This window comes from Brienomyrus brachyistius, chromosome 3, assembly GCF_023856365.1.
Source record: "Brienomyrus brachyistius isolate T26 chromosome 3, BBRACH_0.4, whole genome shotgun sequence".
NCBI lineage: Eukaryota > Metazoa > Chordata > Actinopteri > Osteoglossiformes > Mormyridae > Brienomyrus > Brienomyrus brachyistius.
The window spans coordinates 28,834,119-28,906,207 of NC_064535.1; the positions used below are offsets into that span (position 1 = coordinate 28,834,119).

The 72,089-nt window shown below is 43.9% G+C and overlaps 3 gene segments (V, D, J or C); all 3 read left to right on the forward strand.

Moving 5' to 3' along the window:
* Window positions 1-11,985: 11,985 nt before the first annotated feature.
* Window positions 11,986-38,479, forward strand: LOC125738139 (Ig kappa chain V-V region MOPC 21-like). The segment is given in 4 exon segments: window positions 11,986-12,089; window positions 12,224-12,545; window positions 37,319-37,356; window positions 37,942-38,479. Coding segments are annotated over 4 exon segments (723 nt in total).
* Window positions 17,284-22,045, forward strand: LOC125738150 (Ig kappa chain V region Mem5-like). The segment is given in 4 exon segments: window positions 17,284-17,358; window positions 17,509-17,824; window positions 19,640-19,677; window positions 21,514-22,045. Coding segments are annotated over 4 exon segments (717 nt in total).
* A 4,999-nt stretch (window positions 38,480-43,478) lies between the features above and the next one.
* Window positions 43,479-59,384, forward strand: LOC125738147 (Ig kappa chain V-III region MOPC 63-like). The segment is given in 4 exon segments: window positions 43,479-43,539; window positions 43,674-43,995; window positions 57,488-57,525; window positions 58,844-59,384. Coding segments are annotated over 4 exon segments (723 nt in total).
* Window positions 59,385-72,089: the final 12,705 nt, after the last annotated feature.

A 72,089-nucleotide genomic window follows, 5' to 3' on the forward strand; every position in this document is an offset into this window, starting at 1 on the left:
CCATTTCTGATCAGGGGACAGGAAGCGGAAATGTTAAATTATTCTACCGGAAGAAATATTTCAAATGTGCAATATAGTTTTTTTGAGACCGAATCACATTCTTCTTTCCTGTACCATGTTTGCTCAATCAGATCCAGAATCCAGTTCACCAGTTACCTGCATGCTCCCCCCATGGGCGCGTCGACCTCCAGAAGAAGCTATTTTTAATCATCCACACCTGAAATCAATGTATTTCAGCTCTTTCTGATCAGTGCTACCCTGCTCAGTTTTGAGGTTCGGTTCATCTTATGCTCTCTATGCTTTCTAGGTTTTATACCTGTTCATGGTTAGTCGGTTCACTCCTCCTGTGATCTGGATTTGTTTGATGAGCTCTGTTTCAGTTATTCTATAGGAGTGGCACAGTGATTAGCACTGTTGCTCCACACATTTGAGACCATGGCTCCGTGTGTATGGAGTTTGCATGTTCTCCCCATGTCGTCGTCGGGTTCCCTCTCAGAACACTGGTTTCCCCCACAGTCCAAAAACATGCTGAGGTTGATTGGACTTACCTAATTGCCCTTAGGTGTGCATGTGTGAGTGACTGGGATACGAGTGTGCCCTGTGTTGGCTTGGCCGTCCATCCTGAGTTGTAAACCACTTGTTTATAAAGAAAATAACTCCACTGTCTTACATCTACAAAGCTAAAACTTTAGCCAACTAATGCTCGTTTCAGCAAGTACATTGTCAAACCAAAATAACACTGAAAATTAGGTATTAACAGACTGTGTAACAATTCACCGTCATATATCCATCCATCCATTTTTCAAACCGCTTATCCTACTGGGTCGCGGGCCGTCATACATTATTCAAATAAATCACTTTTATTTGAACATTTTTTAATAAATATTTATATACTTATTGCAGCACTAGTTTTGATTTTTGGTCCATTGTCTGCTTTCAAATTAAAAATAAATATTTTTTTAACACTATAAATATATGTAGTGTTAGAAATACTGTAAGTCTTTACATTTTATACAAAATTTTCACATTGAAATATTTAAATTCTGCCCCTCTACTATAACTAAAGCCTCAAAAGTATCTCTTTCCACCCATAATTTGGTTACTAAGTATGCAATCAATTAATCCATCTATCCATTGCCCAAACTGCTTATCCTTCTAGGTCCTATCCCGGAAGCTATGGGCACGAGGTAGGGAACAACCCAGGATGGGGGGCCAGCCCATCGCAGACAATCAATTAATAAGCCTATGAATTGGACAGGGTTTATCTGAAGTTGTGCAGTGGCTCCCTCTGCTGTCCATGTGTAGATTATTTTATCCAAATAAAGCATCATTGACGGTCACCTTCCAATCGTATGGAGCCCGTCAGGGGACATGGGAGAAAAGAAAAAAATTTGCGAGATCCCGAGAAACCTTTCAGCAATACATTAATAACTGAGCTGTGTCCATTTGAAATACAAAAGATGGAATTTTGGCCTATTTATTGACTAATAAGTATAAACCTAAGTGATAGACATGTCCTGTTAAGTGACCCGCTTCAGTGAGCATGCAAATACTTTTGTAAATGAGACAAAAACGCCTGTGTGGATGGTGGATTTAGTTTAAGCTAAAACATAGCAGTGTAGAGGTAGCTTGAGTCAATTTGAAATGAGTCATTTATCCCACTGCACTGCTACACTGGATCTTAGGGTTCCCCTGCCTGCCAAATCCCATGTTAATCCCTGATGAGATTAATAAACAATCTTGAATCTTGAACAAGACTGAATAGTTTAAACAGGTTAAACAGGCATATTGCCATTACCTAAAAAGGCATTTGGAACATGAAAGGCCAAGTTGCCTCTGCAGTTATGATGTCAATCAGAAGATACTTTGCATTTTCAGCTCATGCCTCAGTGCTCTGGGAGGGTTTATATTCCAGGAGGTTTAACACTTCATGACTGACAGCTGCCCTTCATCACAACAGACTCCAAACAAACATGACTTTGATCAGCCTCAGCATCTTGCTCTTCATCCTCAGTCACGGTAAAACGGAACAAACTTGTCTTTTTGATGACATACTGCTTAAAAAGTTCTGAATTTTGCTAAGCATTTAGACGATTGGAGCTTCTTAGTGTGACTTTTTCTTTGTTAATTAAGATTTAAATATGCTCTTATTTTTAATTTATTTTCAGAATCCAGAGGACAAGTGACTGTGACTCAGACACCAGAGCTGATATCAGCTTCCTCAGGACAGACAGTCACTATAAATTGTAAAGCCAGCAGCCCAGTGCATGTTCATAATAATAAGCCCTTCATGGCCTGGTACCAGCAGAAACCTGGAGAAGCTCCTAAACTCCTAATATATGTAGCAAGTTCCCGTTTCTCTGGGATTCCGTCTCGATTCACTGGCAGTGGATCTACTACTGACTTCACTCTGACCATCAGTGGAGTCCAGGCTGAAGATGCAGGAGATTATTACTGTCAGAGTTTACATAGTGGTGGTCCATTCACACAGTGATTCAGAGCCGTACAAAAACCTCCCTCAGTCAGACTGCACAGTGACTGCACTGCTGCAGCTGGGACTCACTGCAGGTGCTGAGGGGGAAGTTAAACCAAAGCTTTCCAGTGACAGGGTTTGAATACAGCTATTAAATATTCTGATTTCCAGCTAAATTAACTCTCATTTATATGTACACCTTTCATCATGTTTAAATACATACAGTGACATTGATTGATCCCACCTTGCAGCTGCATCGTCTGCTCTTCTAAGCTCATGCCCCTTCAGTTGTCCAGGAGGGATAATTGAGCCGTTTGCCAGTGACATTGTCACAAGAAACTGAAGAAAATGTTTTTTTTTATTTTGTTATTTCACAGCTTTCATGAACAGCACATCCTTCAGTGATGAATCAAGTCATTTATTTATATAGGACATTTAAAAACAACAGGAGTCGACCCAAAGCGCTTTCCGGTCGAGGAAAAACAAAATTAACAAGTTTTACATACATTTCAAAATATTAAAGTAAAATGAAATCTGAAACGAATAACATAAGATGCAAGAATTGGGGAGGTCAATAGGTGGTGGGGAATGAGAATGTGGTTATAACTTTATGGGGTTTGGTGCATAAAGGCAGAGGGTGATAGTGGCTTCAAGTTCACAAGTTGAACAGCCCTTGGAACAAAAGTGGCTCTTCTCCTTTGTCCCCAGCAAGCAGCGGATTCGGCGCCCGAAAGGAAGCCACTCAAAGGCTGGGAACATGTGAAGGGTCCTGTAGGATTCTGCAAGCTATTCTCAGTGTTTGCAGCTCACAGAAGGAGGGCAGAGTTCTGACTGGGGATCCAATTGTTTTATAGCACATCTTCACTGTCCTCTGCAGGAGGGCTCTGCTGTGCAAAGTGGTGGCATGGAACATTGAGAATGTTATGACTCTCTCTATGAAGGAGTAGTGGAATGTCTTCAAGATGTTCTTGTTGACTCCAAAGCTGCTGAGTTTCCTCAGATATTGCCGCTGCTGGCATCTCGTTAGAATCTCCTCAGTGTTGAAGGCAAACCTGAGCATACTATCAAAGATAGTGCCCAGATATCTATACTCCTCCACAAACTCCACAGTCTTCCCAATGGATTGTGCTGGTGTCTTCTGCTGCCAGTTTTCTCTACTTGTTGGAAAAGGTCACCAACATCTCTTTTGTCTTCTCCACTTTCAGCTCTAGTGAGGCGTGGTCACACCACTCCACAAACTTGTGGAGCATTGCGTTGTGGTGGTGAGACAGAAGCAGAGAGCAGAGACAGAAGAACGGTGTCATCCGCATGCTTGATCAGATATCAGCCAGGGTAGGAAGACCTGCAGTCATCTGTGTCGAGGATGAAGAGCCGAGATGAGAGGACACAGCCTTGAGGAGAGCCAGTGGAGGAGAAGGAGAGGTCGGAGAAGATGTTGTTAACCAGCATTCTCTGTGTTCTGTTGGTTAAAAAATCTAGGATCCACAGAACTAGCTGGTCATCCAGGTGGAAGCTGGTGGATAGTTTCTCTGCAAGGACATGTGGCTGCATAGTATTGAATGCTGATGAAAAGTCAGCAAACAGAAATCTGGCTGAGGTGTTGAGATGGTCAAGGTGCCTGTGTATGGTGTCCATGATGAATAAGTTTGTGTCATCAACCCCTCTACCTGCCTCGTATGCAAACTGCAGAGGGTCCATCAGAGCATTAGTCACCTTGACGATGTGCTTCTTTATGACTCTCTTAACCTCCTCAGGTGAAGGTGAGATCTGTTCCAGTAGGCAGTAGGGAGGAGGTGACCACACTGAGGCAGGAGGTGTTGTCTGTCTCAAACCTGAAGAAGAAGGAGTTGAGGTTTTTGGGGATGCTGGGTGCTGCCTGCCACCTGGATGGTCCTGTGGGTGGATGGTCCTTGCCAGGCTGAGTGGAGGCATCCTTGACCAAATTTTTCCTCCATCTTGTTCTTATACGTCAGCTTGGCATTTTTTATAGCCCTTCTGACCTCTTTGTTAACCTCCTTCTTCTCAAGATTTGTGCTGGTGAAGAATATTCTCTTCTTTTTATTGAGAATTTAAGTTCTTTAGCTATCCAAGGTTTATTGTTGGGATAGATTATTACCTCCTTAGTGGGAATGATGCTGTCTACACAGAAGGTGGTGTAAGAAGACAACGTGTCCACTTGTTCATTGATATTACAGGAGGAGAAGAGGACTTTGTCCCAGTCTGTGGATTCAAAACTACCTTGCAAGGTTGCAGTGCTGTCGAGGGTCCACTGCTCGATGTTTTTTTGCAACCTTCTCTGCTCTCCTTGTGACAGGGGTGTAGGCTGGAGCTAGCAGGATAGTGTGGTGATCAGCAGTGCCAAGTGGGGGAAGAGCAAAGGCTTCATATGCATCAGGTACAGATCCATAGCATTTGTCCAAAGTCTTCCCCTGATGGGTGGGGCACGTGATGTACTGCTGAACACCTTTTAGAGACTTTCCAGGTGAGCAGTGATTAAAGTCTCCAAGGATTCATTTGGGGGAAGTCAGGGGATATGATTTCCAGCCTGTTGATTGTTTTCTTGATGATTTCTGTGGCTGTGGTTGCATTTGCCTTAGGTTGAATATAAACCAGAATGAAAAAGAGATGAGGGAATTCTCTGGGAAGATAAAAGGGGCCGAGTGATACAGCAAGAAGCTCTATGTCGTTGTTGCGCAGCTCCTCTCAAACGACGACTGTGGAGCACCAGCGTTTGTTTAATTAGAGACACACACCGCCGCCATGTTGTTTGCCAGTGCGCTCAGTATCAAGGTCGAGTCTAAGGGGGCTGCCGAATCCGTCTATTTGCAGCGTATCATCACTGATGTTCTTATTTAGCCATGTTTCCACAAAGGCAAGAATGGAGGCAGTCCTATATTCATGTATGTGGTTAACATTAGCTTGGGGCGAACGACCGAAGAAGAGAAATAATTGAAATAATTGAGAAATAATCGGGGAGAAATAATTGAAAGCACCAATAATCCACTACAAACCACCCACATACTCCAGGCACTCGTTAGCTACACGAAATCTTTAAAATACACAAGCATGCAATGATTCGGTCCTACCATCGAATTCCGCCCGTTAGACTCACCCACACCACCCCAATCGATAACACAAATTAAGGGGAAAAAACCAATCCAATCCAAAAACAACCAATACGTAAACAAAAATCCAATCGGAGCAAAACAGCAACGCTGACGAAAATCAGCCTCTTAGCCACGAGGCTACTCATCATTTATGCGCCTGCTCCGGGTTCCAGTGATGACAATCTCAAGGTGCCTCACTCAATTAACTGATTGAACCTATACACCCCTCTGGGATAATGGAAGGCGAAGTTATAACTCCATGCTACAAACCACAAAACCAACGTAAATAAATGCACACAAACAAACAAACATTACAATAAAACAAGCCACGTACCTGCGCACGAAAGCAGCGAGGAAAGCCACAAAACGGAAGGCTGCGACTAGAAAACTACACCAAACAAAAGAAAAATAAACCTTTGCTTATGCCTAGATCCAGCCCTGATCATCCATTGAACCTTAAAATGTCTGAGAAGGTCATTTATATTAATTACATAATATTAAACACAGGGACTGTCAGCTGGCGGACCTTCCTTCTTAATGCATTTGTTCTGCTTCTTTGTCTCTAAGCCCAGTTTCACCTACAGTTTTATTGCACGTAAAGTCACTTTTCCATATCACACAATAAAACTGTGTTTCTATGGTACAGCAAAAAGCCAGAACAATAAACAATTGGGAAACAATAAACACCAAACAATAAGTAGCAAAGGAGGTGTCACGATCAGTCGCGGGGAGAGCGGTGATCGTGCGGGCAGGCGAGATGGGGGCAAACTACGGGTTTTATTCTGGGAGTCAAGACTAGGAAACATGAACCACACCGAAACCACAACTAACTACAATGACGGACAGGGGAGACAAGCAAGACCAGGACATAAACAGGACTGGACTAATCAAAATAGGCAGACACAGATGGAGACGATCAGGGAAGTACACGTGGGTAATCAGGGGGCGTGGCACACACGAGGAGCGGACGAGCCGGGCATGACAGAACCCCCCCCCAAAGGAGCGCTTCACCGGGCGCGCCTCGGAAGGGGCGATGGACGAGACGAGGGAAACAGGATCTGAAAAACGGCAAAACCATTAACGCGAGACAGGAAACAAGACCGAGGTACAAAACAGAGCAAGGGACAAGACGCAACACAAGAGCTGACAAAGGATAGGGAAGGCAGAAAGACAAACCATGAAAGGGGACATAGAGGGAACAGGTGGAACAAAAGGACCAGGGGTGAACGGAGGGAATACAGGAGGATGAGGAACCGAGACGGAAGGAACGAAGGGATGAGGACCAAAGAGAGGAGGGACAGAGACAGGAGGGACAAAGCGAGGGGGAGCAGAGACAGGAGGGGTAAAGACGGGAGGCCAGGGAGAGAAGGAGGGGGAAAAAAGGGGAGCCCGAGGGAGCCCCAGCGGGCGACAGGAGGCAGCCGGAGGGGCCGCAGGCGGCCGGGAGGCTGGAGCAGGAGGGGACCTCGGAGGGGCAGAGGAGGCAAGGCGAGGGACCGATGGAGGGGACGAGGAGGGAGTCAGAGGGGGAACCAGGGAAGGGGACAAGGGAGCTGGAGGGGACTCTGGCGAGGGCAAGGAGAGGGGGGGAGCCGCAGCAGGCGGCGACGTCCTCCGACGCGCCAGAGCGGGAGGACCAGCAGGCGACTGAGGAGCCGCCGGAGGAGGGAGCGAGGCAGGGCGATGAGGCTGCGGAGGGGGACCCGCAGGCAACAGCCGACCCGGAGGGCCAGGACCCGCAGGCGCCGACCAAGCCCTAGCGCAGGTGAGGGAGGGCGAGCCAGGGGGCAAGGCGGGTGGGACCCTAGCCCTGCGTCTGTGTCCCTGCCCCTTACGGGACACAGACATTATGACCCTTGGTTGGGGTCGAGTTCGCCGGGGTGAGGGCGTAGGAGTCACAGGGGGAGAAGGGACTGGAGTGGGGCCAGGGACTGGAGCTGCAAGCAGGGGGAGCGCCTCGGGCGTGGGCGCTGCAGCTGCAGGCAGGGGGAACGCCTCGGGCGTGGGCGCGGGAGCTGCAGGCAGGAGGAGCGCCTCGGGCGTGGGCGCTGGAGCTGCAGGCAGGAGGAGCGCCTCGGGCGTGGGCGCTGGAGCTGCAGGCAGGGGGAACGCCTCGGGCTTGGGCGCTGGAGCTGCAGGCAGGGGGAACGCCTCCGGCGTGGGTGCGGGAGCTGCAGGCAGGAGGAGCGCCTCGGGCGTGGGCGCTGGAGCTGCAGGCAGGGGGAACGCCTCGGGCGTGGGCGCAGGAGCTGCAGGCAGGGGGAACGCCTCAGGCGTGGGCGCAGGAGCTGCAGGCAGGGGGAACGCCTAGGGCGTGGGCGCTGCAGCTGCAGGCAGGGGGAATGCCTCGGGCGTGGGCGCGGGAGCTGCAGGCAGGGGGAATGCCTCGGGCGTGGGCGCGGGAGCTGCAGCAGGCAAAGGGACCACCACCTGCTGTGCTGGAACACCGAGCAGCAGAGGTGGCAGCTCGGGCTCTGGAACCGCAGGCAGGGGCAGCTGCACTGGAGCTGGAGCTGTAGGCAGAGGCGGCGGCTGCGCGGCGGCTTGACGGGATGCGCAGGCAGTGGCTGCGCTGGCGGCAGCGGCTGCTGAGCAGGCGGATGCTCGGGAGCGGGTCCTGCGGGTAGCAATGGCTGCTCTGGAGCGGGGTTCGCCGGCAGGGCTGGTCGCTCCGGCGTGGGGTCCTCGGGGTGACCGGGGAGCTCGCCAGATCCTCTTCCGGGAGGGACTCCGGGATGAGGGCACACGCCCCCAGGGCGATCGTCGGACCCCTCTTTTTCCTCTTCCGGCTCTTGGCAGTGGCGGGAGGCTCGGGTGATGCCTGCTCTAGGGGAGAGGGCTTCAGGTCCGGAAACGAGAAGGGCTCGTCTTCCACGTTATCGCTGGGAGCCCCTACCCTAGCCAGTGTGCAGGCTCCCAGAAGGAGCGATTCAGGGTAACCGTCCTGAATCAACTCCTCCTCCTCTTCCTCAGCGAGAAGCCACGGGCGGACGAGCGAGCGGGAACCCAGACTGATAGGCTCCTCCGGGAGCTTCTTCCTCCTCTGCTTCCTCTTCTTTTTCGGGTCTGTCATTCTGTCACAATCACGGTCGGACGGAATGGAGATCGTGCGGGTAAGGAGCAGGCAAGGTAGGCAAAAGTCGGGCAAACGGGGGTTTATTAGGAAGACTAGGGAAGGACGGAATGCAGGCATCGACGAACATCAGGTAACATCAATGACAGACAAGGGAAACAGGTAAGACCAGGATTTAAAATAGGACAGGACTAATCAAAGTAAGTGGACAAAGCTGGAGACGATCAGGGAAGCACAGGGGGCATGGCACACACGAGGAGCGGATGAGCCGGGCATCACAGGAGGGCATAAATAAAGAATAAAAGGAATAAAAATTAAATAATAAAAAAAAGAATTAAAAACAAACTCCACGCAACAATACACAACAACAGCCACAACGACAAAGTGCAAATAATGGAAGTAAACAGTGAATGTAAACGGAAAGTGTAAATAACAAACAGCGTGGTGCAAATGAGCATCTATCAGCATTTATGGGGAAGGTGGGAGTGCAGAAGTCTGACAGTCTGGGGGAAGAATCTGCTGCAGAGCCAGGTGGAGGTGGACGGAATGCTCCGGAACCTTTATCCAGATGGCAGGGGGGTGAACAGGCTGTCTGACAGGTGACAGGGGACACGTGTGATGGAGTGGCTCTGCTGCTACAGCCTTTGTTATATATGTCCATGTGGGGGTAGAAAGGCTCCTGTAACCCTGCTGATTTGGTCTTTGCGGTGCCTATAGCAGTCAGTGATGCCGCTGGTTAGGATGCTCTCTACAGCTCCTCTGTAGGAACCTGTGACAACTGGGGGGACACGAGCTCTTCTCAGTGGCTGGGGGGACGTGTAGTTTATATCTATGACTGATTGTATAAAGCAAGGCTGAACAGCTTAAATAGGCATATAGACATGTCAATATATACAAAGGTATGCAGACTATTAAAGGGTTTGCATCATTTTGAACAACACAAGTTTCATGTTCCTTCTGCAGTTTTGATATCAGTCAGAAGATACTTTGCATTTTCAGCTCATGCCTCAGTGCTCTGGGAGGGTTTATATTCCAGGAGGTTTAACACTTCATGACTGACAGCTGCCCTTCATCACAGCAGACAAACAAACATGACTTTGATCAGCCTCAGCATCTTGCTCTTCATCCTCACTCACGGTAAAACGGAACAAACTTGTCTTTTTGGTGACATACTGCTTAAAAAGTTCTGAATTTTGCCAGGTATTTAGACGATTGGAGCTTCTTAGTGTGACTTTTTGTTTGTTAATTAAGATTTAAATGTGTTCTTATTTTTTATTTATTTTCAGAATCCAGAGGACAAGTGACTGTGACTCAGACTCCAGAGCTGACATTAGCTTCCTCAGGACAGACAGTCACTATAAACTGTAAAACCAGCATCCCAGTGTATGATGCTGGGACCTCTTATCCTCGCATGGCCTGGTACCAGCAGAAACCTGGAGAAGCTCCTAAACTCTTGATCTATAACGCAAATAGCCGTTACTCTGGGATTCCGTCTCGATTCACTGGCAGTGGATCTAGTACTGACTTCACTCTGACCATCAGTGGAGTCCAGGCTGAAGATGCAGGAGATTATTACTGTCAGAGTTTCCACTACCCCAATAGTAAACATGTGTTCACACAGTGATACAGAGCCGTACCTCCCTCAGTCAGACTGCACAGTGACTGCACTGCTGCAGCTGGGACTCACTGCAGGTGCTGAGGGGAATGTTACACTAATGTCCCACAGAGGAGCTTTAAGCAATGCAGGGCTTTGGAGTCTCATGCATTGACTGTGAGATACACGTTTCGCCCCTAACAGATGCAATTTAACACCAAACTTTTGAACCCTTCAATGTAAAACACTGAATACACAGGGGAATTAGCCATTTCACTGTAAAGTACAATATAGTAATATGTACTTTATCTTATTGTATGTGATGTACATTAGGTTTGCTTATACCAGCATCCCAACAAGCACGTGAGTAATGAGTTGTGTTATGATGTTACCATGGCTACGACGTCTCTAGGCAATACGGATTTTTCAGCTGCTTTACAATATAACCTTGCAGCATCACTTTTGTATATGTGGTCTGTCACTGACTGACACTTCATTCTCCAGCACATGACTTTATATGCATCGTTAGTTCTGTAGGAGTTCAGTGGGATCAAACCAACTGGACTTACATTTCAAAGTTATTGTCCTACTTTGGTGCCTATTGCATTTCTACAAAATCATTTTGACGTGTTGTTAGATTTTCTGGTATCATTTGAATGGAACATTGCATTGAAAATCTCAATTCTGTGCTACTAATCAGCAGAATATAACTTCAGCTGATGCCATCTGCAGCAATAATTCTTCATAGGCAGCATCCATCAGGAAACCCCCTGAGAACTGGACCACTGCTCCTGCTCTCTCTCTCTCTCTCTCTCTCTCTCTCTCTCTCTCTCTCTCTCTCTCTCTCTCTCTTCATAATCTTAACAGTTGATCGCTGGTGTGCAGATGGGCTTGTTCCTTGACCTCATCCCTCCCCTGAACTATCCACACTCTCCCTATATCTGACATACACACTCACAGCTTTACGTTATATCACACTCATCCTGCCCCCCAGGTTATTATGATTAATATTACCTTTATGAACCACCAGATAAATTATGATCCCTCAGTGTGTTTATGCTGATGTGTCTCACCTCCATCTCTTTAGACCATTCTTGACCTTTTTGTGCTCTGGAGCCCTTTGGCATTAGACTGACATGATGTAACATCACCTTATTCCCTACTGATACACATAATTCATGCTCTTACTGACCCCCGGACCCAGACAGACTGTCAATAACTGACCACAGAGAGTCTCTGCAAAGCACCCAGTGTGTGACCTTGTGTGACCTTGTACTAAACAGCTGATCCCAGAATGTAGGGGCCGCAGGGGTGTCAGCTCCTCACCAGCAGCCCCCAGCAGCACACGGCACTGCCCCATGTCAGCCCAGAGGGCCCCCAGCTAGTCTGTCCCCCCGGCCAGACCCCGCTGGGTCACCTGGGCCACATGCCAAGACCCAGCGCTGTCCGTGTGCCTCATGCCTTTAGTTAGATCATTTAGTTTAACAAAACACCATAGATTAGAGCACCTTTATAATATAATTATGATTATTGACCTAGAGGGCGGCATGGTGGTGCAGTGGTTAGCACTGTCGCCTCACACCTCTGGGACCCGGGTTTGAGTCTCCGCCTGGGTCACATGTGTGCGGAGTTTGCATGTTCTCCCCATGTTCTTCCTTCTGCAGTTTTGATATCAGTCAGAAGATACTTTGCATTTTCAGCTCATGCCTCATTGCTCTGGGGGGGGTTTATATTCCAGGAGGTTTAACACTTCATGACTGACAGCTGCCCTTCATCACAACAGACTCCAAACAAACATGACTTTGATCAGCCTCAGCATCTTGCTCCTCATCCTCACTCATGGTAAAAGAGAACAAGCCTGACGATTTAGCAACACATTGTTTAATCACTTGTGAGTTTTGGAAGGGATATCTGGTGTGACTTACAATTATCTTAATGTTGTATTAATTCTGTTTTAAATTTGTATTTAATTTCAGAATCCAGAGGACAAGTGACTGTGACTCAGACACCAGAGCTGATATCAGCTTCCTCAGGACAGACAGTCACTATAAACTGTAAAACCAGCAGCTCTGTGTATACTGACAGCCATGGCCCCCGCATGGCCTGGTACCAGCAGAAACCTGGAGAAGCTATTAAACTCTTGATCTATTATGCAAGTACCCGTTACTCTGGGATTCCATCTCGATTCAGTGGCAGCGGATCTAGTACTGACTTCACTCTGACCATCAGTGGAGTCCAGGCTGAAGATGCAGGAGATTATTACTGTCAGAGTCTCCACTACATCAGTAGCAGCTGGCTGTTCACACAGTGATACAGAGCCGTACAAAAACCTTCCTCAGTCAGACTGCACAGTGACTGCACTGCTGCAGCTGGGACTCACTGCAGGTACTGAGGGGTAAGATAAACCAGAGCTCTATAAAGTTCACTTTTCAGTTGCTGTGTACAGGGTTAAAATATGCTCAAAAAGTTTTTCACCAAGGGATTAGGGGTATCACTTATGCAGAACCACAGACAAGGAACAGCAGGGATTAAAAATCACATGCAGCGTGCGACCAACCTCACACTGGCAGGCGAATGCAGACAATGGAAAAGATTATCACAAAAGAGTAATTAAAATGATATTATGAACTGTAACCTCACTGCACCAAGAAGCACTGGGGTTTGCCTTCACATCCAGAGAAACAGAGAAACATGGCTGGCATTAGGAGACTGAAGGTGAACATGCACAGACATGTGTGGCCCTCTCCACCCTCAGGGATCACCGCCCCCTTTATGACTTCCAACTACGCCACCCACTCTTGATTGAGCAGGAAATTAGTGCCCCTTAACTGGCCCCTACAACAAAAAAGGGACCAACCTGCACTGGTAATGAACCACGGGAGGCTGAGGTGCAAAGGCAATGAATACAATACTTTATTTAAAGGATCGTCACAAAAACAATTAAAAAGCTGGATCCATATCCTTGCACACACTAAGATCGTCACATTAGGAATAATCTCCGGCCCATAAAAATACACGTAGCGGCAGGGAGATCCGCCTTACGACATCCAGCGTGGTATCCCATTCCTCAGCGTGGCCACGTACTCCCCTACAAATTCAAACCTGGGTTATTCCACACCAAAATTACCCCATTATAATCAACACAGCAATCACACTCGTGCGATATCGCACGGAAAAGCACTCTCGATACTGAAATGTAACTGTAGTGCAAATAGTTACACACAAAGTACGCGTGGCCACCATACAGGCTGAAGATAGGATCCCTTTAAGAGCCAGGTGAAATAAAAGAGAGAAAAAAGATCATTTTAAATAAAATCCTGCCGACTGCACCAAATTGTGGTGCCACTTAACGTACACTGACTACGCCCCCCCCCCCCTTGCAATACACTAACTACTAAGAGTGCCAGAGCAAAGGGAGCAATGCTCCAATAAGATGTACAAACACAGGTTTTAGAAAAATATTAAATTACAATCTTTATTAATACATATTCTTTTATGTAACTTGGTTGGTCACTAATTAAATAAGTCACTACCTTAATGTTGGGGAAGGGACAGTAAACAAACAAAAAAAAGGGAGATGAAAGAAAAAGAAACAAATCACCAAGGCATTGGGACGGAGGCCTATTTCACCAAGGGAGGGTAGGCACACTGGAAAAAAGCTCGGGTTCCTATAGCACACGTGAGGGTGCAAACACACTTACCCCGATATACACTTCAATTCAATACCCTACAACCCTCACAAGACTCAGGTACCTTTAGTGAAGATGACAAAAGAGCTTCACGCTATGTACAGTAGCACTGCAAGACTTTCAATCGTTCACAAAAAATCTAGGCTGGGGAACCCAGCTTCCCAGTGTAATTCCCCCTCAAACACATTGGGCTGCACTGCACAAGCAGCACCCAGGATGATTAACAATAAAAGAGGGGGACTAAAGGACTAGACAATAAAAATAATGATAAAAAAGAAAAGATAGAAGATACAAAAGAAAATTTAAAAAAAGTAAAATAAACCCACATTTCTATATAGAAAGATATGCAGATTATTAAAAGGTTTGCCTTTCTGTAGGGCATAATGAAGTGTTCTTATCATTTTGAACAATACAAATTTCATGTTTCCTCTGCGGTTATGATGTCAGTCAGAAGATACTTTGCATTCTCATCTCATGCCTCAGTGCTCTGGGAGGGTTTATATTCCAGGAGGTTTAACACTTCATGACTGACAGCTGCCCTTCATCACAACAGACTCCAAACAAACATGACTTTGATCAGCCTCAGCATCTTGCTCTTCATCCTCACTCACGGTAACACAGAAAAAGTTCGTCTTTTTTGCAACATACTGCTTAAAAAGTTGTGAATTTTGCAAAGCGTTTAGACAATTAGAGCTTAGTGTGACTTGTTGTTTATTAAATAAGATTTAAATATGTTTTATTTTTAATTTATTTTCAGAATCCAGAGGAGAAGTGACTGTGTCTCAGACTCCAGAGCTGACATCAGCTTCCTCAGGACAGACAGTCACTATAAACTGTAAAACCAGCAGCCCAGTGCTTGGTGCTGGGACCTCTGTTCCTCGCATGGCCTGGTACCAGCAGAAACCTGGAGAAGCTCCTAAACTCTTAATGTATCATGCAATTACCCGTAACTCTGGGATTCCGTCTCGATTGAGTGCCAGTGGATCTAGTACTGACTTCACTCTGACCATCATTGGAGTCCAGGCTGAAGATGCAGGAGATTATTACTGTCAGAGTGAACACTACCCCAATAATAAATATGTGTTCACACAGTGATACAGAGCCGTACAAAAACCTCCCTCAGTCAGACTGCACAGTGACTGCACTGCTGCAGCTGGGACTCACTGCAGGTGCTGAGGGGAAGTTATACCAAAGCTCTATAATGTTCACTTTTTAATAACTGTAACAGGGTTCAAATACATATATAAAATATCATGATTTTCAACAAAATTAACTCTCATTATTTATATATACAGCTTTCATCTTGTTTAAATACATAAAGTGACATTAACAGATCATGCATTCTAAGTTTATCTCCTTTCAGTTCTCCAGTAGTGACCTTATTTCCTCTGGTGAGAAAATCAAGCAGATTGCCAGTTATATTGTTACAGGAAACCAAGGAAGATATTTTATTTTGTTTTCAGAATCAAACTCGAGAGAGACAATCAGGACCTGTGTCTACTCCTCCAGTCTGTCTCTTTAAACTTACCTTTTGGAACAGAACACAAAATCCATTACATAAGACTTCATCAGCCTATGAACATGAAGAATTAAAAATGATATAAGAGTAATTAAATCAGTGTTAAAAACTGTGACTTCACAACATGAATGAGGACCAAGGTCTATCGCTAATGAAACTGATGCATCACATGTATTTGCATGAATGACACACTTTGCATTGCAGCACGTCCCTCAGTGACCTGTGTCAGCTTATAAACCTGTGAGATTAACACTCTGTTACTCACAGTCGTCCATCACAGCAACACTGGGAGTCCAGGCTGAAGATGCAGGAGATTATTACAGTCAGATTTGACACTCCATGAGTGGCAGCTTTGTGCTCACAGAGTGATACAGAGCCGTATAAACACCTCCCTCAGTCACACTGTACAGTGACTGCACTACTGCAGCTGGGAATCACTGCAGGTGCTGAGGGGAAGAATGACTTCAGCCTTTTGTTAAGTAGAGTAGATAATACATTTTACAAAACCATTAAATAAATTTTCACACCCTGATAGTGCTGCTGATGGCTACGATACTTTCAACTGTTTTTTAGTACAATTAAATACAGTACAGACGCTCCTCTACTTATGAACTTTCAACTTACGAACTTTCAGAGATATGAATGAAGAGGACTGTGTTTGTTGGGCTCCTGTTTCCTGTCCTCAGCATCAATTTTTTTTTCTGCGCTCCAATTCTGCCCAGTACGACATCTGGCTGCTACTCCCACCGTACAGCAGCGTAGCCTGCGTACTCCCAGCATCCTAGTTCATTGTACTTGCGTATACCTTTAAAATTCATTACGACCATTTACTTACGAACTTACGAACATTTCAAGGTACAAACGGCCTTATACCCGTAGGTTCCAGGATAGGCAGGCAACCCCCCCGGTGCCCCCTCTTTCAGAGCCTCAGCCTGAGCTTAAAGGGAGGCAATCATTGTACTTGTGTATACCCTTAAAATTCATTTTAAAATGACTTACGAACATTTTAAGCTACGAACGACCTTACACCCGTAGGTTCCAGCATAGGCAGCAGATCCCAGCAATGCTGAACAGGACAAGTCGGTACCCTTGGCTGCTTTGGGCCTGGGTCCCTGATCCCCATGCTTTCTACATTACAAATGGAGTCCAAACAGATGATGCAGAAGATCATTATTGTGAGGAGTAATTTGTTCACACATTGTTACTGAGCTGGACGGGGAATATCAGATTTCAGCATTAAGACGGCAGATAAATGCTGTGATACATTAATTCCTGAAGTGTTACATTTGGCAGACAGAGGTGATCCAGGCTGGTGGGTAATAAACCCCCCGGTGCCCCCCCCCTTTCAGAGCCTCAGCCTGAGCTTAAAGGGAGGCAATGAGGAGAGGTGGGGGGAGGAGAGAAGGAAGGAGCTGATACTGTAGCTGTGTGTCTCTTTGTAACACAGACCCCCCCGAAGAGGCTACCGGTGAAAAGACCCCCGTCACTAATGCCCCCCCCACATCAAACCAACTGGGACACCAGGGCTCCGTGCCAAGACCAGCACTGTCCTCAAGCAGCCTGCCTTCAGTTAGAGCACCACACTCATCTTTATTGTTAATAAAGCCCCTCATTCCCCAGCTTCAATACATGTCACTCTAAAAGAAGCCATTTATACATTACAAAAGATTAGCCTTTCTGTTCAGGATTTTTATATTGAAAAAGAAAAGTCATGTTTCCCCTGCAGTTATGATGTCAGTCAGAAGATACTTTGCATTCTCATCTCATGCCTCAGTGCTCTGGGAGGGTTTATATTCCAGGAGGTTTAACACTTCATGACTGACAGCTGCCCTTCATCACAACAGACTCCAAACAAACATGACTTTGATCAGCCTCAGCATCTTGCTCTTCATCCTCACTCAAGGTAAAACAGAACAAGGATGACTATTTAGCAACATATTGCTTGATGAGTTGTAAATATTTATAAACATGTAGCCGTTTGGAACTTCTTATTGTGACAATTTTGTATATTTACTCAGATTTAAATAAGTTTTTATTTTGTATTTTTTTGCAGAATCCAGAGGACAAGTGACTGTGACTCAGACTCCAGAGCTGATGTCAGCTTCCTCAGGACAGACAGTCACTATAATCTGTAAAACCAGCAGCCCAGTGCATGAGGCTGGGACCTCTATTCCTCGCATGGCCTGGTACCAGCAGAAACCTGGAGAAGCTCCTAAACTCTTAATCTATCATGCAAGTACCCGTTACTCTGGGATTACGTCTCGATTCACTGGCAGTGGATCCAGTGATGACTTCACCCTGACCATCAGTCGAGTCCAGGCTGAAGATGCAGGAGATTATTACTGTCAGAGTGAACATGGAGGTGCTGTGTTTACACAGTGATACAGAGCCGTACAAAAACCTACCTCAGTCAGACTGCACAGTGACTGCACTGCTGCAGCTGGGACTCACTGCAGGTGTTGAGGGGCAACGTCATGATTTGAGGCCCCCATAAAACTGATCAGTTAATACTTCTTTTATTTATTAATATCACTAACCCCAAAGCATGTGACCTATGAGAGGTACAGCTGATACACTTACAGACCATCCTGATACCGCTGGTGACCGGAAAGGGGAGATGCAGAGGCTTAGTGTGTAACACTGTCACCTCAACCCTGCAGGGTTGGGTTCAATTTCCTGCCTCTGCTCTTTATGGGGGAGTTTTGCATGTCCCCCCTATGTTGTGTAAATTTCCTCTGTCACACCCACTGTTATTACCAATGCAGTGAAATTGAAATGAGAAAGAACAATTACAATTCTCAGCAAAACAATGAATTGATCTGGTCATAATGTCATTGGAATCCAGGCTGAAGATAATTATTGTGAGGAATAACTTGATGATACAATTTTATTGAACTATAAGGGAATATTAATTATATAAATTAAACCACCCAGATTAATCCATCCCTTTATCTATTTTCTGTAACTTCATGTCCTATTCATGAGATTAAGAGCCTGTCCCAGAGGTTATGGGCAGAAGGCAGAGAATATCCCATCACAGGGCGCAATCACACACCATTCACACCGATGGGCAATTCGGTACCTCCAGTTCACCTTAACATGTTTTGGGACTTTTTAGAAAATCCCACAACTCAGGAAGAACATGCAACCTTCACACACATGGAGGCAAGGCAGTCACTCAAAGCCGAGTCCCAGGGCTGAGAGGAAGCAGTGCTGAGCACTGCACCATCATGCTGCCCAGATAACTGTTGTGATTTATTAATTCCTGAAGTTGATTTTGTTATTTAGGCAGACAGAGACAACGCAGGAAGATTAAGGTCGGTACAGGCAGGTGTGTCACTGAGCCGGTGGCCAGCAGCAGTGTGTGGGTGTTTCTGCGTGGCGGCAGCCAGTGACCCGGGGTGGTGGGTAATAAAGCCCCCCCCCCATCCAGTACAGGATCACAGTGAGCATGGAGCCACTCAGGAAGCACAGGGCGCTGGGCAGATACACCATGGGATGGGATGCTGGTTCTTCAGAGGACACACGGTCCTATTAGAGAAACCATTTTTAAAACTGCATGTATTTCAACTGGGGTTTCTTGCCATAAGAAACCCACATGAATACAGGGATAATATGAAAACACACAGCGACAGGACTGGGAACTGAACCCACAACCACTGAGGTGAGAAACCACAAGGCCGCCGTCTGAGCCAGTGAAACACGTGCTGCCAATATTGCAGCACAATGTCGTTTCTATGCAAATTCTCTGTCTGGTTACAGTAGCTTTACGTAAAGGATGCTGTTATCTAACTTGACATTTGGTTCCCCAATAATTCTCAAGATTTGTGGTTTCTGTCTGTTGAATGGAAATTCTGATAACAGGCTTATTATAAGCAAACAACCTAAGTTTAATACATCAGTTTAAACGACATCATGTAGGAATTCCGGAAAACCACTAACTTCACTGTATTCCTTTTAACAGAATTGCAGTTAGAATTTATTGTTAATTTTACAAACAATGCTGATTTTAACAGTAAGTGTGATGATCAGTTAACAGGGAGAAAAACATACCTACAACGTATTTCTTGTTAATTGTGGATGTTAATAGAGTAACCGTCCATTAATGTATTACTGCGAGGAGAAACGCGGCTGTAGCACCGGGAGGTTTTTGTACGGCGTGTCAATCAGATTCAATCACTGTGGTGGACTTTCGGCGGCGGGACCAGGCTGGATGTTGGCAGTAAGTATTCAGCTTTTGATCTATAATATAGAAGTAGAAATCATTGCCATCCACACAGACTTTATTCCTGTATATGTTATGATGCTCTGATTTAATCGTGAAGATAAGGCGTGTTTTAAGTGAATCGCGCGATGTGTATGAAAAATATATAATCCATCCGCCATTCACCCGATTAGCTCAGATATGGTAACGCAGACATATTATATCTTAATATGTGAGCCTAATAATCGTAATGTTGTGTAAACAGCACCTTACTCATTCAGCATATTGAGAATAGGATTAAACAGAATAGTTAATTAATTAATCCCCTTTGGAAAATTCTCTTTTTAACTTTGCCCGATCTTGCTTTCCATATACGTGACAGAAAACTGACAGAAAATGTTACTAAGTAGAAAAGAGGCTGTGTTATATTATATGAATATCTTTTTTCATTATTATTTTATACGATTCGGATCAATCGTGTCTGTTGCGTTTATCGGCCAATTAAGGCGTTTGTGACAAGTGGATCTTATTCGGAAATAAATGCCAACCTATAACTTACAATAAAAATTATATTGTTGTTCTATAGTACATTTCCGTAGACACTACTTTGTAGTTCACAATGTTTGCGGTGATTTTTCTTTGCTGTGTTATATCAGTAAACAAACTGGGTAACATATGTTCATATGTTATTTCGGTTACTGTCTAATTGTATCGATAAAGGGTTAGGAAGTTATCAGTATTAGATATTAATGATAATACAGTAGGCCTATGTGGTTAAAATAAACATTAAATTGTAATAATAAATGGAAACTAATAATAGCAATCGTGATACTTCGTCCACATTGTATATTGTATACTTTTGCTTAAAAAAATATATAAACTAAAAAACTTTTTTCAGAAAATAATTAAACTGACCGTGGTGTCGAAAATAAAGAGGTTAATCAGAATGCAAAATCAGGCAACGTTGTTGTAGGTTAGGTTAGGTTAGGTTAGGTTAGACTTTATTGTCTCCCTTATGGGAAATTTGTCTTGGACATTGGAGAGAACACATGCGTCCCAGTTATGTCACTTACACTAAGAACATAGTGCAAAATATTACACAAATGTCATACACCAAAATATTGCACACTGCCTTCCATAGATTGTTGCACGAATACTCTGCATGCAGGGACGGATTATGGGTTGTGTGGGCCCCTGGGCAAAACGTTCGCGAGGCCCCCCCCCCACCACCACCAGCACCACCACCACAATTCAAGGGCCCTTGGCAGCCAAACACCCTCCCTATAGGGTCAGGGGCCCTTGTAGGCAGAGGATCAAAGAATGTAGGCCCTCTAAAATAGACAAACGAAAATACATTGTTGATAAGCGTTGCAAATTGTTTTGGGTTAGGGGCCCCACGGGCCCCCTGCACCCCAAGGGCCCCTGGGCAGCAGCCCCGCTGGCCCGGTCCGTAATTCTGTCTGCATGTGATCATTACACCACTACATCCCCAATGTAAATTGCACATCAAACAGAATATATTGTATATTTTACAGTAATCATCCATCCATCCATTTTCAGAACCACATATCCTTCTGGGTCGCGGGGGGTCCAGAGTCTATCCTGGAAGTTATGGGCATGAGGCAGGGAACAACCCAGGATGGGGGGGCCAGCCCATCGCAGGGCACATTCACACACCCTTCACTCACACATGCACTCCAATGGGCAATTTAGTAACTCCAGTTAGCCTCAGCATGTCTTTGGACTGTGGGGGGAAACTGGAGTATACAGTAATCATGTTATGATAACTTTTTTTATATTATTTTTTAAAATTTGCATTGAACTCTAACCAAAGGTCTCTTTGGTGCCTTCTAGATAATAGAACCCCCACCCTGACGGTCCTGCCCCCCTCCAGTGTGGAGGTGTCCAGCAAGAACACGGCCACCCTGATGTGCCTGGCCAACAGGGGCTTCCCCTCCGACTGGAAGCTGAGCTGGAAGGTGGACGGTAACAGCAAATACTCAGAGACGACCCGTGGGCTCCTGGAGAAGGACGGCCTGTACAGCTGGAGCAGCAGCCTGAGCCTCACTGCGGACGAGTGGAAGAAGGCGGGCTCAGTGGTCTGTGAGGCCCATCAGGGCTGCCAGGCTCCTGTCACTCAAACGCTGAAGAGGGCCGACTGTTCAGGGTAGATGAGCTCAGCTGTGATGAGCGGCTGATTACTGTGTATTTACCGTGCTGTGCTACATACTTCTGATTTACTAATTGAACATATATTTTGCTTTGCTTGATCCATGAGTGAATATCTTTACTGATATTTTATTAGTTTTGGTGTCTCCTTGTATTATCTTGTGTTTTATTCCTGAATGCTGCATAGATAAATAAAGATTTTATCCTGTCTGAAAAACTGACCATCATAATTGGTTATTTTAACATGCAGACAATGATACCAGCATGACACAGAAGATGATCCTGAACCCTTCAACCTAGATTTTTTTAAGCCTGAATACAAGTCTTGTGTTAAGTACAAAATCTTCCCTAATATATGTGGAAAATAAAGTATAGATACATCGAGGGACTTTTAATTCAGGTTTGAAAAGGTTCATACTGAGCAGTTCCTCTGTAGTGGTTTTGCAAAACACATCATATGATCTAAAGAAATATATTGACAAAATAATCTATGGGGCGAGCCCCCACCTCACACTCACCCCAGGGGGACTGGGTGATATTTGCCTGCTCTATTCTGGGGGCAGCAGAACGGTCCTGCTCAGTTTATGCAAATATGAATTTCACTCCAACGGCTGAGAGTTTAGTTTCAGGGTTTAAAACAGGCTGGACTGGGGCAGCTGTGAGGGGGTGGGACTCACCCCATTTCTGATCAGGGGACAGGAAGCGGAAATGTCAGCTACTCAGTGGAAACATCAGTGCTTTTTACATTATACTGTATTACATGAACAATAATTTTTAGCAATTTTTAATATTTAATATTTTTTATATTTAGCAATACTTATTTCGAGTCAAGTAAAGCTTTATGTCTCAGCCATGCAGGCCTACAGCACACAGGGAAACAAAATAACGTTCTTTCTGATCTCACAGTGCAACATTCATGATAGCAATGTGTCCCTCTAGCGCTAGGGTGGTCAGTCTTATCCGCAAATGGCCGGTGTCTATGCAGGATTTTGGGATCACCTTTAAGCAAGATATTTCTGAAAAATTTATGTTTTAAGTTGTCGCTTGAAGACATTCAAGGATTCAGTAGTTCGGACATCTAGGGGGAGTTCTTTGCACCAACTAGGTGCCAGGACAGAGAAGAGCCAAGATGTGTGTCTTCCTTGCACCTTGAGGGGTGGTGGGACCAGTCGAGCAGTGCTGGAGGATCGAAGAGATCGTGGTGCAGTGCGGGGTGTGATGAGGTCTTTTAGGTAGGATGGTGCCAGACCATTTTTGGCTTTGTATGTGAGCATCAGTGTTTTGAATGTGAGTGTGGGAGAACTTGGGAAGGTTGAAAACAAGACGAGCAGCTGCATTCTGAATCAGTTGGAGGTGAGGGATGGCACTCAGTGGTAAACCCGCTAGAAGCGAGTTGCAGTAGTCAAGGTGTGAGATGACGAGGGATTGGACGAGTATCTGGGTAGCCTGAGTGGAAAGAAATGGACATATCCTCCTGATATTAAAGAGGAGAAACTGACAAGAGCGAGAAAGACTGATGATATGTGAGGAAAAGGACAAACGATCGTCCATGGTAACCCCAAGGTTGCGAGCAGAAACCGAAGGACGGATCAGGGAGTTGTCAAAGGAGATCGCAAGGTCCTGGAGGGGGGATGAGTCAGCAGGGATGTAAAGCAGTTCGGTTTTACTAGTGTTGAATTTTAGTTGGTGATCAGTCATCCAAGATGAGATGTCTGCCAAGCATGCAGAGATCTTAGCGGAGAAATGAGTGTCGGAGGGAGGGAAGGAGAGGATGAGTTGGGTGTCATCGGCATAGCAGAGGTAAGAGAAGCCATGTGAGGATATGACCTCACCAAGAGATTTAGTATAGAGGGAGAACAAGAGAGGACCAAGAATCGAGCCCTGAGGGACACCGGTGAAAAGACAACGTGGGGTAGATGTGAATCCATTCCATGTCACTAGGTATGTTCGGCCTTCTAGGTAGGAAGCCAGCCAGCGCCAGGCCAAGCCACCAATACCGAGACTCCTAAGGATGGACAGGAGAGTCTTGTGGTTGACCGTGTCAAATGCTGCTGATAGGTCAAGAAGGATGAGGACAGATGACAGTTTGACTGATCTGGCAGCATGTAGCTTCTCAGTGACTGCTAAGAGGGCAGTCTCTGTAGAGTGAGCTGCTTTGAAGCCAGGCTGATTAGGATGCTGGAGGTTTTTCTGGGAGAGATAAAGAGAGAGCTGGTTGTAGACGGTGCGTTCGAGGATTTTTGAAAGGAACAAAAGAAGTGATACTGGTCGGTAGTTGCAAGTGTCCGAGGGATTTAGAGTGGGTTTTTTTAAGATGGGAATGACCCTGGCTATTTTGAATGCTGTTGGTACATGACCGGAGGTTATGGAGCCATTAATGATAGTGGTGATGAAGCGGAGAAGGTCTAGAGAGATTGTCTGAAGCAATGCGGCAGGGATTGGATCAAGTGGGCAGGTGGTAGGATTGGAAGATGAGATGACCTTCATGATCTCATCTGCTGTAAGACTGGAAAACTGGGCCAATGAGGGGGAAGGGAAATCCTTAGTGGGTAGTGTAGTGGATGAGGAGGGAGAGAATGTCTGACAGATTCCGTCAATCTTCTCGTCAAAGAAATTGGCAAAATCTTCAGCAGTCAGGGAGGATGGAGCAGAAGGTGGTGGAGGGTTGAGTAGTGATGAAAGACGTTATGGAGTTTGCGAGGATCATGTGAGGATAGTTCTAGTTTTTCCTTGTAAAAGACAGTTTCAGCTGCAGTCACGTCTGAAGAGAATTTGGATAGCAGAGTACGGTAGGAAGACAGATCTGCATCAAGCTTAGATTTCTTCCACGTCCTCTCTGCTACCCACAATTCTCTTCGGTTGGTGCGTAATGCAGCTGAAAGCCAAGGAGCAGGCCGAGTTTTCCTGGATTTGGAAGACAGCGGGCAGAGGTTGTCCAAGGATGTGGAAAGTGAGGAGATGAGAGTATCAGTTGCAGACTCCAGTGTAAGGGAGGAGAAGGAGTCAAGGTCAGGAAGGTAAGACAGGGTGCAGGAAGCAACACAAGAAGGGGAGACGGAGTGGAGGTTTGGTCGAGTGGGCAGGAAATGTTGAAAACTGGGATTGGGCAAGACGGGTAGGGCAATGGTAAAGGATACAAAGTGGTGATCAGAAATATGTAGAGGAGTAGAAGTGATGTCGATAGCTGGAGAGGGACGGCTGAAAACCAGGTCGAGGATGTTACGACATTTGTGCGTGGGACAGCAGTTGTTGGATGTTAGAGAGAAGGAATCGAGAAAAGGGAGGAGACCAGAAGAAAGGAGCTTATCATGGGGGAGGTTGAAGTCACCAAGGAGAATGATAGAGGAGCTGTCAGTGGGGAAGAGACTGAGGAGAGTATCGAGCTCCTCTAGAAAGTAGCCTAGGGGGACACGAGGGCGGCAGACAAGAATGATCAGAATATTGAATGGAGAGGAAACTACATTTCCATGAAATTCAAAGGATGGAATGTTGAGATGGGGTAGAGAGAGGGGTGTGTAGCATCAGTTCTGAGACAGCAATAGACCTGTGCCACCACCCCTGCCAGTCTGGCGAGGAGAGTGGGAGAAATCATAAGCACATGTTTGATCTTTCTTCAATACTTTAATAAGAGGCTCAAAGTAAGTAGTTAGTGTCACGATGGGGACTTATTCAGTTAAAAGTACATTTGTAGGCTTTGACAAGCATCGTCTGAGAGAGAGCTGCCCAAACAGGGCCATCCATCCACTAAGGCAGGTTTTCTGCCCACTGGCCCCTGAGACCTTAATAGACTGGGACGCTAATGTTGAAACTGAAAATATGTTTGCTAAGGCATCCCATGGAGTGGTGGCTGAGTCAGATCCCGCCCTGACAGACACGCCGGTCCATTAGGAAAAGGTAACATCCAGGGGAATTACACTTATAAACTTCAGAAACAGACCAAATGCATACAGTATACCTGATGGACAGGTAGCCTTCTAGGAGCCTGATATAAATCGTCCTTCACTTCACACCTGCGCTTAATGTTTCCCATTCCTTTTGAAGGTCACTTGATGTCATCCTACAATTCATGAGAAACTGTCGGATAAGTTAACGGTCATCTCTGCCATTAGAAAGTCGCTTCTGCCCTCTGTCTGGCTGGTTTCTGGTCATTCCCAGTGTCTCCTGCTTCATCTTATTCTTGTGTAATGCTGTATTAGAAACTTTGAACCTGGAAGAGACCTGCTGCTCAGCATAGCCTACTGCCAGCAGAACTAGGATTAAATCAGGATTTAAAAATGCAGGTTTAATGTAAAATATAGAGTGGCCTCTGCATCCTGCTTTACCTTATTACCTTATTACCTGTTACCACATGTATCGTATTCACACATGACCTATTATTTTATCTGCCTGTAGGGTACCAACAAACCTCTCAAGCGAAGGTGCAAAGTGCCAAAGACGTTCATACAATATTACGTCTCCATTATTGCTTTTTAATCTTGATGTACCTTTAACTAGTAATCAGTTTTAGAGATGGCAGGTAGTGTACTGAGTAATAACATGGGCTTTTAAGTACAAGTCTGGTCGAACATGAAAGGTAAAGATGATAATATGTTGAAATATGTGATTTAGGAGAAAATATTACTACATGCTACCACTAGAGGGAAGCAAAAGAACACGGAGTGTGATACGAGCCCCTATAAAATGATCAATGGCTGTTTATTCTGTGATCACAATAATCATAAAATGAGTGACTAAAGCCTAATCCATTACAGCAGTTTAGTTTCTTATTTAAAGGTGATGAAACAGAAAGGACAGAAATCAGGGCTTCGGGAAGCTGTACTGGGTTTGAGACTGACAGTCTATGGAGGGGCAGATGGCAGATTTATATCAGATTTATATCAGTCATCATTGTGGTTTTGCCCCGCCTCAGAACGTCCCCCCCCCCCCCCACTGCCTAATAGTATCTGTTACAGAATCTACTACATTTACAAATAAGTAAGTATACTAAAGTACATGTATGTATACATTCATATATGAATAAATGTGTATGTCATTAAATCAACTGATTGGCTGAAGCTTAACCACATGATAAGCCAATGGATATGCATTAATTTTCACTGTCTCCATTATAAGATATAATGTAAAAGCAGAACCAGCACCATCAGAAAACAATATTAACAACTATTACAGATCAAGTAATAACTTCTGCTGCACTCCAGTGCATGGTGCTGTGGGAGATTTGGCTAAAATAGCCTGGCAGCAACAGAAGCTTGGAGAAGCTCCTATACTCTTGATCAATTATGCAAGTTCCCGTAACTCTGGGACTCCGTCTCAATTCACTGGCAGTGGATCCAGTATTGATTTCACTCTGACCATCAGTGGAGTCCAGGCTGAAGATACAGGAGATTATTACTGTCAGTTTCCACTGCATTAGCAGTAGCTAGAAATATTCCATCCATCCATCTTCTAAAACTGCTTGACCTCTTCTGGTTCGCAGGGGGTCTCAGAGACTTAAAGTGGAAGGCAGGGAACAACATGCATGAGGCACCAACCCACTGCAGAGCAAACTCATACACCAGCCACACACACATGCACACCTAAGGGCAATTAGGTAACTCCGATCAGCTTCAGCATGTTTTTGGACTGTGGCACAGGGGACCGGGGTACCCAGATGAAACCCCACGACGACATGGGGAGAACAAACTCCACACACATGGAACCCTGGTCCTAAAGGTGTGAGACAGCAGGGGTAACAACTGCTTACCTTGCAACACCTTACTCTCTGTTGAATCATAGTGTTCTGCTAGTCATAGATTCTGTCCACTATGTCATATTGCACTTAGAATATATTGTTATGCAGTGCTTAAAGTTTGCACTGGACTCTGATCCAAAGTTTCTTTGGTGCCCCCTGGGTGACAGAGCCGCTTGTATGTTTTATTCCTGATTGCTGCATAAATATATAAAAGTTTAATCCTGACTAACAAACTGACTTGCCATCTTAACTGGTTATTTTAAGAAGCACACAGTGAGGCCATCATGACACTGGTGTCAAGGCATGATCCTGAACCATTTGATACCTTTAAAGATTTTTTAATTTAATTTAATCTTAATTTAAACACAATTTTATTTTTATAAGTACAAAATCATCCCTGTTCATTATGAAGACAGAGACATAGATACATTGAGGGACCTTTAATTTAGGTCTGGAAAGGTTTATACTGAACAGTTCCTCTGTACTGAGTTCATAAACCACTTTTTTTTTGTTGTTTGTTGATTATACCTTGTGAATTTGGAGATATTAAGGTTTTAAAAACTCCTGGTTGTCTTTGTTAGATTAGATTTAGCAATACCTGAGACTAAATACTGAAGAGAAGCCTTGTTGGAGATGTTACGTTCACCTGCTCATACAGTAGAAGTGGCTGAATGGGTTACAGTTACTTACTGGGAAGTTAATTTACAGTGAAGATCACTGGATACGTTGTACCTTTATTTTTAATACATCTACTTTGCTTGATTGTCTCTTACCCTGTTTCACCTACAGTTCTGGTCTGTTTATACATGCATGACTCACTCAATTAATATAAAGCAACCCTGAACAGTGGACATGCATGGGTCAGTATATAAAAAAGGTGCATAGACTAGGAAAGGGTTTGCATTTCTCAGGTGAATGAAGAAGTTTCCATCAAAAGATCCATTTCTGCTGCAGGTATGATGTTAGTCAGAAAATACTTTGCATTTTCAGCTCATGCCTCAGTGCTCTGGGAGGGTTTATATTCCAGGAGGTTTAACACTTCATGACTGACAGCTGCCCTTCTCACAACAGACTCCAAACAAACATGACTTTGATCAGCCTCAGCATCTTGCTCCTCATCCTCACTCATGGTAAAAGAGAACAAGCCTGACGATTTAGCAACATATTGTTTAATCACTTGTGAGTTTTGGAAGGGATATCTGGTGTGACTTACAATTATCTTAATGTTGTATTAATTCTGTTTTAAATTTGCATTTATTTTCAGAATCCAGAGGACAAGTAACTGTGACTCAGACTCCAGAGCTGATATCAGCTTCCTCAGGACAGACAGTCACTATAAACTGTAAAACCAGCAGCCCAGTGTATGTTCATAATAGTAAGCCCTGCATGGCCTGGTACCAACAAAAACCTGGAGAAGCTCCTAAACTCTTGATCTATTATGCAAGTACCCGTATGTCTGGGATTACGTCTCGATTCACTGGCAGCGGATCTAGTACTGACTTCACTCTGACCATCAATGGAGTCCAGGTTGAAGATGCAGGAGATTATTACTGTCAGAGTCTCCACTACATCAGTAGCAGCTGGCTGTTCACACAGTGATACAGAGCCGGACAAAAACCTTCCTCAGTCAGACTGCACAGTGACTGCACTGCTGCAGCTGGGACTCACTGCAGGTGCTGAGGGGGAAGTTATACCAAAGCTCTATAATGTTCACTTTTTAGTGCACTTTTTTTACACTTTTAAGTGTAACATGGTTAAAAATGCACCTATAAAATATCATGATTTTCAACTAAATTAACTCTTATTATTTATATACACAGGTTTCTTATTGTTTAAATACATAAAGTGACATTAACAGATCATACATTCTAAGTTCATGCCCATTCAGTTCTCCAGCAGTGACCTTATTTCCTCTGGTGGGAAAATCAAGCAGATTGTCAGTTATATTGTTACAGGAAACCAAGGAAGATATTTTATTTTGTTTTCAGAATCAAGCTCGAGAGAGACAATCAGGACCTGTGTCTACTCCTCCAGTCTGTCTCTTTAAACTTACCTTTTGGAACAGAATACAAAATCCATTACATAAGACCTCATCAGCCTATGAACATGAAGAATTAAAAATGATATAAGAGTAATTAAATCAGTGTTAAAAACTGTGACTTCACAACATGAATGAGGACCAAGGTCTATCGCTAATGAAACTGATGCATCACATGTATTTGCATGAATGACACACTTTGCATTGCAGCACGTCCCTCAGTGACCTGTGTCAGCTTATAAACCTGTGAGATTAACACTCTGTTACTCACAGTCGTCCATCACAGCGACACTGGGAGTCCAGGCTGAAGATGCAGGAGATTATTACAGTCAGATTTGACACTCCATGAGTGGCAGCTTTGTGTTCACACAGTGATACAGAGCCGTACAAACACCTCCCTCAGTCACACTGTACAGTGACTGCACTACTGCAGCTGGGAATCACTGCAGGTGCTGAGGGGAAGAATGACTTCAGCCATTTGTTAAGTAGAGTAGATAATACATTTTACAAAACCATTAAATAAATTTTCACACCCTGATAGTGCTGCTGATGGCTACGATACTTTCAACTGATTTTTAGTACAATTAAATACAGTACAGACGCTCCTCTACTTATGAACTTTCAACTTACGAACTTTCAGAGATACGAACGAAGAGGACTGTGTTTGTTGGGCTCCTGTTTCCTGTCCTCAGCATCAATTTTTTTTCTGTGCGCCAATTCTGCCCAGTACAACATCTGGCTGCTACTCCCACCGTACAGCAGCGTAGCCTGTGTACTCCCAGCATCCTAGTTCATTGTACTTGCGTATACCTTTAAAATTCATTACGACCATTTACTTACGAACTTACGAACATTTCAAGGTACAAACAGATTTACACCCATAGGTTTCAGGATAGGCAGGCAACCCCCCCCCCCCCCCCCCCGGTGCTCCCTCTTTCAGAGCCTCAGCCTGAGCTTAAAGGGAGGCAATGAGGAGAGGTGGGGGGAGGAGAGAAGGAAGGAGCTGATACTGTAGCTGTGTGTCTCTTTGTTACACAGACCCCCCCGAAGAAGCTGCCTATGAAGAGACCCCCCGTCACTAATGCCCCCCCCACATCAAACCAACTGGGACACCAGGGCTCCGTCCCAAGACCAGCACTGTCCTCAAGCAGCCTGCCTTCAGTTAGAGGACCACACTCATCTTTATTGTTAATAAAGCCCCTCATTCCCAGCTTCAATACATGTCACTCTAAAAGAAGCCATTTATACATTACAAAAAGATTAGCCTTTCTGTTCAGGATTTTTATTTTGAAAAAGAAAAGTCATATTTTCTCTGCGGTTATGATGTCAGTCAGAAGATACTTTGCATTCTCATCTCATGCCTCAGTGCTCTGGGAGGGTTTATATACCAGGAGGTTTAACACTTCATGACTGACAGCTGCCCTTCATCACAACAGACTCCAAACAAACATGACTTTGATCAGCCTCAGCATCTTGCTCTTCATCCTCACTCACGGTAAAACAGAATAAGATTGTATTTTTTTCAACATATTGTTTAATCACTTGTGAGTTTTGGAAGGGATATCTGGTGTGACTTACAATTATCTTAATGTTGTATTAATTCTGTTTTAAATTTGTATTTAATTTCAGAATCCAGAGGACAAGTGACTGTGACTCAGACTCCAGAGCTGATATCAGCTTCCTCAGGACAGACAGTCACTTTAAATTGTAAAACCAGCAGCTCTGTGTATACTGATAGCCATGGCCCTCGCATGGCCTGGTACCAGCAGAAACCTGGAGAAGCTCCTAAACTCTTAATCTATCATGCAAGTACCCGTTACTCTGGGATTACGTCTCGATTCACTGGCAGTGGATCCAGTGATGACTTCACCCTGACCATCAGTCGAGTCCAGGCTGAAGATGCAGGAGATTATTACTGTCAGAGTTACCATAGTGGTCCTGTGTTCACACAGTGATACAGAGCCGTACAAAAACCTACCTCAGTCAGACTGTACAGTGACTGCACTGCTGCAGCTGGGACTCACTGCAGGTGCTGAGGGGGAGTTAAACCAAAGCTTTCCAGTGACAGGGTTTGAATACAGCTATAAAATATTCTGATTTTCTGCTAAATTAACTCTCATTTATATGTACACCTTTCGTCTTGTTTAAATACATACAGTGACATTGATAGATCCCACCTTGCAGCTGCATCGTCTGCTCTTCTAAGCTCATGCCCCTTCAGTTCTCCAGGAGGGGATAATTGAGCCGTTTGCCAGTGACATTGTTACATGAAACCGAAGAAGATATTTTGTTATTTTGTTATTTCTCACTTTTCATTAACAGCACATCCTTCAGTGATGAGTCAAGTCATTTATTTGTATAGGACATTTAAAAACAACAGGAGTCGACCCAAAGCGCTTTCCGGTCGAGGACAAACAAAATTATTAGAAGTAGAAGTATTACATACATTGTAAAATATAAAAGTAACATGAAAACTTGCACACACAAAAATAATTGGGTAGAAACAAACCATGCATATACAACTCAGCAACGATTCAATTAAACCATCTGGAATTCAATTTTACATTTGTTGGCCTGTGTTTGGTGCATCAGCAGCATGTCTTTCAGTGATGAAAAGCCATGCATCTGTAACCCCAGAATGATTCTCTGGAGGTGGATCTAACTACAGCTCTGACTTAACTCTGACCATCAGTGGAATCCAGGCTGAAAATAATACAGATTATCTGATCAATCCTTATACTGTTACAATATGCACATGGAAGTCTTTGATTATTTTTAATTTAATACATAATTAATACAAAATCCTCATTGCATAGACAAATTCTTTAGCATTATCTGCCATTGAACTTGTATATCCATTTTCCATAACTGTGTATCCAGTACAGGATCACAGTGAGCATGGAGCCTCTCAGGAAGCACAGGGCGCTGGGCAGATACACCATGGATGGGATGCTGGTCCATCACAAGATTCACACTCACAGACTTTGGGCCATTTACAGTGTATACACCTATTCTAATCATCATCTCTCATTTGTATAAACTTTGAATTCATAGGACCTGAGTGCATAATGGCTCACTGCACCTTCAGGATGGTAATTTGCATAGAGGAGACACTTTACATAAGCAGCACATGCTTCAGTGCCTTGATGGTGCTTATAATCCTCTTCATAACACTTCATGACTGACAGCTGTCTGTACTTCACAGCGACAGACACCAACACAGCTATGGCGTCTATCAGCATCTTCATTGTGGTCTTTGCCTTTTTCACTCAAGGTAATATTCTGTACTTTTTATTGGCAAATAGTGGTAATTATTCATATAACTATTCAAAAATAATGTGCCAAAGGTTAATACAGTTACTCAGCTCACTGGTAAATACATTTATTCATTTATTGTTCTTAAATTATTTGAGTTCAACTCATATATAAATCCATTCACAAAATCAAGCATTCAAAAGCTCAGAATCAGGGTTTGCTACATTTTCACCCGCTGTTCTTTTCATACTAAAATGTGCACTTTGTTATCATACTTGCAGAATCCAGTGGCCAGTTCACTGTCACTCAGACACCTGCAGTAAAAGTTGTTTCTGTAGGAGAAACTGTGACATTGACCTGTAAAATCAGCAGCCCTATATATTATGATAATTTGTCATGGTACCGACAGAGGACTGGAGAGCCGCCTAAACTCCTCATATACAAAATTAGAAACCGTCAGTCTGGAACTCCAGAAAGATTCACTGGAGGTGGAACTAATCATGGGTCCGACTTCACTCTGACCATCAGTGGAGTCCAGGCTGAAGATACAGGAGATTATTACTGTCTGAGTTTCCACTACCCCAATAGTAAACATGTGTTCACACAGTGATACAGAGCCCTTCAAAAACCTCCCTCAGTCAGACTGCACAGTGACTGCACTGCTGCAGCAGGGACTCACTGCAGGTGCTGAGGAAAAAGATAAAAAAAATCCCCCAGAGGAGATCAGACCAGTCTAACAGACTGAATACACACAGGCATCTTCCATATTAGTGTAAAAGTACGGTACAGTGCATATTTAAACCAGTAACGTAGGTATTATCGTTATGAAGTATTATGTACTGTATGTAATTGTATGTGCTATACATTTCTACGACTGGCAACGCAGTAGGTTTGTTTACACCAACATCACCACAAACATGTAACGCGTTTTGCTCCGATGTCACAATGGCTAGGATGCCTCTAAGTGAAATCAGTTTTGCAGCTCCATTACAGCATAATCTTATGGGACCACCGTTTTATATGCAGTCCATTGCTAAGTGATATGTTGTTATTCGCTATGTCACTGTATACCCGTTATGACTACTGTAGGAGTTCAGAGGGATCCAACCATCTGAAATGACATTTTAAAGTCATTGTCCTGCTTTGGTGTCTATCGCAATTTTGCATGATCATTTTCATGTTGTTGCTAGTTTGTCATGAAAGACATTAATAAAATATCAGCAGAATCGGTTCTCTGTAGAGAACTTTAACCACTACCATACAAGGGATTCCAGCCCCAACCTTGATGGAGACTTTAGCCCCAAGTTCTGTGGGAGTAACCCCATACATTCTCCCTCCTCCACCAAACTATACAGTTGGCACCCTGCAGTGATTTGTAACTCCACAAAATATGTTTCCACTGCTTCAGAGTCCAGTGGCGGTGTGCTTCACACCACTCCATCTGAGGCTTGGCACTGCATTTGGTGATGTGAGGCTTGCATGCAGCTGCACGGCCATGGAAGCTCATTCCATGAACTCCCAATACAGTTTTTGTCCTGGAGCTAACGAGTTTAAAATTGCAGTTATTGAGTCAACAGAACATTGCCGACTTTCACGTACTACGTGCCTCAGCACTCAGCGACCACATTCTCTTACTTTATGTCGTCTGCCGCTTAGTTTCTGTTGATCCCAAATGCTTCCACTTTGCAACAATCCCATTTACAGTTGATTGTGGGATATCTAGCAGGGATGAAATTTCACGAGCTGACATTGCAAAGGTAGCATCCTGTGACAGCACCATGCTTGAATGCATCCAGAACAGAACAGAACAAGGCAAAAAACAAGAAACCAGCAAGTAAAGCCATCCCTACTTCCAACAAGCAAGTCCTCTGTCTACCCAGGGGTGACGTCAGGAAAATTCTAAGCAGAGTTAACCCACAAAAAGCTGCTGGGTCTGACAACAAACCATGATGTGCTCTGAGAGAATGAGCAGCTGCCAGATGTCTTCACAGAAATCTTTAATGCACCTGAAAGCAGGAGGAGTACCCCATGGATTTGCTAGGAGAATAACAGGTACAGCAGTGGATAATTTGGTCTAGCCCCCAACTGCAGTATTTAAGAGCAGGCACCTTGACAGACAGCTAAACCTGCCAGTGTGATTTATTTTAATTGCATGTATTTTGTTTTTCGTGTGAGAATTACAGGGCAAGAGGTTCGTATCGCATGTAGTGGCTTTCGGTTGCGTGTCTTTCGAGTGCAGTGTATATGGTGTACTAGCAGTTAGTGTGTTTAAAAGCAAGTCTACTGTACCGCAAGGTCTGACTTCTAATCATCTGTTGTGATTCCACCCACCACTGAATACCACTTTTTGAAATGAAAAAGATATTGTCTGCTTTCCAAATCAGTCTTTATTTATGAACATCGTTTGGGGTTGTATTAATTACGGAATTGGGGTTGTATTAATTACAAGGTGCTACACATCCCTCAGTAAAGCACTGGTTCCTGTCAGCCTCAGAACAACAAGGATCATCCCAGGGTCCAAGAAATCAACTGTGTCCTGTCTGAATGACTACCGACCTGTAGCACTCACTCCTATCATTACCAAGTGCATGGAGAGGCTCGTACTGGGACACATAAAGGCCCAGATACCAGAACAACTCAGCTGTTGAGAGCATCAGCAGTGTGAAGTTCCTGGGCGTGCAGAAGATGGTCAAACCTCAGCTGGACTCTCAACACCGCCACCATCACCCAGAATGCTCAGCGGCGCCTCCACTTCCTGCAGAGGCTGTAAAAGGCCAGCTTTCCCCTCCCATCCTTACCGACTTCTACTGAGGGAATATCATGAGCATCCTCTGTAGCTGCATCACTTCCTGCTTCGAAAACTGCAACAGCGCCGACCGAAAGTCTCTGCAACGCATAGCGAGGAGAGTGGAGATCACCAGTGTGCCCCTCCCACCACTCACAGAACTGTATGAGAAATGCTGCATCTGCTGTGCAGCCAATATTGTTGCAGATCCCACACACTCCCCACACAGACTGCTCTCCGCGTAATAATTGTGACAAGCCGAACTGTGTGTACTTGACATGGCTGGGCTGACAATTAACATTCTTAAGTCTGAGTCTTGAATTCACTGAGCTCTTCAGAATGACCCATTCTTTCACAAACGTTTGTAAAACTGGCTGCATGGCTAGGTGCTTGATTTTATACACTTGAATCAAGTGATAAAAAGTGTGCCCCAATTCACACTTCAACAATCATTCCAACTTGAATTGTTTGCATGCTTTATTTACCCATATGTTTTTGCTGGATATGGTACTATGTTTAGGCATTTCCTAAATCGGAACCAGGGAAACTCACGCTCTCCTCACAAAAGTTATTCCCAGGTGCATGAACAAGATAACTTATTTGGTGAAGTTAGGGATGCACTTTCAGAAAACACACGATGTTTATTTTCTTGATTAGCTGAGAAAACAGCAATTACAATTTTAGATTTATATCAGACTATGAAGACAAATAAAAATACAGTTTATTGCGGGCGCGGGTTTGTATCTTGCGCTTGAGCCCACGGCAGTATTGCGCAATTGCGCACATGCGGAGCTTAAACGGAACATTTCCTACAACCCCTGAGATGGAAAACCTGAAGTATGCTGGCTGAGCCACTCAGACACGTGCAAGAAATACAGCACAGTCTCGTTTCTATGCAAATATTCTGTCTGGTTACCGGAGTTTCTTGTAAGAGTTTCTCCTTATGAAGAGAGTGATGTGATCTCACTTGATATTTGAGAAAAGGTCGGTAGGCAGACAGAGGTCGGGCGATGTGCGTCGGCAGGACGGAGGACAGAACAGATCTCGTGGTCTGTAGACAAGCACGGGTCATAAGACATGTTGGCAAACAGAGAAACAGATGCGCTTGAACTCATGAAAACATGGAAGATCGCGCATCAGCTTGACCTATCATGCTGACTGAAGTAGACAAGATAATTGGCGTACTGACTGTCAGCTGGGGGAAGGCGTAACCTCCGAACAAGAAACACCTGCAAGGGAAACTGCAGACAGGACGGGACTCCAAAAATCAGAAGAACGAGACAGACGGGGATTCTCTCGGAGGCGCTGGGGATTTCCTGTGATGTCACTAGGGGATCCCCAAGGAAGATCCCTGACATTAACAGAATCACAGGCAGAAGTTTATTTAAAACATCAGTCATATACCCGCTTAGGTAAGATAACATATATTTGTAACACAGGGTTTTTACTTGTTAATAATACATTTATAATATTCTATGTTCTATCATAAAGTTCTATGAAGGCCTATAGCAAATTATTTTTTCAGCATATTTAGTTTTTCTAAGTGATAAATATTATGTTTGTTTACCGGAGGTTTTATGCACATAAAAATATTAGATATATTTTAAACGTATTATTAGTTGCCTGTTCTGCGCTGCGGTGAGGTTTTTGTACGGCGGCCGATGCGCCGTGAATCACTGTGGTTCACTTTCGGCGGCAGTACCAGGCTGGATGTTGGACGTAAGTTTCTCTGTGTAATATTAATGTTTGAACTTTAGTATTAATAATTCGGTTCAGAGATCCGAATGACATGTCGACAAACAGTTCTCAAACGAAATAAGGAGAATCTGACTGCTGAACCTTTCTCGTTCCATGGACACCTTTGTGGTGCATTTCTCATAGCGCGAATGTTCTGTTGGATACTTTGCATTATTTCTAAGTGTCTAAATGTGTCAATAAACGTTCATAAGTGTATGGAACATAGATATTTATTATTATAAACAATGTTGTTATATAAAATTAGATTTTTATAATCAGCCGAATGTAATATCCAGTGATCATTTTTAACGTCCATCTCTCTCAACAACAACAACGGAGGAGGAGGAAAAGAGAGAGATATCTCTCTCAACAACAACAACGGAGGAGGAGGAAAAGAGAGAGATCAACTAAGGCAACATTGTTTACGGAAAACGCCCGGTTTATAGTATACAGAAATATTTATGCATTCTTAGATTCGGTCCACTATGTCATGCTGCACTTTGTATATCGTTATATCAACGTAATTTGGATCGGAGTCTGACCTAAAGTCTCTTTGGTACCTCATAGGTAACAGAGCCCCCATCCTGACGGTCCTGCCCCCCTCCAGTGTGGAGGTGTCCAGCAAGAACACGGCCACCCTGATGTGCCTGGCCAACAGGGGCTTCCCCTCCGACTGGAAGCTGAGCTGGAAGGTGGACGGTAACAGCAAATACTCAGAGACGAGCCGCGGGCTCCTAGAGAAGGACGGCCTGTCCAGCTGGAGCAGCAGCCTGAGCCTCACTGCGGACGAGTGGAAGAAGGCGGGCTCAGTGGTCTGTGAGGCCCATCAGGGCTGCCAGGCTCCTGTCACTCAAACGCTGAAGAGGGCCGACTGTTCAGAGTAGATGAGCTCAGCGTCACCTGTGATGAGCGGCTGATTACTGTGTTTTTACCGTGCTGTGCTACACGCTTCAGATTTACTAACTGAATATATATTGCGCTTTGCTTGATCCACGAGTGAATATCTTTACTGATATTTTATTAGTTTTTGTGTCGCATTGTATTATCTTGTGTGTTTTATTCCTGAATGCTGCATAGATAAATAAAGATTTTTTCCTGTCTGATACACTGACTAACATCATGATTGATTATTTTAACATGCAGACAGTGATACCAGCATGACACAGAAGATGATCCTGAACTACAGTATTCAGGTTGCATTTTTTAAGTCTGTATATATTTTCTGTCAGAAGTACAAAATCTTCCCTGTTTATCTTCCACATTATGTGGAAAGCAAAATAGATACATTGAGGGACTTTTAATTTATGTTTTATATGGTTCATTCTGAGCAGTTCCTTTGTACTGATTTTGCAAACCACATCTTAGGCTGAAAAACGAGTCTAATTAAATTCAATTAACACCCCAAAATCATTTCCAATGAAGAGTACACGGTTTCAAGAAATACCTTGTCATGATGTATAAAAAATATAAGTTTTGAAAGAGCAAATACAGTCAGTGATCATATGAGAGAATCTGCTGCTCTGTGATACGGGCTGAGCCCCCACCTCACTGTAACCCCAGGGGGACTGGGGGACATTTGCCTGCTCTATTCTGGGGGCAGCAGAACCGTCCTGCTCAGTTTATGCAAATATGAATTTCGCTCCAACGGCTGAGAGTTTAGTTTCAGGGCTTAAAACAGGCTGGACTGGGGCAGCTGTGAGGGGGTGGGACTCACCCCATTTCTGATCAGGGGACAGGAAGCGGAAATGTCAGCTACTCACTGGCTACATCAGTACTTTGTCTATTCAGTTCTACATGAATAAATATTTAGTTTGAGTGCAGAAAATTATCCCAATTTTTGGAATAATTTTCAATAATGTATTACAAATAAAAAAAGCTCTGTAAGTCCAGTGTACTAATTGGGCAAAATCCTTCCATTATGATAAATTTATATTGTATTTTAAATATGTTAATCTTCTTTCATGTCAGTACTGTATAAAAATACTCCCTCCCAGGTAATAAAAGCCCACTATTCCTTATAATACCTTTAGTAAAAGCACGAGTGCAGGGGCAGGGGTGTCAGCGGCTTCCCATAACAAACCGCAGTGCTGGGCATCGCCCCCTGCCAGCCCCAGCTGCCCACAGCCGATGGGTACTATACCCCCCCAGCTGCGGCCCGTTTCAGGCCATCAGGCTCAAATTAAATGTCAGGCTGTGACCCCCTCAGTTACGATCACGGACACAAATCAATCTCTGTTCATGGGCATTTATTTGCATATCCAGCCAGTCGAACATGCCGCGAGAACTAGGTATAGTAAAGTACATAAATCATACAATAAATCAGTAAAAATGCAGGCATTTTCCAAGAGAATAACCGTTAACTAATATCTGACAAACAGAAATACAGCTCGCGCACGCCATTAGCTTGTAGATTACAAATTACTACTATAACATTAGTCGTTAGCTAGACCGCTGGCATCTCCAAGAACTATATGTACAGTGTAAAATGGACAGAAACTCTCATACCTCATCTGCTGCGTTAACTCAAGGGGAGTTAATGAAGGGAAACTTCATGCTTGCAGCTTGTCAAATAACTCAGGTCTGCATGAACATTGCTACTGCAGTGTAACTTAAAACATTTCCCTCAGCTGCACAGAAAGTGCTGAGCTTAACCTAGAGAGACGGAAATGTAACCAATAATACTGGTCCGATCCCAGCCAAACACAAGATTAATTCCGATATGGAAATATTAAACAGGTCCTTATACAGACACGTGATCTTAATTATAATTATGTTAATCAAATAAAGTATTCTTTATTTAAATGAAATAATGCTTGTATTTCAGTAATACTTCAATTATTCTTGTATTTTGTAATTTAAGTTAAATATACTTAAAACAGCATGACTGACTCTAATAGCAGTTACAAGCTGTGAGCAGAGGGAGGGAGAGAAAGAGAGGAACTGCTGGCTTTGTATTCTCTTTACAGCTCAGGCCCCATTAGGACCCTGGGGATTCCACCTGGAACCAAGCCTCCTGCTGTCATTTAGAGCTCCTCATCCATCCATCCATCCATCATCCATCCATCCATCCACCCATCCATCCATCCATCCATCCATCAGTCCATCGCTTAATTACCTTAGCAGTACTTATGTCAAGCGAAGTAAAGTTTTATTGTCATCTAAGCCATGAAGGCCTACAGCACACAGGGAAACGAAATAATGTTCCTCCTGATCTCACAGTGCAACATTCATAACAGCAATGTCTCCCTCTAGTGGCTGTAGAAAGAAGTTACATGGGAACGCATTACGTCTGGCCTTGATCACTGACTACAGCAGACGCTCTCTATACACACCGATGGTAACGCTCTACTACAGTCCCTTTGTCTAAACACAGGTTTCAGATGTGACGTTCTGGGAAAATACAGCTCTCTGTAATTGCGTGACAGATATTTCCCAGCTAACCTATAATTTGTGCCTCAGATTTTAGGTAAATTACTCTTTTTATTTGGTTTAAAGACGCGTAAACAATTAGTGTCCACTTTATTAGGCACACCTCATTGTTCAGGCAAACAGCCAGCTCTCCAAACAGCAAATCACGCATCTGCAAGTAAATATATACAGCATGCAGACAAGGTGAAGATGTTCCATTACTGTGTGGTTACATCTGCTAGGCATGATTTTACATTTTAAGCATCAAAATGGCTATGATGTGATTTTAAATGTTTCCTAGCTGGTGTCAGCTACCGTGAGATAGCTGAGATCCTCACTTACTGCTGTGTCCAGAAAATGGTGCAATAAACAAAACATCCAGGCAGAGGCAGGTCTTCTGCTGAAAACACCTGGTTAATGAGACGCTCAGAGGAGAGCGGCCAGATTCCTCAGAGCTAACAGGAGAACCACAGGTGCAAAAATAGCAGCTCAGTGCATCAGTGGTGTGCAGGAAGATATCTCCAAACACACAGCTTTGCCGCTTCTAGAGAATGAAAAGGGTCGTTTTTATACGGGAACATAACAATTTGGCCAAATACAGCTGCCCAAACTGAGCCATCCATCCGCAAAGTCACTGTGATCTCAAACAGGTAACCAGTCAGACTTGAGGCTGCTGTGCACAAAAGGCAAGGTTAAGTGCAGAGGACTGGAAAAGCAGGAACAGGAAACAGGAAGTGAGGCTGAAACACAAACCAGCATGATCACGGCAAACGTAAGAACAAGACAACAGTTTCCCAGCATATCGGCTGTGGAAATTCGAATAATCGGGACCATGAACAAGACAGGCTAACCAGGACCAGGAACTCAAGGCAATATACTAGTCATCAAAAACCATGGACCTAGAAACAAGACGCTGATACACTAACCAGTCACCATGCTGGCATCCAGTACCAATCAACCCATTAGGTGTCATAGCCTTGGGCACCATCTTCTAAGGGGGCACCATCTTCTGAGGGGGCACCAACTAAGAGAGTCACTAGAAAATGAAGGGGGGCTAAGCCTTTACTAGCAGATTCTGGTTATAATGAAAACCATTTAAGCTAATTACTGTATAATTATTGGGCGGGGGGCTAAAGAGCCCGACTTAGCAAGCTGAACACGCAAGAATTATGCAAACCAAGCTACAGCAAGACACACAGGCATTCAACTCAACCTCTGAGCCTTATAATCTAAGAGCAATGACAAATTACATAAGTTTCAGAGCTCATTACCACAGGCTCAGAGTTAGATCACACAGTACAGGCTCAGGAACCTGACCACCAATGGAGGGCAGGTGTGATAGTTACTGACATCCTGGCTCGAGGAGACAGTAAGAGTGTTACTTACAGTCAAGACCATAAATATTTGGACACTGACGCAAGTTTTATTACTCTACCTGTTTAATGAAATATATTCCAGTTGAAGTTATACAATGGTCATGGACATAAAGTGCAGACTCTCAGATGTCATTTTCCACATTCAAACTGGATGAAGGGTTTAGGAGTTTCAGCTCGTTAACATGTGCCACCCTCTTTTTAAAGGGGCCAAAAGTAATTGGACAATTCACTTAAAAGCTATTTCATGGACAGGTGTGGGCAATTCCTTCGTTCTTTCATTATCATTTAAGCAGATAAAATGCCTGGAGTTATTTGAGGTACATTCTGAGAAATAACATGGGCTTTCAAGCATAAGTCTGGTGGAACATACAGATGGAAATAATATGTTGAAACATGTGAAATAGGAGAAAATATTTCCATATGCTACCACTAGAGGGGAGCAAAAGAACACGGAGTGCGATACAAACCCCTATAAACGTCATTAATGGCTGTTTACTTTTGTAATCACAATAATCATAAAATGAGTGATTAAATCATAATTCATCACAGCATTTTAGTTTCTAATTTAAGGGTGATGAAACTGAAAGGACAGGAAGCAGGAAGCACAGAAATCAGGGCTACAGGACTGAAGCTGTACCGGGTCTGAGACTGACAGCCTCTGTAGGGGCAGATAGTAAGAGATTTATATCAGATTTATATCAGTCATCATTGTGACAGTCTGGGGGAAGAATCTGCTGCAGAGCCAGGTGGAGGTGGACGGAATGCTCCGGAACCTTTATCCAGATGGCAGGGGGGTGAACAGGCTGTCTGACAGGTGACAGGGGACATGTGTGATGGAGTGGGCTCTGCTGCTACAGCCTTTGTTATATATGTCCATGTGGGGGTAGAAAGGCTCCTGTAACCCTGCTGATTTGGTCTTTGCGGTGCCTATAGCAGGCAGTGATGCTCTGGTTAGGATGCTCTCTACAGCTCCTCTGTAGGAACCTGTGACAACTGGGGGGACTGAGCTCTTCTCAGTGGCTGGGGGACGTGTAGTTTATATCTATGACTGACTGTACAAAGCAAGGCTGAACAGCTTAAATAGGCATATAGACATGTCAATATATATAAAGGTATGCAGACTATTAAAAAGTTTGCCTTTCACTAGGGTATAATGACGTTTTTCGTCATTTTGAACAACAAAATTTCCCTATTTACTCTGCAGTTATGATGTCAGTCAGAAGATACTTTGCATTTTCAGCTCATGCCTCAGTGCTCTGGGGGGGTTTATATTCCAGGAGGTTTAACACTTCATGACTGACAGCTGCCCTTCATCACAACAGACTCCAAACAAACATGACTTTGATCAGCCTCAGCATCTTGCTCTTCATCCTCACTCATGGTAAAACAGAATAAGATTGTATTTTTTTCAACATATTGTTTAATCACTTGTGAGTTTTGGAAGGGATATCTGGTGTGACTTACAATTATCTTAATGTTGTATTAATTCTGTTTTAAATTTGTATGTATTTTCAGAATCCAGAGGACAAGTGACTGTGACTCAGACTCCAGAGCTGATATCAGCTTCCTCAGGACAGACAGTCACTATAAACTGTAAAACCAGCAGCCCAGTGTATGTTTATAATAATAAGCACTACATGGCCTGGTACCAGCAGAAACCTGGAGAAGCTCCTAAACTCCTAATATATGTAGCAGATACCCGTAGCTCTGGGATTCCGTCTCGATTCACTGGCAGTGGATCTAGTACTGACTTCACTCTGACCATCGGAGGAGTCCAGGCTGAAGATGCAGGAGATTATTACTGTCAGAGTTTCCACTACCCCAATAGTAAACGTGTGTTCACACAGTGATACAGAGCCGTACAAAAACCTCCCTCAGTCAGACTGCACAGTGACTGCACTGCTGCAGCCTGGACTCACTGCAGGTGCTGAGGGGAATGTTACACTAATGTCCCACAGAGGAGCTTTAAGCAATGCAGGGCTTTGGAGTCTCATGCATTGACTGTGAGACACACGTTTCGCCCCTAACAGATGCAATTTAACACCAAACTTTTGAGCCCTTCAATGTAAAACACTGAATACACAGGGGAATTATCCATTTCACTATAAAGTACAGTATAGTAATATGTACTTTATCTTATTGTATGTGCTGTACATTAGGTTTGCTTATACCAGCATTCCAACAAGCACGTGAGTAATGAGTTGTGTTATGATGTTACCATGGCTACGACGTCTCTAGGCAATACGGATTTTTCAGCTGCTTTACAATATAACCTTGCAGGATCACTTTTGTATATGTGGTCTGTCACTGACTGACACTTCATTCTCCAGCACATGACTTTATATGCATCGTTAGTTCTGTAGGAGTTCAGTGGGATCAAACCAACTGGACTGACATTTCAAAGTTATTGTCCTACTTTGGTGCCTATTGCATTTCTACAAGATCATTTTGACGTGTTGTTAGATTTTCTGGTATCATTTCAATGGAACAGTGCTTTGAACATCTCAATTCTGTGCTACTAATCAGCAGAATATAACTTCAGCTGATGCCATCTGCAGCAATAATTCTTCATAGGCAGCATCCATCAGGAAACCCCCTGAGAACTGGACCACTGCTCCTGCTCTCTCTCTCTCTCTCTCTCTCTCTCTCTCTCTCTCTCTCTCTCTCTCTCTTCATTATCTTAACAGTTGATCACTGGTGTGCAGATGGGCTTGTTCCTTGACCTCATCCCTCCCCTGAACTATCCACACCCTCCCTGTGTCTGACATACACACTCACAGCTTTACGTTATATCACACTCATCCTGCCCCCCAGGTTATTATGACTAATATTACCTTTATGAACCACCAGATAAATAACCCTCAGTGTGTTTATGCTGATGTGTCTCACCTCTATCTCTTTAGACCAGGAATTCCTGACCTTTTTGTGCTCTGGAGCCCTTTGGCAGTCAAGTGAAGGCTGTCAGCCTCTTATCGGAATAATGTTTTTAATACTTCATTGTAGAGCTTATTGAAAATAAAGGTACCATCGACCCCCTCAAATCTAACCTTGGCCCCCAGGTTAAGAATTCCTCCTTGCAACAATTAGACTGACATGATGTAACATCACCTGATTCCCTGCTGATACACATAATTCATGCTCTTACTGACCCCCGGGCCCAGACGGACTGTCAATAACTGACCACAGTGACTCTCTGCTCCCCGGGAAGAGCAAAGCACCCAGTGTGTGACCTTGTGTGACCTTGTACTAAACAGCTGATCCCAGAATGTAGGGGCCGCAGGGGTGTCAGCTCCTCACCAGCAGCCCCCAGCAGCACACGGCACTGCCCCATGTCAGCCCTGAGGGCCCCCAGCTAGTCTGCCCCCCCGGCCAGACCCCACTGGGTCACCTGGGCCGCATGTCAAGACCCAGCGCTGTCCGTGTGCCTCATGCCTTTAGTTAGATCATTTAGTTTAACAAAACACAATAGATTAGAGCACCTCTATAATATAATTATGATTATTGACCTAGGGGGCGGCATGCTGGTGCAGTGGTTAGCACTGTTGCCTCACACCTCTGGGACCCGGGTTCGAGTCTCCGCTTGGGTCACATGTGTTTGGAGTTTGCATGTTGTCGTCATGGGGTTTCCTCCGGGTACCCCGGTTTCCCCCCACAGTCCAAAAATATGCTGAGGCTAATTGGAGTTGCTAAATTGCCCGTAGGTGTGCATGTGTGAGTGACTGGTGTGTGAATGTGCCCTGCGATGGGCTGGCCCCCCATCCTGGGTTGTTCCCTGCCTTGTGCCCATTGATTCCGGGATAGGCTCCGGACCCCCCGCGACCCAGGGCCAGAGCCTATACCGGAAGCAATGGGCAGGAGGCAGGGAACAACCCAGGATGGGGGGCCAGCCCATCGCAGTAGAGTATATCATCGTACAGGATAATTGAAAATTTTAAGTGCATAATTTTAAATCTATAATTCAGAAGAAACACTTTCTATTGGTCGATATATTGCTCTTTAAGGTTATGTAATTCTCTTTTTGCAATATAATTGTATTTAGAGTTTCTGTCAGCACAGATCTGTGAGTCCTAACATTCTCCTCCAAGCTCAGCCGGATCCATGAAGCCCATTTGCATAGACGGGACACTTTGCATGGGCAGTGCATGCGTCAGTGAACTCTGACTGTTTATAGTCGTACGATTTAGACGCTTCGTGACTGACAGCTGTGTTTTACATCGGCAGAGCCTACAGGAGCAATGATTTCAATCAGCATTTTTATTTTGACACTTACTAGTGTCATTATAGGTGAGTAGGATAACAGCATGCACTTAAATATTTTGAATCGCAAACTGAAACACTGATATATATAATTCTATTGTTCTTTTTATATTTTTCAGAATGTGAAGGACAGGTCACTGTGACACAGACCCCGGTAATAAGGGTTGATGCACGAGAAACAGTCAGTCTGAGCTGTAAAACCAGCAGTGATGTTTATGATGACTGTGGCCCACCTGGAGTGTCTTATCCCTGTATGGCCTGGTACCAGCAGAAACCTGGAGAGGCACCTAAACTGCTGATCTATTATGCCAGTACCCGTGAGTCTGGGATTCCATCTCGATTCAGTGGCAGTGGATCTAAATCTGATTTCACTCTGACCATCAGTGGAGTCCAGACTGAAGATGCAGGAGATTATTACTGTCAGAGTTACCACAAGATCAGTAGCAAACGTGTGTTCACACAGTGATACAGAGCCGTACAAAAACCTCCCTCAGTCAGACTGCACAGTGACTACACTGCTGCAGCTGGGACTCACTGCAGGTGCTGAGGGGGAAGATCACGATTTAGCCATGTCAGTTTGGTAACAGTTTAGGGTGCTCTTAATATTTTTAAGCAATATCCCCAAACCAGCATTACCTGACAGAGGTCCAGCAGAACCAGTTGCAGAAGACCAGTAAAACAGGGTCAAAGCCAGATTGTGCTGCTGATGGCTACACTGTAGTATAACACTAAATTGGTATTTGGTATCCATATGGAAAAGTTTTTTTGTTTTTTTTAATAATATATGATTCTGTAATTCATTTTACATAAATAAAATATAAATAAGCTCTTTATGACACAGAATAATTATAAAATCCATATTAATGTCTCATTAGACATATGCAGTATGTACCTCATTGATGTAAAATACATATGAAATGAAGGCACCTTCAAACATATACGTCCTACATTAACATACAAGCCATAGTAACAGTATATGTCATTAGCCCTACTGCATATGTCCTTAATTGATGTAAAACACATATCAACGTAATTAAACATACATAATTAAAACAATTAATGTACCATCAAACATACAAGTTCTACCTTGATGTACGAATGTTTTGTCATTATTAGATCTTATGGATAATTCCTTAAATGAACTTAATTGAGTCGTGCACAGTCGTTTCACACAACTAGAATGCATATTTTGGACAGGAAGCATTCTTTTTCAGTGAATGCATTCACTTTGTGTTCTGAGAACATGACATGGCTTAATGGAGTCATGGAGTTAATCTCACTTAATTTCCTCATGTCTAATTAAACCGACTGAATGGGGAGAGATCATATATGTTTTTCATTAAAATAATATAGAAGGTATATAATTGATCATTTTTTATTAAACAAGAAGCAATGAACATGTATAAATGTGTGCATATATAAACAAAACATGTGTGTGCCTGGGGGGGGGGGGGGGGGGGGTTTGGCACTTTTACCTCACACCTGCAGGTTTGGGGTTCATATCCCACCCTTGCTTTGTGTGGGGGGAGTTTGCTTGCTTGGCATGAGGTTCCTCTGGGGGCTGCAGCTCCGTCAGTAACCCAAACACATTCAGTTCAACTCCTCTGCTTTTGTAACCTGCATGTGGTTTGAGTGTGAGCGTGTCTGTGTCCTGCGATGGACCAGCATCCTGTGCTGGGTGTACACCCCCCCCCTCACCCCCCCCCCCCCCACCACCACCATCACTGTCCTTGTCAGCCACCCTCTCCAAGTTGCAGTGGGGAGATAAAGGATCACCTCCCATTAATAGTAAAGGCTGATGACTCCTCTTTTTCCAAACAGTTGGAATTTCCTTTCCCAGTTCTGCATGTTTTGGGGAGGTGGGTGGCTCAGCAGTCTGAGTCTCTATACCTGTGAGCTCCAAGGTTTGAATTCCCATCGCTTTGGAAACAGATGCATCACATGTATTTGCATGAAAGACACACTTTGCATTGCAGCACGTCCCTCAGTGACCTGTGGCAGCTTATAAACCTGTGAGATTAACACTCTGTTACTCACAGTCATCCTTCACAGCAACACAGTCCACAGGGACAATGACTTTAATCAGCGTCTTCATCTGGACGCTCATCCTCTGCATCCAAGGTCAATCTGAGTGAATCATCATCAGTATTCATACTGAAAATCAAATGCTATACTACTAACTCTAAGTCTATGATAATGATATAATCATGCTTGTTCCAATATTTCAAATAATGATATTTTTGTGTTTTAGAATCCAGAGGCCAGATTACTGTGACTCAGACACCTGCAGAAAAAGGTGCTTCTGTAGGAGAAACTGTGACCTTAAGCTGTAGGACCAGCAGCCCTATAACTTATGATGATGTCATGGTACCAACAGAGGACTGGAGAGCCTCCTAAACTCCTCATACATGATATTAGCAACCGTCAGTCTGGGACTCCAGAACGATTCACTGGAGGTGGATCTAAGTATGGGTCTGACTTCACTCTGACTATCAGTGGAGTCCAGGCTGAAGATGCAGGAGATTATTACTGTGAGAGTTTCCACTACCCCAATAATAAATATGTGTTCACACAGTGATACAGAGCCATACAAAAACCTCCCTCAGTCAGACTGCACAGTGACTGCACTGCTGCAGCTGGGACTCACTGCAGGTTCTGAGGGGGAAGTTAAAATAAAGTCGCCAGAGGAGATCATACCTGTCTAACAGACTGAATACACACAAGTATCTTCCATTTCACTGTAAAAGTACAGTATAGTAAATACATAAACCAGTAACATATTATTATTATTATCCATCCATCCATTTTCCAAACCGCTTATCCTACTGGGTCGCGGGGGGTCCGGAGCCTATCCCGGAGGCAATGGGCACGAGGCAGGGAACAACCCAGGATGGGGGGCCAGCCCATCACAGGGCACACTCACACACCATTCACTCACACATGCACACCTACGGGCAATTTAGTAGCTCCAATTAGCCTCAGCATGTTTTTAGACAGTGGGGGGAAACCGGAGTACCCGGAGGAAACCCCACGACGACATGGGGAGAACATGCAAACTCCACACATATGTGACCCAGGCGGAGACTTGAACCCGGGTCCCAGAGGTGTGAGGCAACAGTGCTAACCACTGCACCACCATGCCGCCCCTTATTATTATTATTATTATTATTATTATTATTATTATTATTATTATTATTATTATTATTATTATTATTATTATTATTATTATTATTATATGAGTGTTATGCATTCTGGGGTGGCTTGGTGGGTAGGACTGTTGCCTCACACCTCAGGGTCCCACCTCACACCTCAGGGTCCCAGGTTCGAGTCTCCGCCTGGGTCACATGTGTGTGGAGTTTGCATGTTCTCCCCATGTCGTCGTGGGGTTTCCTCCAGGTACTCCAGTTTCCCCCTGCAGTCCAAAGACATGCTGAGGCTAATTGGAGTTGCTAAATTGCCCGTAGGTGTGCATGTGTGAGTGACTGGTGTGTGAGTGTGCCCTGCGATGGGCTGGGACCCCATCCTGGGTTGTTCCCGGCCTCGTGCCCATTGCTTCTGGGATAGGCTCCGGACCCCCTGCGACCCAGTAGGATAAGCGGTTTGGAAAATGGATGTCCAGGTAGCTGGCGCTGCCCCTTTAAGAGTCTTGGGGATCCGTGGTATGGCTTCCCAAATGGACCTGACCCCTTTAAGGGCTAGGCGCATCCTTGGAAAGGGGCAAGTCGTTGATCCAGGCAGCGAAGCAGCAGGCGGCAGCTGGGGAACCTTGAGCTGTTTGAGCAAATGTAACGCATCGTTCAAGGCCGGCGTCTTCTTGTTAAGTTCTATCATTCTGTCGTGACTGATGCAGAACAGACTGGGGAAGCAGGCAAGGAGACAATATATGGGCCCTATAGCAGGATGCTTTACTGCCAACTGTCACTTAATTTATATGTGGAATGACAAGGAAACCTGCATTCTGTGATCTGAGTGGATGATGCGGCTTATAAACTTGAAGTAATTCTGTCAGGTAGGCAGGAGCTTGACCTTTAAGTGCCTTATATGTAAGTAGGAAATTGAATGTATCAATTTCTCTGTGTTTTGAATAGTAAAAAATCGTCACAGTTTTGCGATGTGGCTAAGCTGTAGGAAGCATACCTTTGATACTGCATCCACGTGTGATTTGAATGAGTGGCGTGTGTTTAAGATGACGCCTGTTTTATAGGCTGAGCTCCTGAGAGAAAAGTTCACTCCTTTGGAATGGAGATTATAAAATTTCTATCGGCAGACACACCAACGAACAACAGAACCTCGGTTTCCTGAGTGTTTAGTGATTAAAAAGTTTCCAGCCATCCAGGTCTTCACTTCATTAGTTAAAAAACATTAACACTATAGGTTACATCCCCTCTATAGAGAATTGGTAAGGGACCAGAGACAATTAGAGTTGTATTAGATAACTGGTTGTACCCCCAAAATTGATGAAAAGACAAGACAAGAATTGGTCAGAGAGGCTGCCAATAGACCTAAAACAACACTGAAGGAACTCCAGGAATTTCTGGTAGGTACTGGTTGTGTCGCCAATCCTAAACTTTTTGCAGATTATCAGTCTGTCCCTGATGTGTTTTTTGGAGAGAAGTGGCTTCTTATCTGCCCTTCTTGACACCAGCCCATCCTCCAAAAGTCTTCGTCTCACACCTGCGTGCTACCATACCTGAGTGAGCTCTGCACTGGTGACGCCCCGATCCCACAACTGCACCAATTTTAGGAGACTGTCTTGGTGCTTGCTGGTCTTTCTTGGGTGCCCTGAAGTCTTCTTCACAACAACTGAACCTCTCTCCTTGAAGTTCTTGATGATCAGATAAATTGTTGATTTAGGTCCACTCTAAATAGCCATAATGTCCTTGCGAAGCCCTTTTTGTGCAAAGCAATGATGACTGCATGTGTTTCCTTGCAGGTAATCATGGTTAACAGAGCAAGAACAATTATTTCAAGCACTGCCCTCCTTTTAAAGCATCCAATCTGCTATAATTGTATGCTAACTCAGTCAGCATAACAGAGTGATCTCCAGCCTTGTCCTCATAAAAACCCTCACCTGTGTTAATGAGAGAATCACTGAAATTATGTCAGCGGTTCCTTTTGTGGCAGGGCTGAAATGCAGTGAAAATGGGTTTTTTTGGGATTAAGTTCATTTTCATGACAAAGAGGGACTTTGCAATTTATTGCAATTCATCTGAACACTCTTCATAACATTCTGGAGTATATGCAAATCATCATAAAAACTGAGGAAGCAGACTGTCAAAACTTTTGGCCACGGCTATAGTAAATCTCAGTCTGTGAAAAAACTTTAGACTGGTAGTTTATACACATTACTGTACACAAAGGTGCAGATTATAAAAAGGTTTGCCTTTCTCCATGGCATAATGAAACTTCTGTAATCATTTTGAACAACAAAAGTACCTTATTTCTTCTGCGGTTATTATGTCAGTCAGAAGATACTTTGCATTTTCAGCTCATGCCTCAGTGCTCTGGGAGGGTTTATATTCCAGGAGGTTTAACACTTCATGACTGACAGCTGTCCTTCATCACAACAGACTCCATACAAACATGACTTTGATCAGCCTCAGCATCTTGCTCTTCATCCTCACTCACGGTAACACAGAACAAGATTGTATTTTTTGTTACATATTGTTTGATGAGTTGTGAATTTTGCTAAAGATTTGAGTGAAATGTCTGGTGTGGTATTGAATGTTAATTCCATATTAAATGTGTTTTTATTATTACACATTTATTTTCAGAATCCAGAGGACAAGTGACTGTGACTCAGACACCAGAGCTGATATCAGCTTCCTCAGGACAGACAGTCATTATAAACTGTAAAACCAGCAGCCCAGTGAATGGTGCTGGGACCTCTATTCCTCGCATGGCCTGGTACCAGCAGAAACCTGGAGAAGCTCCTAAACTCTTGATCTATTATGCAAGTACCCGTAACTCTGGGATTCCATCTCGATTCACTGGCAGTGGATCTAGTACTGACTTCACTCTGACCATCAGTGGAGTCCAGGCTGAACATGCAGGAGATTATTACTGTCAGAGTGAACACTACCCCAATAGTCAATATGTGTTCACACAGTGATACAGAGCCGTACAAAAACCTCCCTCAGTCAGACTACACAGTGACTGCACTGCTGCAGCTGGGACTCACTGCAGGTGCCTAATGTCCCCCAGAGGAGTTTTAGCCAATGCAGGGCTTAGGAGTCTCACGCATTGAATGTTTCTCCTCTAACAGATGCAAACTTACTCCAAACTTTTGAACCCTGCAAAGTAAAAGACTGAATACACAGGGGAATTATCCATTTCACTATAAGGTACAGTATAGTAATATATACTTTATCTTATTGTATGTGCTGTACATTAGGTTTGTTTATACCAGCATCCCAACAAGCAGGTGAGTAATAAGTTGTGTTATGATGTTACCATGGCTACGACGTCTATAGGCAATACGGATTTTTCTGCTGCTTTACAATATAACCTTGCAGGATCACTTTTGTATATGTGGTCTGTCACTGACTGACACTTCATTCTCCAGCACATGACTTTATATGCATCGTTAGTTCTGTAGGAGTTCAGTGGGATCAAACCAACTGGACTTACATTTCAAAGTTATTGTCCTACTTTGGTGCCTATTGCATTTCTACAAGATCATTTTGACGTGTTGTTAGATTTTCTGGTATCATTTGAATGGAACATTGCATTGAACATCTCAGTTCTGTGCTACTAATCAGCAGAATATAACCATCTGCAGCAATAATTCTTCATAGGCAGCATCCATCAGGAAACCCCCTGAGAACTGGACCACTGCTCCTGCTCTCTCTCTCTGTCTCTCTCTGTCTCTCTCTCTCTCTCTTCATAATCTTAACAGTTGATCACTGGTGTGCAGATGGGCTTGTTCCTTGACCTCATCCCTCCCCTGAAGTATCCACACCCCCCAGGTTATTATTACTAATATTACCTTTATGAACCACCAGATAAATATCCCTCAGTGTGTTTATGCTGATGTGTCTCTTTAGACCAGGAATTCCTGACCTTTTTGTGCTCTGGATCCCTTTGGCCATCTGGTGAAGCCTGTCGGCCTCTTATGGGAATAATGTTTTTAATACTTCATTGTAGAGGTTGTTGAAAATAAAGGTACCATCTTTTGTATCGACCCCCTCAAATCTAACCTTGGCCCCCAGGTTAAGAATTCCTCCTTGAAACAATTAGACTGACATGATGTAACATCACCTGATTCCCTGCTGATACACATAATTCATGCTCTTACTGACCCCCGGACCCAGACAGACTGTTAATAACTGACCACAGTGACTCTCTGCTCCCAGGAAAGAGCAAAGCACCCAGTGTGTGACCTTGTGTGACCTTGTGTGAGCTTGTACTAAACAGCTGATCCTAGACTGTAGGGGCCGCAGGGGTGTCAGCTCCTCACCAGCAGCCCCCAGCAGCACACGGCACTGCCCCATGTCAGCCCCGAGGGCCCCCAGCTAGTCTGCCCCCCCGGCCAGACCCCACTGGGTCACCAGGGCTGCATGTCAAGACCCAGCGCTGTCCGTGTGCCTCATGCCTTTAGTTAGAGCATTTAGTTTAATAAAACACAATAGATTATAGCACCTATATAATATAAGTATGATGACTGACCTATAAAACATTCACTGCAGTATATTTTACTGGAGCATCCAGACATATAGAGTATATCATCCATCTATCCATCCATTTTCCAAACCTACTGGGTCGCGTGGGGTCCGGAGCCTATCCCGGAAGCAATGGGCAGGAGGCAGGGAACAACCCAGGATGGGGGGCCAGCCCATCGCAGTAGAGTATATCATCTTACATGATAATTGAACATTTTAAGTGCATAATTTTAAATCTATACTTCAGAAGAAACACTTTCTATTGGTCGATATAGGTTATGTAATTCTCTTTTTGCAATATAATTGTAATATATATAAAAAATTGTAATATATATATAATATAAAAGTTTCTGTCAGCACAGATCTGTGAGTCCTAACATTCTCCTCCAAGCTCAGCCGGACCCATGAAGCCCATTTGCATAGACGGGACACTTTGCATGGGCAGTGCATGCGTCAGTGAACTCTGACTGTTTATAGTCGTACGATTTAGACGCTTCGTGACTGACAGCTGTGTTTTACATCGGCAGAGCCTACAGGAGCAATGATTTCAATCAGCATTTTTATTTTGACACTTACTAGTGTCATCATAGGTGAGTAGGATAACAGCATGCACTTAAATATTTTGAATCACAAACTGACACACTGATATATATAATTCTATTGTTCTTTTTATATTTTTCAGAATGTGAAGGACAGGTCACTGTGACACAGACCCCGGTAATAAGGGTTGATGCACGAGAAACAGTCAGTCTGAGCTGTAAAACCAGCAGTGATGTTTATGGTGACTGTGGACCATATGGAGTGTCTTATCCCTGTATGGCCTGGTACCAGCAGAAACCTGGAGAGGCACCTAAACTGCTGATCTATTATGCCAGTACCCGTGAGTCTGGGATTCCATCTCGATTCAGTGGCAGTGGATCTAAATCTGATTTCACTCTGACCATCAGTGGAGTCCAGACTGAAGATGCAGGAGATTATTACTGTCAGAGTTACCACGAGATCAGTAGTAAAGCTGTGTTCACACAGTGATACAGAGCCGTACAAAAACCTCCCTCAGTCAGACTGCACAGTGACTGCACTGCTGCAGCTGGGACTCACTGCAGGTGCTGAGGGGGAAGATCACGATTTAGCCAAAGACAAGTCTCTGTGACCGAACCGGGCTTCCCTGCAGCGAGATGAAGAGATCACCGGTGTGGCGTCTTGCTTTGTATCCAGAGACTGGTCACCCAGCGGGGGTTTAACACCTAGGCTGAACCCAACATGGCTTGAGGGGGGAGTTATACCAAAGCTCTATAAAGTTCAGTATGTGTAAGAGGGTTAAAATAGTTCATAAAATATGACATGCATCAAAATTAAGTAACTCATTATTTATATGTACACATTTCACATTATTTAAATACATAGAGCGACATTGATAGATCACACATAGCAGCTGTTTCATCTGCAGTCCTGCCCCTTCAATTGTCCAGAGAGGAGCCCGGTTTCCTAAGGCGGGGAAATCAAGCAGATTACCAGTGACATTGTTACAAGAAACTGAAGGATATATTTTGTTATTTTGTTTTTCACACTTTGCATTGGCAGCATGTCCTTCAGTAATAAAAACTGTGAATCTGGAACTCCAGAACGATTCACTGGAGGCAGTGTTAATTTTGTTGACGAAAAATTTTTCTCATAGTTATTGTCAATGACCTTTACTTTCAGATTAAAACAAGACGATAACTAAATAAAAATGATTTCGCGAGGCCTAAGACTGTGACGAAGTGTATTGACAATTTCGTCAACGAATAAAAACGAGACAAAAATGTTTGCCTGAGAAGAGAAGAGAATTATATGTGAAAATAAGAATATAATGTGAAAATTGTGCATGTTTAAATAAAGTGCTTAAATTAAGCTATAAAACTCTAATACAGTCGTGTTTATGTCATATCATGGGCGTCGCCGCCATTAAATCTAAATACGAATAAACATTTCATAATTATTCGTTTGGACCCCCCACCGTCATAGCCTATGTAATATGCAATTTTTACTTATCAACTTTATTACAATACTATACTGTGTATATAAGTAAGAACCCTTCAGAAAACCTAACTTACATACATTATAACTATATACTATAAAGCAGTAAAGTCACTGGCAATTGTTTTCGATTAATAAAATTCTAGAGTTGTACCTGGCTCAATGGGGAAACTATTGATGGGCCATCACAGGCTACGTAGGTCGTGCTAAGGTTCTGTGAATGTCCACCTTTATTTATCAGATGGCTGCACTTCCAGACTTTGGAACAGTTTTACAGTTTTGTGCAGCTCAGAGAGCTTTGAATTTCCATACAGTCCCGATGCCCTTTAATACTGATGTGCGAGGCCCTGGTTCACATTTCTGCCATTGTCTATGCCTGGTCAGTCATCAGCAACTCACCAGTAGGGTCAGCTAACAGCCATAAAGCCAGGTAGTGGATTCACTCCCTAGTGGAAGACGGCATGCCAGTAAAATCCAGACGATCAGGTCTCTCACAAAAAAAGTTTTTATGCCACAGGAGAAAATGTATTTTTTTATTTTAATTTTGCCTCTGCACAAAATACGTGATGATGTTCCTTTGCTTGACTGGCTGACAGAACTTGTCACCCAAGTAGAAGGAAACTTTCAAGACTGACAAGTGTTTTTGTAACAGATTATAATTATTATACTCAGCGTTTTGTTCTTCTAAAAAACCGCAATTACAATTAAAATTTATGATCAGATTATAAAGACATAGAAAACTAATTCTATCGTCCGCACGGTATTATATCATTAAGAGCGCGTGTCCCGGAGTATTGCGCAATTGCGTGCACGCGGGGATTATAGGGAACATTTCCCACAAGCCCTGAGGTGGAAAACCTCAAGGCTGCTGGCTGAGCCAGTCAGACACGTGCCACCAATACAGTACAGTATCGTTTCTAGGCAAATACTCTGTCTGGTTACAGTAGGTTCCTTTACATACAGAGTTTCTCCTTATGCAGAGGGTGATGTGATCTCACGTGCCATTTGGGCATCCGGTAATTCTAAAGCCTTGCGGTTTCTGGCATCTGGGTGGAAATTCACATATTATGTCTGCAACAAACAGGATCGTTTTGAAGGAGATTTTGAAGAAATACTGGAAAGCCTAGAACCTGGCAATTCTACGGCATTTAACTGATTCACAGGCAGAAGTTGCTGTTATTTCTGCAAAGCAATACTGGTTTGAACAGTCGAAATGTTGTAAATTACTGTGATTCCTACATTCATAGAAAGAGAAACATATGTACCACGTGTATTTTACTAAATGTGGGCATAAGTAGAGTATTACTCGTCCATTAATGTATTACTACGAGGAGAAACGCGGCGATAGCGCTGGGAGGTTTTTGTACGGCGTGTCATTCAGATTCAATCACTGTGGTGGACTTTCGGCGGCGGGACCAGACTGGATGTTGGCAGTAAGTATCCAGCTTTTAATAATAAATATGCAAGTAGAAATCTTTAACACATACGCAGATTGAAGTGCTGTTGTTATCGGAAATGTATTAGGATGAATATCTGGAACTTCAATAGGTATATGATTCGGGTGATGTATACACAATCCAGAAATATTTAAAACATGAATTATATACTTTCTTGGGTCAGAGAACACATTAGATGTAACACATGCCTATTACTTGTTAATAATATAATAACCGTAAAGTCGTACCTATAACATCAGATATCGAACAGCACGTTACTTTTCAGCATACTTAGTTTGTCCAAGTAACAGAAAACGTGACATTTTCACTGGTTAGGTTTATACCCATAGAATATTAGGTATAAAACGGTTAGTTGCCTGTACTGCGCTGCTGTGAGGTTTTTGTACGGCTGCTGATGCGCTTTGAATCACTGTGGTACACTTTCGGCGGCGGTACCAGGCTGGACGTTGGAAGTAAGTGTCTCTCTATAATATTAATGTTTGAACATTAGTTTTCATATCTAGTCGACACATAATTTTAACGAGATAAGGCGATTTTGATAGATCCGCAAACAACTATTATCATAACTGATAACGAGTATCTTTGTCCCGAAGACAATGCCTTGTAGTTTAACATTTGCGATGCATTTTTCGTGGTGTGTATGTTCGGTGAGATACTTCGCATTATTTCAAACAGTGTCTGAGTGAGTGAACAAGCGGTCATTAATGCATGTCAAAAGGATCTCAATCATAAACAATGTGATTGTTATATAAATTTGTATTTTGATACACAGTCTGACATAATAACCAGTAACAATAGGATACTTAACGTATTTCATATTCACAGTTAGATTGTTCTGGACGTGTATTTTACACATTAATTTTAAATCCAATATAAAATGGAATATCTTAAGCTGAGATAAGGCACAAGGGCAACATTAGACTGTTTGCTATAGATGTTAGGATGGGGTGTGATTTGTCACATGCAGAACTACTTATGTAATCACAGATTATGTTAACCAGGGTGAGTATTGCTAAACTGGGATACCTGACAAAATGGGACAGTTAAACTTTGCAGTAAATATATGTATTTAGTAATACTTTATTTTCTCTTCTATGTAGTGTTCTAGGAGCATTAATGTATTTAGAATGGTATCAAGACATTGAGATGGTTCTGTAATTTTTTCCAGAGAGGAAATTTTCAAAAGTGTCCCATTTTAACAATACCCAACCTACATCATATTCCACTTAGTGTATCTATTTATTCTTAAAGTTTGTATTGAACTCTGACCTAAAGTCCCTTTGGTGTCCCCTAGGTAACAGAGCCCCCACCCTGACGGTCCTGCCCCCCTCCAGTGTGGAGGTGTCCAGCAAGAACACGGCCACCCTGATGTGCCTGGCCAACAGGGGCTTCCCCTCCGACTGGAAGCTGAGCTGGAAGGTGGACGGTAGCAGCAAAGTGGCGGAGACGAGCCACGGGCTCCTGGAGAAGGACGGCCTGTACAGCTGGAGCAGCAGCCTGAGCCTCACTGCGGACGAGTGGAAGAAGGCGGGCTCAGTGGTCTGTGAGGCCAATCAGGGCTCCCAGGCTCCTGTCACTCAGACGCTGACGAGGGCCGACTGTTCAGAGTAGATGAGCTCAGCGCCACCTGTGATGAGCGGCTGATTACTGTGTTTTTACTGTGCTGTGCTACACGCTTCTGATTTACTAACTGAATATATTTTGTGCTTTGCTTGATCCACGAGTGAATATCTTTACTGATATTTTATTAGGTTTGTGTCACATTGTATTATCTTGTGTATTTTATTCTTGAATGCTGCATAGATAAATAAAGATTCTATCCTGTCGGAAACGGACCGTCATTATAACTGGTTATTTTAACATGCACACAGTGATACCAGCATGACAGAGAACATCCTGAACCTTTCAATCTCGATTTTTTAAGTCTGAATGCAAGTCGTCTGTCAGAAGTACAAAATCTTCCCTGATAATCTTCCCCCATTATGTGGAAAATAAAGTATAAATACAAAAAAAAAAAAAGGGACTTTTAATTGTTATTTGAAAAGGTTCATACTGAGCACTGCCTCTATACTGGAGTAAACTTAATTAATATCCCATGATTACTTCCAATTTAGAGTTTACAGTCTCAAGAAACATATTGTCACAATGTATCAAAAATATAAGTTTTTAAACAGTAAAAGCAGTCAATGATGGTGTGAGATAATCTGCTGCTCTGTGACATGGGCTGAGCCCCCACCTCACTGTAACCCCAGGGGGACTGGGGGACATTTGCCTGCTCTATTCTGGGGGCAGCGGAACCGTCCTGCTCAGTTTATGCAAATATGAGTTTCACTCCAATGGCTGAGAGTTTAGTTTCAGGGCTTAAAACAGGCTGGACTGGGGCAGCTGTGAGGGGGTGGGACTCACCCCATTTCTGATCAGGGGACAGGAAGCAGAAATGTCAGCCTCTCACTGGGCACATCAGTACGATTTGTAGTAAACTACATGAACAATAATAAAAAAAAAATGTCTACCTATTTAGCAGTATTTAAGTCGAGTCAAGTAAAGCTTTATGTCTCAGCCATGCAGGCCTACAGCACACAGGGAAACAAAATAACATTCTTTTTGATCTCACAGTGCAACATTCATGACAGCAATGTGTCCCTCTAGCGCTGAGGTGGTCAGTCTTATCCGCATAGGGCCGGTGTGTGTGCAGGATTTTGGTCAGCTATTGAAATTCAGGTGTGAAGACAGGGGTGAACCTGTACTGGGTCTGAGACTGACAGTCTATGTAGGGGCAGATGGTAACAGATTTATATCAGATTTATATCAGTCATCATGATGGTTTTGCCCCACCTCAGACCCCCACCCCCTTCCCCCCCACTGCCTTACAGTATCTGTTACAGAATCCATTACTGTACATTTACAAATAAGTAAGTATACTAAAGCACATGTATGTATACATTCATATATGTATAAATGTATATGTCATTAAATCAACTTATTGGCTGAAGCTTAACCACATGATAAGCCAATGGATATGCATTAATTTTCACTGTCTCCATTATAAGATATAATGTAAAAGCAGAAAAAGCACCATCAGAAAACATCATTAACAACTATGACAGATCAAGTAATAACTTCTGCTGCACTCCAGTGCATGGTGCTGTGGGAGATTTGGCTAAAATAGCCTGGCAGCAACAGAAGCTTGGAGAAGCTCCTATACTCTTGATCTATTATGCAAGTTCCCGTAACTCTGGGACTCCGTCTCAATTCACTGGCAGTGGATCCAGTATTGATTTCACTCTGACCATCAGTGGAGTCCAATCTGAAGATACAGGAGATTATTACTGTCAGTTTCCACTGCATCAGCAGCAGCTGGAAACATTCCATCCATCTATCCATCCATCTTATAAAACTATTCATGGTCGCAGGGAGAACCAGAGACTTCAAGCGGAAGACAGGGAACAACATGCATGGGGCACCAACCCACTGCAGAGCAAACTCATACACCAGCCACACACACATGCACACCTAAGGGCAATTAGGTAACTCCGATCAGCTTCAGCATGTTTTTGGACTGTGGCACAGGGGACCGGGGTACCCAGAGGAAACCCCACGACGACATGGGGAGAACAAACTCCACACACATGGAACCCTGGTCCTAAAGGTGTGAGACAGCAGTGGTAACAACTGCAACACCTTACTCTCTGTTGAATCATAAAGTGTTCTGCTAGTCATAGATTCTGTCCACTATATCATATTGCACTTAGAATATATTGTTATGCAGTGCTTAAAGTTTGCACTGGACTCTGATCCAAAGTTTCTTTGGTGCCCCCTGGGTGACTGAGACACTTGTGTGTTTTATTCCTGATTGCTGCATAAATATATGAAACTTTAATCCTGACTAACAAACTGACTTGCCATCTTAACTGGTTATTTTAAGAAGCACACAGTGAGGCCATCATGACACTGGTGTCAAGGCATGATCCTGAACCATTCGATACCTTTAAAGATTTTTTTAAGTCTTAATTTACACAATTTTATTTTTATAAGTACAAAATCATCCCTGTTCATTAGGAAGACAGAGTCATAGACACATTGAGGGACCTTTAATTTAGGTCTGGAAAGGTTTATACTGAACAGTTCCTCTGTACTGAGTTCGTAAACCACATCATGGGCTCATTCTCTGTAAAGCTGACAACTACAACCACTAGAGGGAAGCAAAAGAACATTTATAAATACAATTCAAGCATTTATAATACAACACAAACCTGCACTATGTAATGAATGTCAGAGTCATGAATGTTTTTTGTTTTCATGACAGGGCATAAAAATAAAAGTTAAGAACATCATTTATCAGCACACTGTCAATTCTTATATCGTCAAAGAGATTATACCTTGTGAATTTGGAAATATTAAGGTTTTAAAAACTCCAATTGTTGTCTTTGTTAGATTAGATTTAGCAATACCTGAGACTAAGTAATGAAGAGAAGCCTTGTTGACGTTACGTTCACCTGCTCATACAGTCGAAGTGGCTTAATGGGTTACAGTTACTTACTGGGAAGTTAATTTACAGTGAAGATCACTGGACACGTTGTACCTTTATTTTTAATGCATCTACTTTGCTTGATTGTCTCTTACCCTGTTTCACCTACAGTTCTGGTCTGTTTATACATGCATGACTCACTCAATCAATATAAAACAACCCTGAACAGTGGACATGCATGGGTCAGTATATAAAAAGGTGCAGAGACTAGGAAAGGGTTTGCATTTCTCAGGTATATGAAGAAGTTTCCATGAAAAGATCCATTTCTGCTGCAGTTATGATGTCAGTCAGAAGATACTTTGCATTTTCAGCTCATGCCTCAGTGCTCTGGGGGGGTTTATATTCCAGGAGGTTTAACACTTCATGACTGACAGCTGCCCTTCATCACAACAGACTCCAAACAAACATGACTTTGATCAGCCTCAGCATCTTGCTCTTCATCCTCACTCACGGTAAAACAGAACAAGCTTGTATTTTTGCAACACATTGCTCGATGAATTGTGCATTTTTCTGATCATTTAGATGTCTAAAGTTTTTAGTGTGGTAGTTTTGTATGTTTATTCAGTTATGTTATGTTTTTATTTTGTATGTATTTTCAGAATCCAGAGGACAAGTGACTGTGACTCAGACTCCAGAGCTGATATCAGCTTCCTCAGGACAGACAGTCACTATAAACTGTAAAACCAACCGCTGGGTTGATCATACTAATAATAAGCCCCTCATGGCCTGGTACCAGCAGAAACCTGGAGAAGCCATTAAACTCTTGGTCTACTATACAAGTACCCTTAACTCTGGGACTCCGTCTCGGTTCACTGGCAGCGGATTTGCTACTGACTTCACTCTGAACATCAGTGGAGTCCAGGCTGAAGATGCAGGAGATTATTACTGTCAGAGTTACCATAGTGGTCCTGTGTTCACACAGTGATACAGAGTCGTACAAAAACCTCCCTCAGTCAGACTGTACAGTGACTGCACTGCTGCAGCTGGGACTCACTGCAGGTGCTGAGGGGGAAGTTAAAATAAAGTCGCCAGAGGAGATCATACCTGTCTAGCAGACTGAATACACACAAGTATCTTCCATTTCACTGTAAATGTACAGTACAGTAAATACATAAGCCAGTAACATAGTTATTATTATTATGAAGTATTCTATACTGTCCGTAATTGTTTGTGCTATACTTTTATAAGACTGGCAGCGCAGTAGCTTTGCTAACACCAGCATCACCACAAACACGTGAGCAACACGTTATGCTACAATGTTACTGTCAATGTTAATGTCACTAGGCAAGACAAATTTTTCATCTTTCTTAAAGTATAATCTTATGGGACCTCCTTTGTATAAGCGGTCCATCACTGACTGATACGTCATCATGCAGCGCCTGACAATTTACCCATTGTCTCTGCCGTAGGAGGTCAGTGGGATCAAACCATCTGAAATGACATTTCAGTATCATCATCCTACTTCTTTTTTTTTTTTTTTCCCTCCACCACCCCCCCTCTGCGGAGGACTACTTTATTTCTATTTATTTATTTATTTTTATTTATTTCCTCAAGAGAGGGAGAGGGAGAGAGAGGGGGAAAGAAGGACGAAAATGGAGAAGAAGGGAAATAGAGAGGGAGGGAGGGAAAAGAGGGAAAAAAAAACACAGATAATCTGCTTCAATACCTGCTGATGAGAGAAAACAATAATCAACGTCTGTACGAATCACAATGGACATGTTAAGAAGCAATAGCCGATTAAGACAGTGTGTGTCTGTGAGAACCTGTTTGTACTCCTGTTTGTGTCTATGAGAACCTGTTTGTACCCCTGTGTGCACACCTGTATCTGTGAGCGCGCCGGTGTTCAAAAGGTTTCTCCATGGAAATGTCTAGTAGTGTGTGCGGGGAGCCACAGTCCCATCCCTCAGGACATGAAGCAGACACGGAGGAGGCCTGGACCCCAGACATCCAGAGGCCCCCCAGGGCATGGGAGCCCCCGGAGGACCACCGCAGGGAGTATTGCTGCCCTCACCCAGAAAAGGGCAGAGGAGAGCTCCGGAGGGAGGCCATCCAGCAGCCACAGTGCAGGAGCCCCAGGGGGCCGTGGCGGCGAGCCCGCAGGCTCCGCCGGCGCCGGGCCCCACCAGGGCAGACCGTGTCCCGGGCCAAGAGATCCAAGGGTCCCCCCACCCCCCATCAAGGGCCCAACAGAGCCAGGAGGGCCAGACCCCACCAGGCAACCGCCGAGGGTGAGCCAGCACCCACCCGAGCATCCAGCCCCGGACATCGAGATCCACCAACGCACCAGCGGCCGGGGGCCCCATCCACCGGCAGGGAGTGTGGCGGCGGGGGAACAGAGCCCGAGATGTTATTTCGGGTGGAGTCTAGGACCCAACCTGACACATGCATATAGACAAACAGCCACACACATATACAAGCATACGTTCCCACCCTCATGCACACATAAACAAATATTTACACATTCACCCAATATTTAGACACACAGAAATGAACGCCGTACACATACTCTCACTCCACATATATACTCTATATGGACCCCTATTTTTTCCTCTGGCGAGGAGACCAGAAGACCACCCCGGACCCCGCAGTAGCCGAGAAGCCCACCAGCCCAGACCCCGACCAGACGGCCAGCTCTTCCTCTCAGCCCCCAGCTCCAAATGGCGAACAGAGAACGGGGGTGTGAAAAGACCCCATGCCCCCCTTGGCCCACTCAGATGTGGTGTTGTTGCGTGTTGTTCTAAAGTGCTTTTAAAACAGGTGAAGGGCATAGCGATAACCACCCCCTGCCGACCAACAGCTGGGGTTAGCTCAGCCCCTCACCAGAACCCTCAATGTCTATGTGTGATTAAAATTGAGATGTGGGCCCTGGCACCAGAGGTAAGGCTGAATGAACAGACCGCCCTCTGGATGCCATTCTGTGTGCCCACCCCCAAGGTCCTAAATGTATGTGTCATTATAATTATAATTTAATAATTATAAATCTACCCTCTGGATCTATAATTGTGTTGAGTACTGTAAAATTGACATTTTTATGTATTAAAATTGCTACCCCTCTTTGCCTAGAGTTATAGCAGGCTGAGAGCACATTAGGAAACTCAGGTGTTTTAAGTTCATCAGTAGCTTTGGCAGGTCTATGAGTCTCTTGTAATAAAACAACGTCTGCCTGTAGTTTTTTAAGCTGGCCAAAAATCTTTAACCTCTTTTCTCTGGAGCCAGCTCCATGCACATTCCATGAGACAATCCTTAGTGTGCCCATAGACCGGTGTGTGCAGCTAATATTACACATGCAGATGAATGAGGCCTGAGCGAGCATGTACGCGCTTGTGTGTGTGTGTGTCCTATGTGTCTGTGTGCGCTATGAGGTCGGAGTGGTTGTGCTGACGCTGACTGCGTATGTACGTGGTCGTGCCGTGCAGATGCGTAATGATTGAAGATATTGTGTGTGACAGAGTAGAAAAGCAGGTGATCGGTGTAGTGAAAGAAGGGGAAAGTGAGGGATACATACAAAGGGGCAAGTTGGTGAGGGTTTACATGGGGACAAGAGAGAAGCGGAAACATCGCTAGTACTATAGTGCTGCGGAGACTGACGGGAATGTATTCAGTATGACATCACGTTACATTGGCAGAATGACATGTATAAGGTAGAGAGGTGTTAATGGAAGAGGATTAGAGGAAATAAGAAAAATATATAACGGGTTCTTATCTGGACTGGCATTAATATAAGCAGGGAGTGGTACTGGGGTCGCGGTACAGCTGCCCATCCACGTAGAGCCGGTCTACGGCGATGTCAGCTCGGGAGCCCTTCTGAATGAAGTTACGTCGGATTGGGAACAGAACTTTGCGTCGCTCCAGGATTTCTGGGGAACTGGTCGTTTACGCCAAAGTCCGTTCCTTTCAGCTCCCTGCCGCTCTTCACCTGCTCCTTCTGCTTGAAATATCCAAACTTAGCCACAATAGGACGCGGTCTCAGTGCACCAGGCCTCTTGGCTCCCAGCCGATGGACTCTCTCAAAGCAGATGATTTTCACAGTGTCCTCCGAAAGCTTCAGGTGGTTCTTAATAAAGGCTTTCACAGTAACTTCTGCGTCCTCTTCGGCAGATTCCGGAATGCCTGAGAACACCAGGTTATTTCTCATACTACGGGCCTGTAGATTGATGACAGTCTCTTTTATTTTTTTATTTTCTTCTTTCAGATGGGTCACATTCTCAGTTAGAGACTTAACCGAGTCCCGTACTGAATCCAAAGATTCTCTCAGGGATTTGAATTCCTGATGTAGAATCTCGACTAGCGCTAACCTCGCGTCGAAGCTGGACAATCGTTTGTCGATTGAATCCAGGATGTCGGCAAAGTTTTTACCAGTCGGCGATGTTGTTCCGGGGGAGTCTGCCGGGCGACTTCTCTTGGAGGATGGCGTTTTGCTTTGGGCTGGAGAAGATGTATTTACGCATGGCTGAGTTAATCTAACTTAATTTTCTCATGTCTAATTAAACTGACTGAATGGGGAGAGATCATACATGTTTTTCATTAGAATAATATAGAAGGTATATAATTGATCATTTTTTATTAAACAACAAGCAATGAACATGTATAAATGTGTGCATATATAAAAAACGTGTGTAAACATGTATCAAACAAATACTGTATATTTGGGCAGTTAGATTTAGTGTGCATTTCATATTTGAAAATTTTTGTGTGTGTGTGTATGTGTGTGTGCGTGGGGGGGGACCTCAGTGTGTAGCACTGTTACCTCACATCTGCAGGGTTGGGTGTTCATATCCCACCTCTGCTGTGTGTGGGGGAGTTTGCTTGCTCCCCCCATGTGGCCTGAGTTTCCTCTGGGGGCTGCAGCTCCGTCAGTCACCCAAACACATGCAGTTCAACTCCTCTGCTTTTGTAACCTGCATGTGGTTTGACTGTGAGCGTGTCTGTGTCCTGCGATGGACCAGCATCCTGTGCTGGGTGTACACCCCCCCCCCCTCCACCACCACTGTCCTCGTCAGCCACCCCCTCCCCCCACACCACCACTAACATCCTCGTCAGCCACCCTCTCCAACTTGCAGTGGGAAGATAAAGGTGGGACAGGATCAACTCCCATTAATAGTAAAGGCTAATGACTCCTCTTTTCCTTTCCCAGTTCTGCATGTTTTGGGGAGGTGGGTGGCTCAGCAGTCTGAGCAGTCTCTATACCTGTGAGCACCAAGGTTTGCCTTCCCATCGCTTTGGAATCAGATGCATCACATGTATTTGCATGAAAGACACACTTTGCATTTGCAGCACGTCCCTCAGTGACCTGCGCAGCTTATAAACCTGTGAGATTAACACTCTGTTACTCACAGTCGTCCATCACAGTAACACAGTCCACAGGGACAATGACTTTAATCAGCATCTTCATCTGGACGCTCATCCTCTGCATCCAAGGTCAGTCTGAGTGAATCATCATCAGTATTCATACTGAAAATCAAATGCTATACTACTAACTCTAAGTCTATGATAATGATATAATCATATTTGTTCCAATATTTCAAATAATGTTATTTTTGTGTTTTAGAATCCAGAGGCCAGATTACTGTGACTCAGACACCTGCAGAAAAAGCTGCTTCTGTAGGAGAAACTGTGACCTTAAGCTGTAAAACCGGCAGCTCTATAACTTATGATGATGTGTCATGGTACCAACAGAGAACTGGGGAGTCTCCTAAACTCCTCATCTACTATATAAACAGCCGTCAGTCTGGGACTCCAGGACGATTCACTGGAGGTGGATCTAACTATGGGTCTAACTTCACTCTGACCATCAATGGAGTCCAGGCTGAAGATGCAGGAGATTATTACTGTCGGAGTTACCACAAGATCAGTGGTAAAGCTGTGTTCACACAGTGATACAGAGCCGTACAAAAACCTCCCTCAGTCAGACTGTACAGTGACTACACTGCTTCTTTTCCCATCCCAAGTTCACAGACCCCCTGCAATCCATCCTTGGCCCCCAGGTTAAGAATCCCTGTTTGAAACAGAAAGACTAACATGATGTAACATCACCTGATTCCCTGCTGTTACACATAATTCATGCTATTACTGACCCCTGGACCCAGACAGAATGTCAATAACTGACCACAGAGAGTCTCTGCAAAGCACCCAGTGTGTGACCTTGTACTAAAAAGCTGATCCCAGACTGTAGTGGCCGCTGGGGTGTCAGCTCCTCACCAGCAGCCCCCAGCAGCACACGGCACTGCCCCATGTCAGCCCTGAGGGCCCCCAGCTAGTCTGCCCCCCCGGCCAGACCCCACTGGATCACCAGGGCCGCATGCCAAGACCCAGTGCTGTCCATGTACCTCATGCCTTCAATTAGAGTGCTTAGCATAACAAAGCAGCATAGATTATAACACCTCTATAATATAAGTATGATTACTGACCTATAAAACTTTTACTACATGTTTTTACTATTTAATTAATAAAAAAAAATCCTCATTACGCAGACATATCCTTTGACATTATCCGTGATTGTGCCTGTACTTTCATCTTCCATAACTGTGTACCCAGTTTAGGATCACAGTGAGCATGGAGCCTCCAAGGAAGCACAGGGCGCTGGGCAGATACACCATGGATGGGATGCTGGTCCATCACAAGATTCACACTCACAGACTTTGGGCCATTTACAGTATATACACCCATTCTAATCATCATCTCTCATTTGTATATGTATATATATTTCATAGGACCTGAGTGCATCATGGCTCACTGCACGTTCACTCTATGGGCCTGATGGCCCAGGATGGTCATTTGCATAGAGGAGACACTTTACATAAGCAGCACATGCTTCAGTGCCTTGATGGTGCTTATAATCCTCTTCATAGCACTTCATGACTGACAGCTGTCTGTACTTCACAGCGACAGACACCAACACAGCTATGGCGTCTATCAGCATCTTCATTGTGGTCTTTGCCTTTTGCACTCAAGGTAATATTCTGTACTTTTTATTGGCAAATAGTGGTAATTATTCATATAACGATTCAAAAATAATGTGCCAAACGTTAATACAGTTACTCAGCTCACTGGTAAATACATTTATTCATTTATTGTTCTTAAATTATTTGAGTTCAACTCATATATAAATCCATTCACAAAATTAAGCATTCAAAAGCTCAGAATCAGGGTTTGCTACATTTTCACCTGCTGTTCTTTTTATACTAATTTGTGCACATTTTGATCATACTTGCAGAATACAGTGGTCAGATTACTGTGACTCAGACCCCTGCAGTTAAAGCTGTTACTGTAGGAGAAACTGTGACCATGAGCTGTAAAACCAGCAGCCCTATTAATCATGATAGTATGTCATGGTACTGACAGCGGACTGGAGAGCCGCCAAAACTCCTCATAAATGACATAAGTAGTCGTGCATCTGGGACTTCATCTCGATTCACTGGCAGTGGATCGAACTATGGGTCTGACTTCCCTCTCACCATCAGTGGAGTCCAGGCTGAAGATGTAGGAGATTATTACTGTCAGAGTTTCCACTACCCCAATAGTAGACGTGTGTTCACACTGTGATACAGAGCCGTACTAAAACCTCCCTCAGTCAGACTGTACAGATTGCCAGTGACATTTTATTCTTACTGGATCTAACTGCAGCATTCGATACTGTAGACCATAATATTCTTCTGGACCGGCTGGAAACATTGATTGGTATTAAAGGGACAGCACTCCTGTGGTTTCGTTCCTATTTAACTGATCGTTACCAGTTTGTCCATGTAAACAATGAGTCATCCAAAGCCACTAAAGTAAGATATGGTGTCCCACAGGGATCAGTGTTGGGCTCACTACTGTTCAATCTATATATGCTACCACTTGGTAACATTATTAGAAACTACGGTATTAATTTTCATTGTTATGCTGATGACACACAATTGTATCTATCTGTCAAACCTAGCGACGCATCCCAGCTCTCTTCTTTAGCCGACTGTCTGCTAGACATTCGTTGTTGGATGGCAAGGAATTTCCTCATGTTAAATACAGAAAAAACTGAGGTTCTTTTAATCGGTCCTAAGGATGCTCGTAATAAGTTTGTAAACCCCAACCATAGCGGCCTCCCTACTCAGTTTAAAACAGTGGTCAGAGATCTTGGTGTCCTGGTAGACTCCGACCTCTGCTTCAGTGCTCACGTAAATGGCATTACCAGTACAGCATTCTACCATCTACGGAACATAGCCAAGCTTTGGAAGATGCTTTCCTTTCAAGATGCAGAGAAACTAATACATGCCTTTATAACTTCCAGATTGGACTACTGTAATGCCCTCCTTTCGGGTTGTCCATCTGGATCCCTACATAAACTTCAGTTAGTACAAACTGCAGCAGCCAGAGTTCTCACAAAAACTAAAAAATTTGATCACATTAGCCCTATCCTGTCCTCCCTGCACTGGCTACCAGTCAAATCTAGGATTGACTACAAAATACTGCTATTAACCTACAAAGCTCTGAATGGCCTTGCACCACAATATCTTAATGATCTTCTGGTCCCTTACAACCCTTCTCGCCTGCTTCGATCACAAGGAGCAGGATATCTATTAGTTCCTAGAGTAGACAGGACTACGGCAGGCTGCAGAGCTTCTCTTACAGAGCTCCGCAGCTGTGGAATGGTCTCCCGGCGGATGTGCGGGATTCAGGCACACTCTCGCTATTCAAGTCTAGATTAAAAACGCACTTGTACAGTTTAGCGTATAGGAAACCTATTTCTAGTTCCAGCTAGTCGCTCACTCCTAGTTAGACTAACAGTATGAGGTGAAGAGCTGGGTGGGGATCGGTGCCCTTGGCTTTGGATAAACTGATGCGTCAGTGCTGTCACTCTAGCCTTACACTAGAGTGCTGATGTTCAGGGAGTCCCCATGCCTGTGTTCCCGCCTGTCTCTCCCTCTTTCTCATGCTGCTATAGCCAGATCTGCCGGAGCCTAGATGAATATTGCACTCAATCATTTTGCTTGCACTGCCTCTAGTTTCCTCAACTCTGGCTAATACACTATTTTCTTACTTCCTCCCCCACCCCTTCTGGGGTGTGCTGCCCGGAGAACCATAACATCGAGGAATTTATGCTTCTGCTGCCTGCAAGACCACTACCTCCACTTCCGGCAACTACCCTCCAGCCTGCCTGCCCTTGGCTCATGGATGCCTCTCCTTCCTCCCCTGCTGCTGTGCCACTGTTGATCTTGCCATCATGCATTAAGCACCCCGTGCCTGCACCGGTCTGCCCCTGCATCGAGACTGAAATTTCAACCCCTGTATTAGCTTAAATTATATAATCTTGTTTTGTTTGATTTTTCTGCCGGCCCCTGGAGGATGGGCCCCCCCTTTGGGTCTGGTTCCTCCCAAGGTTTCTTCCTCTTAGGGAGTTTTTCCTTGCCACCGTTGCCTTTGGCTTACTCACTGGGGGGTCTTTACGTGGCAGAAATGTAAAGCGCATTGAGACAATGTAATGTTGTGATAATGCGCTATATCAATAAAATTGCATTGCATTGCATTGTTATAAGAAACTGAAGGAAATATTTTCTTATTTTGTTTTTCACACTTTGCATTGGCAGCATGTCCTTCAGTAATAAAAACTGTGAATCTGGAACTCCAGAATGATTCACTGGAGGCAGTGTTAATTTTGTTGACGAAAAATTTCTCATAGTTATTGTCAATGACCTTTACTTTCAGATTAAAACAAGACGATAACTAAATAAAAATGATTTCGAGAGGCCTAAGACTGTGACGAAGTGTATTGACAATTTCGTCAACGAATAAAAACGAGACAAAAATGTTTGCCTGAGAAGAGAAGAGAATTATATGTGAAAATAAGAATACAATGTGAAAATTGTGCATGTTTAAATAAAGTGCTTAAATTATGCTATAAAACTCTGTCACGACCCTGGGCGTGCGAAGCAGCGATCGTGCGGGTCGGCTGGTATGGAGCAGGCAACCAGGCAGATTTCGGGGCAAAACTCAGGGTTTATTAGGGAACACAGTCTAGGAACAGGGAATACGAGGG